Genomic DNA, 72,089 nt, shown 5'->3' on the forward strand with positions numbered 1-72,089 from the left:
ACTGGCTCAAGGATAAACCACCTTTTATGTGCCCTGCCTGCACAAGGGGAAGATAACACACCCAGCTTCCCCAAAACTCCCACTTGGAAACTTTTCAGCCAGCCTGAGGACATTACAAGATAAAATGATGAAAATTGGTGATTTTTTTTTTCTCTTCTGTGCCTGGATGTAGCTCCAATGCTCGAAGCGAGCTGCTTAGGTGGCAAAAGGTTGAAGTAAAATCTAGTCACCTTCAGGCAATTATACCTGATATAGTGCATAAAAAACAAGAAACAGGGCATGATTTATCAGTCATGCAGGGTTCCAGATGATACATTCAGAAGTAATGAGTATCAGGTTTTAAAATAATCCTTTCGACTTCTGTAATGGGTAATCTGCTTTGAAACTACTACTATTTCATCTTTTCTAAGCTGGGAATTGACTGCTTTCATGGCATAAGGTTTATGACTACTAGGTTTTTCAATAAAAGACAGAATCCTGCTCACATGCCACAGGATTTGGGGTAGGGAAAAAGAAAAAAGAAAAAGTGCTGAGCAATTTATTTCTTCTCATTTGTCAGATCTTCACGTACTGAATGTGTAAGGAGAGATGCCAACATGATGGACCATTCAAGAGCTGGAGGACATCAGAATATCACCCTAAATTTCTCCATCCTATAACTAGACTTTAGAACAAGGGAGAGAATGAAGGAAGGAAGATGAGATTTAGTGTAATTATTCAAACTTATAAATGTTATGAATTTCCAGAGTTATCCCTCTGGTAGAAATGTTCTCTTTAGTGTCAACCTACTCTCTCTTTTCTTCATTTGGCTTTAATAAAGATGATCAAATGAAGTCAAGAGCCTTTCCTGGAGAAAGTCAGCCAAAGGACTGAGTCCTCTTTACCCTCATACACTGCTGTATGTGCCGTGATGTCTCCCCATTTCTGCTGATTTAAATCAGCTCAGTCTTTGTCTCCAAACCTTTCATCCTGGCAAAGGAAGGACACAAGGCCTCAGACACCTTTGATCACCTATGAAAAATGCCTTGTAGTCACTGCAACTTGTCCAATCAAGTGGCCTCAAACCAAAGCTGTTCATAAACTTCAAGCAAAGGAGAATCAGAGTTGTCCTTTAAAAGGAAGACTTTCATTTAGCAGTGACTGTATAATTTAAATGAATGGAGCAAGCCACATACAATTACACGTACAAAAATTTAAGTAGACTCTTGTTGAGGCAGTTTTCTTACATTTCCCTATATTGTATAAAATAATAAATTATTTGAATAGTTCTATTATCTGTCCTTAACTGAAACGTACAGTGCCTGTCCTAGTTCCTCAAAAAGCTTGTTAATATGCAATCACCTAGTACAACTGCTAAGTTTTTAAAGGTCACCTATGTTTTATTCATAAAGGGTGGTTTTCTGGAGGGAAAAAGGTTACAGTGTCATGTAATATCATATTCTGATAGAGGCTCAGCTTCAAAAATGTATTTCCTAACAGTTTGTAGTGAAGAAAGGTACATTTGTTTGGGAGCTCTTAGTTTGACTGAGATCTGCCATGTTCCACAAACTGTTTGCTGTGTGGGAACATAATTTCTCAGACATATTTAAAATATTTAGACATTACTCTCTTGTTTGCTTTTTGCCCCAGTTTCAGGACAAGAGTCATAATGGCCTGATTGCATTTGTTTATTTCCATTTAAAACACTATTTAAAATTATACCAGTGGGAAACTGTGAACAAATTTTGGGACTGGAATTCAGTATAATAACTGCAGTCTAGTGTAAAAAGCAGAAACCCTGAAGTAAGGGCTGACTGTTCAAGTTTTGATATCAAAGTCTTACCTCTGTGGCATTTGTGTCTGTGGTGCGGTTTCTTCTATTTTCTTTATTCCAATGGAATATAAGGTGTTCATAAGTACCTCTTTCACATGTTTCATAATATATTGAGCATTTAACTTTCATTCAAGAATAAAATATCAAATCAATGCTACCTCCAACATATGCATTAAATGGCAACTGTTGTCTTTATTCTAGAAAACACAGTTCTGTCTCTCACAGCAAAGCAGAGCATTGCTGTGGAGCCCAGAGCCAGGCTATAAATTAGCTTCCACCCTTCCCATGCTGCAGCAGAGTTTCCATCAGGATGAAGATCCAAGCCTCTGCACCAAGGCTACCTGGCACAAAGGACCAAAACCAAATTTTGCAGAAATACTGATCCATAAGACAGAAACAAGAGTTATGGTTTCCACTAAGCAAACATTTTAACTTTCAGGGAGGAGTAGGATGGACATATATTTTATTTATTTGTCCAAGTGTCCCTTTTTTGGTTAACCAGCTGAGATATACTTTCCTCTGGGAAAGACTCACCAAAATGAATTAATGAATTTGGGTTTTGTTGCAGATTTTTGTTTGCCACAAAATGGGTGGTAAGGCTGACTATTAAAAGCAGTTCATATAGGGAATGTGACCTGAGTGAGTTAATTGGCCTATTTTAATGAAAAACTCCCGATATGAAATTTCCAGCACTACTGGCAAGGGTGCCAAATTCAGCAAGGTTATGAAAATAAATGTGAACCCTTCAAAACACTTGAAACACAGGCAATTGATGTAATAAAACCATTTTGCTTAGGACAGAGTAAGCTGACTGTTGTTATTCACTCTGTCTCCAGCTGAACTCAGAGCTAAAAGCCACTTTACTTGCTGATCTGGAGATCTGCTGTATTATTAGCATTTTATTCAATTTTGGGAAACGTGACATTGCATTTGTAAGTGGATGTTGAGGCTCAGCCCTTTTCAAATGGACGAGGGCTTTGGAGTTATTAAATTATTGAGGAAACAGTTTGTCCCAATTTTCAGACCTAACTTGGCTTACTAAACAAATTTCAATGTAAATAAGGCTCTAAATCTATGCATTCATTAGTACTGTTTAACAGCAATGACATTTCTTTGGCAAGAAAGCTTTCTTTGAGAGCCTATTTAGCCTCAGGTCACTTTAGCTGAGGCCCCAATGGCAAAGAGAGAGAAATTTTTAAAAGTGTTCATGTCAATAAAAGTTTTGTTTTCACTTTTTATTTAATGGCCCAGTACAAAACTTTAGTTTGGCAACCGATGGAAAGAAGAGGGCCAGAGTAAAGAATGCATAAGGCAAAATTGAATGGAATTTGGGGTGAGAAAAAAAAAAAAAAAAAAGCTGCTTTATTCTATATTTTTATTTCTCATACCAGAACATCATCTTGGCCGTGACAAAATTATGTCAGCTTGAAGGTACAGGCCAAGATGTGGTAGCTTTGATCAGAGTCACAGGGTGTGCACACAGCCAGACATGCTAACCTTGCAGGAGGGGTCAGCATGTTTGTGTGCCATGACCCTTCCCACTCCCTGCCATCTGCCCCATGGCCAGCAAGGAGGAACTGATCAGAAATCAAGAGCTGCAGGTGGCCCCACCAGTGTCACAGAGCTGTTGGTTTCTTGGAGTGGAGTGGGTCCAGGAAGAGCACTGAAAGGTATTTTGGAAGGGGCAGAAAGTATTTTGGCTGATAGAACTGCAGGTGTAATTGTCAACACAGTAGATAATCTTCTCATGCTCCACTGGAAGTGCGCAAACACCCAAGGATGTAATTTTGGTGATTTGCTGTGAGGTCTAAAAGCATTTCTCTACCTCAGAAGATTCCCCCCACAGAAAACTCAATTATTCTAGCTTTCCAATGAGTGGGAAGATTTATCCTATCATTTTCCTTCCCAAAACTTCTGCAGAGTGTGTGGTCATTGCCACTGCCATTCTGTCGTGTGACATGCCTTATGCACTTCACCAAATTTCTCTGCCTCTCCAGGCAACTGTAAAAGTTGAAACACTATTCAAATATCCAGATTGCAACTCCTTGACAAGGGTAGCATAGATAAATAATCTGGTACATATTTCATACATATACACAGGTATGAAGTTTTGGGTCACAAGAGAATGTCTTTCCAATGTGTGACCCGTCACTCAGAAATGCTGAACTTCTTTCTCTTTTACTCTAATACTTGTGTGATCTTTAATTTATTTTTCTTTAAAACTTTAGTTTTAAACTTTAAACTGCTGTGGTATGGAAAAGGGCTATTTGAACTCAGGAAAGTGGCAGGAGACTAGCGGCCAAGTTCAGACTGAAAATCAGGCACTCACACTTTATCCCTAAAAACCATGTCCTATTTATATTTTCAGTGTATGTCTGGGTTCATAAATATCTTTATGATTCTGGTCTCAAACAGTCAACTTTTTTTGGTGCAATATAGAAACAAGAACCGAAATGCTGGATGGGGCTAGGGGTAATCAGGCCTAGTGGAAGATGTCCCTGTCCACTGCAAAGGGTTGGAACAAGATGATCATTAAGGTCCCTTACAAAACAAACCATTACATGACTTTATGAAGAGCAAGAAAAATTATCTGAATTCACATTTATCAAGGTAAGACTAGCAAGCTAATTGCTGGACTAGTCTTCATTTTTGTTATTAGCTGGTTGAAGAGTAATATTGCTGAATATTAGGGCCCTGAGACACACAGAGTACAGTCCAGCCCTGGGTTAATGTCTTTTACCTCTCACTAGTGAGAGCAAAAAATATTTCAAGCATGAGCTGCTACCTCTTCCTTATGAAAGTTATTTTGTCCCTTTATCTTTTATTTTCTCTTCCTGATTGAGAAGCCAAGTGCAGAGCCCATGGTTGGCAAGCGATGAAGGGAAAAAAAAATAAAAATAATGGAAAGATCTCTCCAGGAATGTTTGCTTCACTATATTTTCTTTCCTATAACTAATTATTCTGGCTGGACAAAAAATAAAATATAACACAATAAAGCACAATAAAATCCTGGATCTGCATTGGATTCCCAAGTTTGCTGGGAGCCAAAATTTTAGGTACACGAATAGGAAGAAGAAATGATCCTCTTCATCACTCAGCCAAAACATCAACACCTCTCTTGCCAGTTATTCTCCGCTTGATTGTCTGATTGACGCAGGAACCCATCATTCCCATCCTGCTCAGAACGGAGCACACACACACTTCAAACAAACTATTCCCTGGTGCTTGGCCTTACCAGTGACTCAAAATAACAACTGTAAAACAGGCGGTGGAATTTCCCCCTCAGGCACAGCTCTGCCCAGGGGTTTATGTGCCAGCCTCCAGTGGCACTGGCAGCGAGGGACAAGGAGCACAATTCCCAACTGGTACCACAAGGCTGCTACAGCTCCTCCAACATCCCAACACCTTTCCCTCCTCTCATCTTCCAGAGCTGCTCCTTAGCTACAGCAGTGGATGAAACCCTGGAAATGTCTAAGAGCTTCATGGCTTTCCACAAATCCAACATTTTTTCCTCTGTCACTCCACCAGGATAATCTGCACTGTCTGTGTGACAGCAGTTTTCCTGTTGAAGGACATCAGATTTCTCCAGGTGAGGGAACTGGTACAACCACAATTTATGGATGGTACCTATAGCCTTCCATTTCAGGAGAAAGTATGAGTCTTATAAAAGTAGTTTAATTTGGTTTTTTCTTAAATTATAGTAGTCCATGATTTTAAAAATTTTAACAGGGGAGAGAGATAAAGAGCAAAAATCTTCCCTTCCCTTCCCTTCCCTTCCCTTCCCTTCCCTTCCCTTCCCTTCCCTTCCCTTCCCTTCCCTTCCCTTCCCTTCCCTTCCCTTCCCTTCCCTTCCCTTCCCTTCCCTTCCCTTCCCTTCCCTTCCCTTCCCTTCCCTTCCCTTCCCTTCCCTTCCCTTCCCTTCCCTTCCCTTCCCTTCCCTTCCCTTCCCTTCCCTTCCCTTCCCTTCCCTTCCCTTCCCTTCCCTTCCCTTCCCTTCCCTTCCCTTCCCTTCCCTTCCTCTCCTCTGTGAACCATGTGCCCAAACATCACAAGAAATGCACTTCAATTATATTTCCTGACTTACAACATCATGGCCATAGGAGGGTAAAAGATGAGATTTCTCTGGAGAACTTTGACTTTAGCTTACCTCATGAATCTGAGCAAGTAACCTCTGTCTGAGCACAGCCTTTGGATTTACCACAACATTTACCAGAAAACAAACACAGCCTGAGATTCAAGCATGGATAAATATTAGAAAATTTGAGATAGAAATCCAAATATGAAAGTGGACCAGGGCTTATTTGCATGCTCCCACATTTCTGACTATGCTGAGAATTCTGCAATAGCAGTATTTCAGCTTTTTTCATCTGTCTGACGGTAGAAAACTTAAATCTCTGAGAAATGCTTTTTTTAAGATGTGCTCCAGGATTGTGTGGATGCTGAGATCAATAAGACCTGCTGTCCTTTAAATGAGCTGTCTGACTGCATCCTACAGCACAGGGGCCACATGCAAGGCACAGCCACACAAACCACGCTAAGTGCCGCCTGCCTGTCTTTCTGGACTGTTTTCCAGAATAAAAGCATTCAGATAAAAATGGGTAAATACATAGATCTTTATCTCAAACCATTCATGTCTGCTTTCTGCTCATTTTTGCCTTAGGAATTTCAATGCTACAGCATACAGGATTTTCTGTTCTCTATATGCTATTAAAAAAAACCCCAAAACCAAAAAAGAACCCAAACCAAATCTAAATCAGCTCATACTTTTTAAAAATGGGTTTCTGTAATGTGGCAGAAAACCATTGCAACGAAGATGCTCTTTTAAAATCCTTATTAATTATTATCGTGATAGACATTTCCAAGGAATTTCAATTTCAGAAGCCTCTACGGTCAACTAATAACTTATTAAATATTACTCAGTCATTAAATATCTTCAGTTTAAAAATGAATATTTAGGGGATAGACATCTGGTAATATGTCTTAATCCTATTTTTAGATTAGATCCTCTTAAGAAATTCCCATATGCTTTTAGATAAAGCTTGAACCTTGCTAATCTTTCTGAATATTCTCTGCCTGCTGCTATGTACACAAGAGCCCCTAAAAGCTGTACTTAGGGGTTGTGTTTAGGTTCAGATTTCACAAGGTAATTGCACTCCCTCATTTTCATGTGTTTTAGCACTAAAACCACAATGAAGGAGGAGGTGGAAGGAAAAATCAGGGGGAGTCCAGCAGTAATGCTTGCCTATTAATGAAATTACTACAAATGGACTAAAAGTCAGAATCAAAAATAACCCTGACATTAATGGACTGCTTATTTGAACCAATTGGATGGGAAACTGCTCCATGTGTTGGGACTAACTAACAAATATGTGATTAAATTTAATTCCCATCATTTAAAAAATGCTTGGAGCGATCTCTAATATAAACCAATGGTTGGTGGTGAGTGTCTTTAGCAATGTTCCCGGGTTTTAACAGCATTGCTTTATCTAAATATATTTCTTAGAGTCACAAACCCTAAAAGGTATAAAATAAAGTAGATTGAGATGGATTAGGTTAATTAATGGGTATGAACTGGCCTTTCACCTCAACAATTGTAGACAAGTTCAACCTAAGAGCTTAAATCAGAGTTTGCTGTTCTAAGCTCTAGTAGACATTAATTCACATCATATAATTTGGCAGAGTTGGCCCAGAAATGAACTTGCCATGGATTTGACCCTCCAAGTCAGAGATGGGGCAGCAAACAAAGGGAAAAAAAAAAAAAAAAGAGGGAAGAAAAAAAGGAAGCAAACCACAATGTCTCCCAGCTGCTCCCCTGACTTGTGGATAAAATCAGGGCATTTTTGAGGGTTTACACACACGGGCAGGACATGATTTTTTGTGGAGATGAGCACTTGGGACACAAAATGCTAAAAAAAGCATTGAGGGGAGTTATGGGACATTGGGGAGTTTCAGCTGGAGACTGGATTTTAGTGCACTTTTGGTGAGACTGTGGCCAGTGTGTGCTTTGAGGTCAGACTGATGGATTTGGGGTGTGCACACAATTTCTGTGCATTTACAGTGACACAACAAGAGCTTTGCAAACCCACCCAGGAGTTAGAGCATCAGAGCAATTTCTCTGCTCTTACTTGCATGTCTGCAGCTCTGCAGGGAGTCACACACATAGAAAGGGACCAGAAATAAATAAACTGCATTAATCCTTGTGTTTTGTTTTGTTTTTATTATCTACCTGGAATTCAGGCATGAAACCACCAGATCATTATTCACTGATAACTGCACAGGCAATAGCAAACTGTTCCACGAATAAATCTCCTCCCTGAATAAAGCCAAGGCAGCTGTAATACGCATTTAATGGATTTATCAGTTTTACATTAAATGCCTTTTATTTGAAAGCACCAATTAATTTCATAGACGTTCCCTTTAGGTCTAGGCAAGACAGTTCATGGTGGTCTCTCCTGCCTTCTCCTGGGGAACACTGAGGGTTTGCAGGTGTCCTGAGCATCCACCACATTTATTTGGTTATAGATAAGCAAACACAGAGAGCACCACACCAGGAAAAGCAAATGTGGGAGCCCACATGCATTTCACATTCTTTACAGGATAAAGACCAGCAGCAGGACCAAGCCCAGAGCCCCAGTTAGGTGGGAGGAATCCAGGATCAGTGAGGATGGAGGACAGATTTAAGGGAAGCCCTCTGTCACAAACCAAGCCAGAAGAATGGGATGGAGCACTCCTCCAGGCCTGCAGGATGGCAACAGTTATTAGCAAATATTTGCACATTTGACAGCAGGATTATTTTCTCACTGCTAATATGATTTTTTTTTTTTTTATTTTTCAGACCTGGTTGCTGGAATATATATCACAGCTTTTTCGTGAAGGTTATGGTTTTAAAGGAAAAAAAAAAAAAAGGAAACACAAGGAATGTAGAGTTCTAAATATAGGTTTGTGCATTTGGAATAATGTTCAGAGACCAGAAACCATTGATAGCCTCACAGCCTGACTGCTTTTAACTTTTGACATACTGTAGGCTCTGTGTGCAGGCCAGCTGTAGAAAACACCCTCAATTTCTATAAATTTTGAATATGCAATAACAACAAAAGGAAGGTATGTAAGAGACTGACAATGTCTGGAAAATTACTGCAGTTTAATCTGTCAAAATGTACTGCTTTAATAAATTTTGTCAGAAAATAGGGTTGGGCAAGGAAGAAACACATGAAAAAATTAGTTATTTCCTAGTCTTACTTTTCCATCTCATTCTGCAAGCTAGTTTATGCATTAATAATGTACCAGAGTACTTTCAGTCCTTTCAATGGACCTGCACCTTAGAGGGAATTTCAGTACGAAATTCTGTTAGCTTGCCATTCTTTAGCCAACTTAAATTAAATTCAGCCAATGACTGTTTTATAGTTGAGTTAATATTCTTCAGCTTTCTTGTTTTATTTACCATAATTATGTATTTATCTATTTTTGTTTGTGTCTCAGTTCCTCTTCTCTACACCTTTTCCACTCAAGATGGAGTTCAGACATGCCTGTGAACCTCATGCTGTCCTAGAAATAAAGATTCCCCCAAAATCAGTCTTTGCATGGGGAAGATGAAGTCTGCAAAAAGCAGAATAAGTTGTGGAATTGGGAGAACAAATATGCAGAGTTTTCATGCTGTCACCAACTCTGAATAACTGCATTCCCAGAAAGAAGACATTCCCCTGCCTCATTACACAGTGCTCCTGCTGATCAAAAGAAAGCCAGAGAGATATTATCGATGTATGAAGCCACTCTGCCCTTTTCCCTCCTCTTTTTTTTTTTATTAAACATGGCACTTTTCCAGTTTGCTGAAATTCTCTCCTTGACCTGGGTTACTATTCACTAGTTTTGCAAAAAGCACAAGCTAAATTTGCGCTGCTAAGGTTTTGCATTCCTGGCCTCAGGAGCCAAAAAAAAAAAAAAAAAAAAAAAAGTTAAAAAATCAAAGAACACCAACACTGGTGAACTATCAAAACCTAAGGTCAGCTCAGGTGAAGGCAAAAATCCAGGTCAAAGTCTTGTCCCACTGGACTCTACAGTATAAGCAGAGTAGAAAGGTCCTAAAATGCCAAGATCACTCCACTTTACACTCCAGGTGAGCGAGCAATTAGAGAAAGATCCGTAATTGCAATAACCAAACACAAATTTCTCACTGAAACTTTTCACTGGGGACCCTTGGCATTCAGTTGTGATTCCTCTAAGAAGTATTTCCCTGTGCAAAGTGAGATTCCTGTCTGCATGAGGCTTCATACTTGACATGCACTCTGGGATCTATTTGCCACAGTGTGCTGTAGGCAAAGCTTCTCAAAGTTGCAACTGGGCTGAATTTTATATAAATACTGTATTTGGCACCTATAACAAATTTCACAAGGAATGAATAATCTATATGAGTGGGAATGAGTACTGGGAAAAGCACTGGCTACTGATAAAGCGCTGCATGGCATGAAAAATTGGGTCATTGGCTTCTGGCCTTTGACAGTCCTGAGGTCAGATCTGGCTTACATCACAAGTGAAATAATCACAGGGTTTTTACTTCAAAAATTAACACTCAGTTTGATTGGTTTTGACAGAAATAGCACACAGATGCCAAGGACCAAGTCAGACAGAACTGGGTTGTTTGGTGGTGCATCTGTTGATGCTTCGTTCTTGCATTTGCCCTGAGCCAACAACAACAAAAAAAACCATCCTAGTTCAGGTCTGTGACAAAAAAAAATATTGATAAAGATAAGATTTTTGACAGTCTCTGCAGTATATAGAATGAAGATTGTGAATAATTTAGTGGGACACAGCAGGGAAGTATACCATTTTTACAAAATAAAAAAAATAATTACTTTCAGATTAGATCAGCCTAAAATCTGCCTGGTACAAAAGTCACCTAATCTCCCTCTGACATATTACTTGCTCAATATGATCTAGTGAAACTACAAACCTCAAAGTCCTGTTAAGAGCCAAACTTTCAATATTTGTGTGGTCTCAAAATCAGAAAATATCTCGTTCATCAGTCGGAACACATCTCTTGTCACAAATCATGGGAGACATTGGATAAAAAAAGCAAGAGTTCTTGTGAGGATTTTAAACACATTCTCCTGCTCTTAGCCAGATCCAAATTGTCATCAGGATGAGAAGTTTTTCTCATGGTATTTCAGCCACCTCGTCTGCTCCAAACAGGAAGCGCTGAAATGTGTACAAATAACTTCATAAAAAATAATTTTGAGGCACCACAAATAAAGAGGAAAACATTGCGCTGACTTTCTCATCCTTTTAAATGACTCCATGAGAATGAAGCACAAGGAGCTCCCACAGAACAGCTCCCTGGTCCTTCTCATGGAACCCTCAAACGTGACCTCATGGAAGGTTGAGGACCCTGTTAATGCTGAAAGGAGGAATCAAATCCCCCCTGCAGATTTAGTCACAAATGCAGGGGGAATTTAGGTAAAATACTCTCAGGGCCTGAACTCCTGAGCCAAAGGAATAGCCATTAGATGGGGGAAGTTAGCAATGTAACTGCTTAGTGAAAAAAAAAAAGTGGCTCTGGCCTCAGTTGTACTTTAAGAAAATCTGAAAGGGTTTACGAGACTGGCACTGACTTCCTGAGGAGCTGGGAAAAGCAATCTGCTCATTCCCAGCAAGACTGAAACGTTTCATCCAAACAGCAAAAATACAGCCTGTTGCTGTAACTACCATACTTTTATTTTATTTAAATTCAAAATACTTTACATTATGCCAGAACTAATAAAACTTTAGCAAATGTTTCGCTGTAAGCCCTCTGAGATGGAACCAATTCTTTTTGGTTTTCGTTTGTTTTATTGTTGGATCACTACTATAATAGGAGATCTCTCAATAGTTCCAAGAAAAGATCTGGATTTTTCAGGGTTTCTCACCAGACAGTAATTAGGGGCACAATGCCAAAAAGACCTCTAAGAACTCTTTCTGTATAGAATCCTGGCTATGACTTAAGTGATGATTTTTAGATGCAGAGGTGGTGATCAATTTATTGATTCTAATCAGGTTCATAGTGGGAACAATTATGGGGAGACTTTCCCTGGTGTGTTTTTGCTGATATACTTCTCAAATCAATTCCAAAGGGTGCCCCTGAAATAGAGAAGTGAAAACTAAACTAATACATATTAATTTTCCCATGTAGACATTGAATGAAAACACAAAAACATTTGGCTGAAATGTGCTATGAGACCCTCAAGGCTTTCCAGAATATCCTGTGAGTCTGAATGGAGAGCTCCACTAAACAAAAAAAATAAGCAAAATCAAAAATAGTTTCTCCTGTGCAAGACAAGGGAAATTGCTTTGATGCCCAGGGATGCTAAGGCTGAACATGTGGAGTATGCACAGAGACCCTGGTTTTTCTGCAGGAGGTGGAGAAGAAGACTTCAGGTCCTGATGGTGATGGCCAAATCCTCTTTTCTCCTGTGTCTGTGGATGCTTCATTTTTGCCCCAGAATTTGTGGTCCAAAGGTGGTCAGGAAAGCTGGAAGATTTGGGCTGTTTGGAAATTATTCAGGTCTGAGGAACTGTCAATGTTCAACCTTGCCCACCCTCCCTACCCAAATCAACACTGAATGGCAAACCCAGTTGGGAATGTTTAAGTCAAAACACTCTTCCAACTAAATAATTTCCTTTTTTAAAAGAGAGATTTTCCCAAGGATGGTGTCCACTTGGCCAACAAAGAAACCATAATCCACTGAGGAAATCCAGCCTAATGGAAGAGGGTTGTTAATGGCTCTTGTTAATGAGAATTATGTTTTGTGGACAGACTAAAAGGCTGCACATAAAATACTACACAAACACACCTAATTTCACTTGCAGGGAATGTGAGGTTGACAAAACCTTCCAAGAGGAAACCAATCCAAAGCCAATGTGTTTTCTTTTGATTCTTCCAAAACCCAATGTTTTCTGGAAATCCCGACTAGAAAGAAATCACAGCTTTGCCTTTTCACACCCTTTTTGGATGGGAAAAAGTCAGAAACGTGGAAAAGTCTTTACATCACATAACTCTAGCCATATGATTTAAGATTACATTATTATAATTAGGATAAAACAAACTTCAAAGTGTTTTATAAAGTACTTTGCTCATTCTGTTGTGTTGATTTTTTTTCTTTTCAGGGAAACTGAGGCACAGCCAGGAGAACAGATTTGAGTGGGAGAGCTGCACTGTTGTGAATAGAGTGCAGGGCTCCCAGTGTCTGTTCAGTACTCAAAAAACAGGGTTACAACAGGGAGTATGATCCTGCTGGAAACATCCACACTGCCTTTGTAGCTGTACTTGGAAAGGCAGTCAAGAAAAACCAGGCACTTGTGCTCAATCTGATGGCACCTATGAGCTCCACCCCATGTGGCAACCAAAATTCAGCCACAGGCAGACCTCAGTTTGTCCATTTTCCTGCACTTTACAAGGACTTCCTGGTACTTTTACATTATTAAATAATCTGAAATAAATAATATTCTATATCTATTTTCAAATAGTTTCAATTTCTTTGAGCAGGCAGAACCCATTTTTGTGGTGGGACTTCAAACATTACTGCAATTTGGATTCCATTCTCCAAAATAGATTTAGTTTAATTAGATACATCAACAGGTCCCCAAAAGTAGTGATCATTTGGGAACGTTTTGAAATCATTGTACATTCAATGCATCTACACAGCAGATGTCATTCCAAAATTTCTGCTTGCCTAAATTATAAAGTTTTCTAAATGCTCAGAAAATTGGGAAATAGCTGCTCAGTAGAGTAGTCCACCACCCAAAGTAGTAGGAGCAGCAGGTGTGATGGAGTTATATTTCATCAGCGTGACATAAAACATGGCTCACTGACTTTATTTTAAATACTGTTCTTTCTAAAGCTTTCCCTTATAAAACTACAGGCATGGAGCTGTCAAATGGGGGAAAAGGATACCTTTAAATCTAGCCTGGCATGCATGTGTATATTTATTTTTGTAAGTGAAATATAAACGGACATGCTGAGTTCCAAGTGCTTGATGGATAAAGGAATTAAATGATTTCATATATCTCCCTGTATAAATATACAAAAAACTTTCCCCGATGGGTCACAGAGGATTTCATGTGGATGTGAACTCTGTTTACTGTTAGTATTAGGGAAATAGTGGCTTTTTAACAAGTTACTCATGCCTGGAAAAAATCCCAGTATTGCAAGTTGTCCTAGATTCTCTGCCAATTGTCCGTGGGAATCGTCAGGATGGGAAAAGTTCAGATGTGTTTTAAAGAACCAGATTAATGGAAAATGGGAAGGAGAAAAAAAAAGCTACTGTGTCAGTCTCCTGGGTAAGAAGAAGAAGTAAAATGTGATTTGACTGGTTTATTTCTTCCTTTTTCTTTTTTTTTTTTTTTTTTTTTGTTTTTTTGCTCCCCTTTCCTCAATGCTTTTGGATTTTATTCTCACCCATGCAAAGGGTTTTGTTCAGGTCATTTGCCCTAGTGAAGAAAACCAGTCCCGGAGTCCCTCTCTCCATCCTCGGTGTGCAATTATAAACTCTTGGGGTTCGTTCTTTCAGCCCCTCAGGGTGTTTAGTGCTGTGCAGATGCCCTGGGTAGCCCTGGGCTCTGCCTTCAGGAGTTCTGACATTCAGAAGTGAATCCCACATCCTTTTCCATGGGAGAAGAGCTGCATGAGCCGTGTGCTGGGGTGAAGGTCAGCAGAGGGCTGAGCACCATCACCTCCTGTGCGGCTCTTTGGGCAAAAAGAGCCAAAACCTGCAGGATCCAACTCTTCCCCACCAAAAAAAAAAAAAAAAAAAAAAAAAACAAAAAAAAAAAAAAAAAACCTCCAATAATCACTTTTTTCCTATTGCAACCAAGACTTTTAAAACTCGGGGCATTGATCCTGTCACTCCGGAGACCACCAAGTGACTAACAGCGCTGGAGCGGGAATCCCTCATGGATGTCACATTTCGAGAAGCATTAACCCACTGATTTAGCTTTAAATAGCAATGGTGTTACAGAACATGTCACTAATTATTTGCTTTCCAGCAACAGTGTGGTGCCTTCTGGTACGTGCACACACAAAAAGATGAAGGTTAAGCAGGGGGCTTTCTTCGCCTGCAAATAGACACATTGTGTCATCATGACACCCAATAAATCCACCCGCCATAGGGGGGAAGGACTGTGCTCTTCCACTGTAAATCCCCAGATTTTCTAAACCTGTTTTTTGTCCTTTTTTTTTTTTTTTTTTTTTTTGTTTGTTTTTTTTGTCCCCAGCAGCTTGTGAAGATCCCCCAGCCTGAACTTCAAAAAGTGGAGGGGGCAAAAAAACAAAATCTAGAACCTGTATCCAATCTCTGCGTCACACAACCAGATACAAAAACCCGATTTTGGAAACCAAAAGGAGCATCTAATATCATCTGGAAACAAGCTGTTAGTTTGGATACATTTTTAAGATACAGTGTGGGGGGAAAAATATGGATTTTGTTGCAGATCCAATATTTTTTTCTTCTCAAGACCCAGCCAAAAATTAGCTTCATTTAAAATAAGATTAGTCATTTATAGGAACTGGTCGTACAGTTTGGAATTTTTAAGGGAGTAGAGAAAGCAGCTTTTCAGTATCTTAAATATTTATATTTGAATAAAAATTATTGGATTTATCTAGCAGCTACAGAACGCGACGTCATTATTTTTCTTACATAAAGTTTTGCTAAACACTAACATTGAATGTTCAAACCTCTCCCCACCACATCATTCCCTCACACCCCATCAGTGGTGTTCCCAGATTTTGGGGGGTTTTTTTGCCTTGGGTCTTTACAAATCCCTTTTTGGATTTGCAATGGGAGATGCTGCCAGTCCCACTCAGCATATTTTCACATGTGTAAAACTGAGCTGGTTTCTTTGGGGCTATTTTTGATTTATAGAGTTAAGGGGGTGGGGGGGGGGGGGGGGGGGAGTACTTAAATGACGCTGGAACCCAGAAAATATTCATTTAATTTGAGGGAAATTTTGTTATGATTACTGTCGTGATTACTACTACTATTAATAGAAACAGGAAACTAATTCTTCATGTGAGATAAAGCCTGCTAGCATTTTCACACAGATCCCAAAAAAACAAAGTCCTGCCGTCAGGCAGCCCCAGCAGAGCCGGTGTCACTCACATTGCGCAGTTTTTATTCCCTTTCCTGGCCCCAGCTCCCAGGATCACCGTGTGATGTCTCTCCTCTGCACATGCCACTGAGGTGAACAAGACGCTGTTTACGACACTGCTCGAGAAGGGACATGACAGAGCAAGAACATGATGCAGCCGGGTTGTGCAACATCCTCTGCAGAGAGGCTGAGCAGGGCTGGGGTTGCTACTGCTCCTCTGCAAAGGGATGGGCCGGCCAAAAACTCCGTGCTGACAACGCTCACAGCATCCTCCTCTGAGCAGTGGTTCCAATTAAGCCAAATATGAAAATGTTTATTCCCTGGCTACAAACAGCAACAGGCTCAGATGTTCCCAGTGGCTGTCGCACGGCAAAATCTTCCCCAAAAAAGGGGATGTGGATGCTGTGTTAGCGCTGCACCTATTTGTGCCGCATTCATGGCAGAATTCCTTCCCAGTCTGCAAATTTGGGGTGCTTTGGCCAAAGCTCATTTCTGTTACTAAAAATCAGCATTAAAGAATAGAGCCAGGCAGATACAATGCTTAGTGGTAAATCTCTCAGGAGTCAAAACCCTGAGAAGCAGGTTTCCAGTTAACTGAATAACTGAATATCTCTTTTTCCACTGATATTTTGATTATTATTTCAGCGCTCCCAGATATCCCTATTGTTTGTTATTTTAATGCATTTGTGAAGAGGAGCAGAGCCACGGATAAATAGTTCTCAAATTCCAGGGACTTTCTGTGTCTTCCTTTCTATCTGGTTTTGGTATGGAACAAAAAAGCTATTAGTCTGCAAAAAAACACTTTCAGCAAGAAAATATTTGCAACTGGGTGAAAAAAATTTACTGTGAAACATCAAAGTATTTTCTTTGTAATTTGCCTTATCATTTTAAAGTTGAATTTCATTTACACTGTGAAATTTTCAAACCCTTTTCTCTATAAAATGGGGAAATTTTCTACCTGAGAACATAAAAATAGATTTTTTTTTTTACGCCCAAATAAGATGTTTAGACAAAAACACTTTCCCTTCCCTGCTAATCCTTTCCCACTAATAATTTGACAGCTTGGAACAAAGAAAAAATTGTTCAGTGAAAATTATTGCTGGACATTTTGAAGTCTTTTATCTGGATCAGGGACCTGCTGTGTGGGGCTCGAGCGTGAGAGTCTTGTCTTGAAAACAAAGTGACCTGTTCATCAGCTGGTGTTTGCACAGAAAATTTTCAACCCAGGGGTCAAAATCAGAAGTACATTACAGTCAGCATTTGTTTACTGGCAGAAGATCAGTCTGTAAAATAGCGGCTGTGTAGATTTTTAACAGGTTCAACTATTCTTTTGACTTCTATCCAGACTAATAATGGGTGTTCAGGTTTCCAGCAGAGTGTTCAATGCTGGAAATACTTCTGCTCTTCAGCAGTGCTGCCTTGCCTGCCCTGGCCAGAGAACAGCAGCTCCAAGACATCGCTCCCAGGAGGAATTCCAGCTCAGGACACCTTCTGTCAACAAACAGCAATTTCCAATGGCACAAAATTCACAATCTTCCATCAGAACGCCTTGAAATGTGAATATTAAATATCTTCAACAGGGGAACCCAACCCTCTTTTCACTTTGCAGGTGGCAGGAGTGTTCCCATCACAACCTGCCTAATAAAACCCCCTACCAAGGCTTTTTTGAGCCCTAAGATTAATATTGATATAATGTCTCTATATTTCTCCTTGGCACCTGTTGAATTGTTGTACTTGCCCATTAGCACTCCATTTAACATCAGAAGTCAGTTAATAAATTCTTCCTTCCTGCATAGGAAATTGACTAAAAGACACAAAATTAGCTTTTAAATTTTAAAGAATTAAGATCTCTACAACTCACTTTTTTCCCTTTATTACATTACCTTGAAAATGAGTGTCAGGCTGCATTCTCAGCTCTGCTATAACCTGGAAAGATCCTTTTGCCTTTCAGCCCTTGCCTTTAATGGATGGTGCCATGAACAATGTGCATCTTTTCTCAGCCTTTGCCCTCGGGCAGTTCTCAGGAAAAAGCCCAGCTTGGCCAATTGTCCAAGCCCAAGGCCTGAGAGGTCAAAGAGTTCAGGCTTTTGTGCTGGGATACTCTTCTTGGATTTCTTTACAGTCTTTGTCTGGTAACAGATAAATAACTTGGTTTGGGGTTTTTTTGCTGGCTTCTGCAAACAAAATAGCATCAGCCTCCAAAACAGTAACAGAGCAAAGAGGCAGATTTTTACCTTTGTGGATGCTTTATATTTTTATTTTCAGATTTTAAAAAATTCAAATATTCATTAGAAATATCAGTTAGCTATTTTGGCATCTTGCTATCTAATTCTGCCTTTGCTTGTAAAACCTTTCTGAGAGATGACTATACCAGACATTCATTGCTATGTATGAATTTCAGATCTGTTCCTCAGCCCTACCAGGAGATGCTCCATAGCTGCAGCATCAACATCAGCCTCAAACTCCAAACAGAGATGAATCAAACTTCAGGCTTGGTGCCCAAGCCACTTCCCCACTTCACAACATGTGCCCATTCCCGTTTCCACTACAGAACAGTTATTTCAGAAATATTACTACTGTCAGTCGCCCTGTCTCTGATAAGATGTTGCATATGCAAACTTCAAAATGCTTTAAAATGTAGCCATATGAAAGGTTTAAAATGTAGATATTCAGTGTTTGGGTGGTACAAGGAGGTTGAGGAGAGGCTATAAATCCAGCTGAATACAGAGTAATACGGACAGATACACAAAATTACTGTTGATGGACATTATTGCAATTTTATTTTTATCTTTTTGTTTTGTTTTGTTTTAAATATCCACCTGCCTTGCTGATGTTGTTTCTTTTACCAAGCGGTCTTTGAGGATATAGGTGAATCACAATTGTCCTACTCTTGGCAAAAGCTCTGTTTAGCATTTAAACTCTGAGCTCATGCTTCCCTTTAGTCCAGCCTAAGGCTTGGGTTAAGGGGGGAAGGTCTAGCAAACCCTCTTTACTCCACAGCCTTGTTGTTGAAATCATAGAAGTCCAGAACCAGGGTGTGGAAAGCCGTATTGTATAAACACCCTAATGCATGACACATGACTAAGTGATAAATCCTGACACGTTTACAAAACAAAATGAAAATCTTCATTTGTCTTTAGGAAAGGGAAGTGCTCCCACGTGTTTAGACATCTGCACACTCAACATGTGGCAATTACTGCGCTGAGGAATTGGAGCACTTAACTGCTGCGGCAAATTAAGGCTCTAGTGATCAGTACCTTCTCGACACCACAAACAAAGCAATTGGTGATTTTAGGGCTATTCAAGTCGAGGGATGCTTCTGAATGGCTTAATCCCATCAATATAGATTTACCTCCAGCCCAAGGAGTATCAGTTGTTTCCGTTTTGTTTCCGTTTCATTTGACTGTACATAACCACCGTATCCTAAAGCAGTTTGTAAGCCCTACTTTTGTATGTTTGCTTAAGTACTGAAATTAAATACACATAATGAAGCCATCTGCAATGTGCAGAATTAATAACTGGCATACCATATTGCTCGGAGATTGTTGACTATACAAACACGTAGTACACACACACACACACTGATCTCCCAAGAACTTGGCATTTCTCAAAACTTTACAGTGTTTGTTTGCATGTATCCCAAAATTCTTAGTTCCCATGGGATTCTTATTTACTTACACTGGAAAACTCACCATTAAGTTTATCTCATAAAATAATCTTTTAGACTCTCTGAAAAAAGTCTATTTAAAACAAAAAATATTTAAATGCAATGTAATACATACATTAAATGATTTGTTTGGGAAAATGGTCAAACGTGGGTTGTGAAACGGAGAGTGATGCATTGCAATGATGATTTCTAGTGTGTATCTGGATCTATCAGACCCACACATTGGATCCATCAAGAGCTGGGCTTTTCAGAGTTGCCATTGTTTGTTTGTGGGTGCACAGTGCTCAGTTGTGATGACCTGGTATTATCTCCCAGGATTTCCTGCAAAAGCAAAGAGAAGCTAAGAAGCAATCAACACTGGATTGTACCTGTCTTCTATACAAACATGTAAGGATCGGATTATTAATGCCTCCTCAGGCAAACCTATGTTTGTCTTTATTTCACAAGCAATTTTCATATCAGATTGAAAAATCAGAAGGAAAAGCTCTGCTGAGCCAAGGTTAAACTGAATTTAGCCTTTGAACTTTTACCAAGAATGTAAAATTAAGTTTAAATTCACTTTTATGGAGTTACCTCTTTTGACAATTTATGGCTCATATGCATGCACACACATGCACACGCAAACACAAATATACTTACATAATCCAATCAAAACATCCATTTAAATTACTGTGAGTGGATTGCACATTCCCACATTTCCTTATAAACTGAATGTCACACAGTGATAGTGCTTTGGCTGCATTTGTATTATATCAAGTTTCTTTTCAGGTTAACAAACATCAGATAAAATGCAGGGGTTTTCAGTATATTTTGAGAAAATAGAAAGGAAAATTGGTCTAAAATTGACATTTCTTTTTTTTTTTTTTATGATTACTATTACAGTGGCAAAGGAGCAAGTTAAAGTGGGCCATATTATAATGGGAATCCTATGAACAGAAATTGACTCCATGCCCTGATAAAACTCAAAATCTACTAGGAAGTGATAAATAACTCCAATTTAATGTGTCCATTCAGGTCCTTTGTTTTGTGCATTTGGTTGATTATGTGAATTCTCCTAAGTGGGGAGTTGTTTGTCAGTTTGGTTTTTTTCAAGTTAAAAAATAACTTGTGAGAAAGATTACCTGGCTTTCCCAGGGGTCAAAAAGACACAAAAACAAAAGCCACTATTTTATCCTTAGAGCAAGAAACTGCAAAGTAGAATAGTGAAATAAAGGAAAAAGCAAATTTGACCTGGAAAGTGTTAAAGTTCTTCTGAGAGGCAACAAACAATGCAGAAAATCACAGCCATGTTTCTGAGTTTTCTTCATTTCGTCACTTGAGGATCTCGATTTCCCTTTGTTGATGTGAATTATCAAAAGCCCTGGGCGTGCACTGGGCACCTGTTGCATTATCAGATTGGCAGCACCATCTGACTCCATTAGAGGATGTCACTGACACCCCAAACCAGGAGGAGGTGTGCTGAGATCAGCATCATCCACCAAAAAGGATCCTCAGCATCTTCCCCAGAGAATTCAATACCACTTTTGACGTGCAGGAGAAGCACAGCTCTTGACCATAGCAGGCCTGTCAAAACCTACTTTTTGTCAAAGTGGCTGGGAAGGATTTTTGTTTCTCACAGTAAATGAGCCAAATTCTGAGATTTAATTTTTTAAATATATATATATATAAATTTAAGGCTTTGGGGCTGTAACGACCAGCACAGAAACAGACCGCTCTTTGCAAATCTACTTAAGCCGTTGGCTGGGGAACAATTTCCTGTTTGTCTGATGATGCTCTTGGGCCTGAGAAAGGCCTCTTTGGGGCTGCTGAATTGTTTGTGGTGGCAGGGCTGTGTGCCTGCTGGCACACGGGGCCGTTCCTGCCACAAACATCTGTGCTGCCCTCGCTCCTCTGCCGCTGCCCTCGCGCGCGTTAGCGCCGTGCCAAGGAGGCAACGCACGCTCAAGCAGAGCTCTTAAAGAGCAACCAGGAGCTCTTTGTACAGGGGCCACAAAGGCTCCTTTTCATCTGGAGCCCTGCTCAGCACAACCAGCTGATTGCTGAGGCTGCAGCAATTGCAGCCCTTCCTCCAGGCGTGGCGGCACTGGGCTGAGCGCGCTCCTGGTGGGGTGCAGAGAATGGGGCTGGCACATCCTGTATGGTACAAACAAAAGTTCTTGCTGGGCTGCATCACGGGAGATGTCTTACTGGGCTCCTTCCTCATGGAAGGAAGAGTGGCAGGTACCCAATAGGCCAGGAAAGGGAAATCAAGAGGAGTCTCAATGCACCCCTTGGCTGGTTCCCCAATAGAAGTCGCATGATGAGTTTTAGGGGGTTTTTTTTGAGTGTGAGTAGTAAAACACTGGCACTGGTTGCCCAGAGAGGTGGTGAATGCCCCATCCCTGGAATCATTCAAAGCCAGCTTGAGGGCATCCCAGCAACCTGTTCTAATAGAATATATCCCTGCTCATTGGATAGATGACCTTTAAAGGACCTTCCAACCTAAACTCTTCTATGATGTTATGATTCTGTGATGCCTCATGAAGAGGACTTTGGGATGCCCTCCTCGAAGGAGCACATTTTGGTGAAGCAGTTGCATTAAAAGCCACAAGAGGTCATTGATACTTATTATTTAGCACATTAGGGCATCCTACACACATGGAGATTCCTGTCTTTATCTGAAGTGAAGCATGATGGGTAAGCTTTTTCCAAAAGAAAAAAATATAAGACAGAGGAGATATAAAATCAAACACCCAAACTAAGAAAGGAAAAAAAATCAGGGCCTTTAATCTTCCTGATATGGGCAGAGTATTGATAGAATTTCCCAGCAGTAGATCCTTCACGTACATGCACAGCAGCAAATGAATTGGGATGCATTTGCAGTAGTGTGTGTTCATCATGTCTGCACTTTGGGTCCCCTGCCTCTCTCCTTGCTCTATTTTACCATAGGGGAGAGATAGAAAATACCAAAGAATTTGCCCGGAGCATGGCTACAGGAAAATAAAACCTGCATCTGTAAAAATGTGCTCTGCTTTTTCACCTGAGGGTTGCATGGGCAGGCAAAACAACCACGTGCAAGTTGCACATCCATTATTACACTGTGCACAGAGCCACTGCAAGGATGAGCATGAAGTGCAAGCCAAACAGGAAATAAGTGCTTGATTTTCACCCATATTTGGGAGTTTCACTGAGTTTAAGTAGATCAGGTTGATAAAAGTTGTAGCAAAATCATTGATTTACTTAGGAGAAGGGGAGAATTACTTCCATCATCCTTTTGCTTGCTCCAGAAAAAAACAAAGGTTTAACTAAACCAAGCAGCACTGATTTTAAAGCAATGTGAGGACAATCAGGCGCAATGGGTTTAAAATTTTCTATTAAAATGCTTACTTGCACTTCCTCAAATGCAGTGTTTTGACGCATGGGAATTAACCTCTTTAATGGGGCGTGCTTCCTTCTTGTTGATGTGGGAGCTGGGTATTGATGTGTGGGTAAAGATTATGTTCTTGCTTCCATGGGACTGGAGCTGAGCAGTCTGGGGGGACTGCTGGGAGCTTTATGGCAAGCAAAGAATTTCCTCAACCACTCTTCACTATATTGAGGAAAACACAATTAAATCTGACCAGGGACAGCTATAATTTGCTGTCCTGTTGTTTTGATATTATTACTGTGCTATATTTTTTCACTAACTTCCTCCACCTCCTGCCCTCGAGGGTAGCTTGTCTATATATTCCTGTTTTCTACAGTTGCACTGTGTATGGGACATTTTCTCACCCCTTCTTCCTGGAATAGCTGTGTATCATGGACAAACAAAACTCTAAAAAATTAAGAATATAATATAGCCTTAACAATTTGCAAAGCTTTGAGGGTGTCAGTTTTCCATACAATTCACTGCAATTTGCCTTCAATCAAACAGGAAAAAACTACAGGACTTAAGAGGGGTGCTAAAGGTCTCAGTCTTATTTGTGTACATCTGGAATAACTTCTGTAATTTCTCCCATGAAGGATCAGACTTACCATTTATTGTAATGATTGAAAACAAATCTGGATGTCCAGACACACAACTTCAGATAAAATCATACATAAACCTTAAAGAAAACTGGATTGGCAGCTAAATTTTATGTGTGGTCTTTATCTCCATCTTGCCTCATGTTTTTGAACTTGTAGGAAATTGGTGACACTTGGAAGCAGATGTGAGTGGAGTGCTTTGGCCTTATTTGCAGTAATACGAAGGAAATGTGTGAAAAAGAGAACTAAAATCATCTCTAAGCAATCCCAAAATAAACCACTTGACTATTCTGGAAAAAAAAAATAGAGAGATGCAAGACAGATGTTGGCTACAATTTTAGTCACATCACTTAATGCAGCACCAGGACAGAGTCAGAAACTATGGGGACTAGCCAAAGATCAGGAGAAAAGTGTGTAAGATGGCTCCATTACCAAAATGTTTGAAGACCCAGGACCATATTTCAGTGAACTTGTTTAACATCGCAGTGAATGCCTTGTGGAAAAGTAGGTTTTCATCATTAACCCCCAAGTTTGCTCTGAAACCTTGGATTTATTCAACTGCAAAGCCAGGCTCCAGAAAGGGAGGTCCACCTGTAACAACATCAAAGAGGAAAAATTGATTATTGGGCACCAGCTTCTAAAAAGTGTAAATAAAAGGCAGGAGACATTTCCATCTTCAGTCTCACATTTTAATATTTACCTTTTTCTTGGCTGTTTTAGCAAAATGGACTTCAACTCGCAGGGAAAAAAAATTGTTTTCTCTTGAAAGATATTTTCAGGTATGTGGATTGATGGTGACACTTCAGCTGCCCTGGCACAGTCTCCCTATGGCATTAAAAGCTTTTAGCCCACCATGGTAAGGGCAGTTGTGGTATCACATAAAGAGTTTGCTGAAGACCTTCACATGCTCTCTCAGGAAGAAAGCCAAAGGTCCTGTTTGCCTACCGTGGATCAATCAGAGGTTTGTACATTTAGGTTAAATCTATTACCCTGATAACTTTGCCAGACTTTGCATTTCCCATATTAAATAGGACCCAGGGCCCGGAATTGAACTCACGCATAAAAAGATGTAAACAACCAATAAAGTAATTTTGGGGGAAGAGGAAGGAAAAAAAAGAGAGAGAGAAAAAACAACAGCAAGCCTGCATATTTGATTATCATATCAGTTCAAAATAAAATTATTGCTTTCTTCCTTTACTTCAGAGAATCATGATATATTTATAGTTGATGTCACAGTGAAGACTTTTAGCAGCACTGTTTCAAAACAAATTCAGCCACGCTAATTCAGGTGATTGGAACAATAACAACACATCCTCCCTTAAATATTACCAAGTTCTCATCACATACCCCAGGATTAAGCTGTGTGAATGGGCAACAGGAAAAACCCAGGAGTATCCAATTACAGGAAAGAGCTGCTCTTTATTTATTTAATTTCCTCCCCCCCACTTCTCACTATGGAAGAGAAAAAAAAAAAAAAGAAGCCCTTGAAACCGACTCCAAGAACTGCCCCTGCTTGGGAGTTGGAACACAGGAGGAACAAGATAAATTCCTCAAAATTCTAATTGGGGAACAGTTGACTTAATTGGTGGCCATTTGGCAGACAATGGGAAAGGAGCCCTGGCTGGCGCTGATGGCACCCCAGGGGGATATAACCTTGCAACAGGCCAGAAAGCTCTCAGGGACAGATTGTTTCCAGAGAAGAAACCATGAGACCAAGGCTTGGATTAACCCTCCAACTGTCAAGCTTTATTAGGAGTAATCAGGCTAGATATAGCAAGGGTTAAACTCAGGAAACTGAACTGGCAATGATGACATATGTCTCTTTAAAAACAAGTAAAGCCAAGAGGGGATAGGGAGGGAAGGACGAAGGGAAGAAAATGCATCTGAATGAACCACAACACAATTGTTTCTGTTTCAGGTGGGGTATCTGCTGGCTCTTGGGTTTGCTCCCTTCACAGTGTCACCTACTCAGAGTTTCCAGGACATGCTTAATTCCTGGGGGCTCCTTTTGCACAAGGTGGAGTTAGCGCTAAAAGCAGCGTTACTGTCTTTGAGGGCACGATCCTGCTCCTGTGGAGCAGCCCATGCTTAAAGCCAAGAAATATTCTGATAAAGTGCACAAACAACATCTAAAAGTAGTTTTGTGCCTTTCTCTCAGGACAGAATAACAGAGAGAGGCTCTGTCTATTAAAACAGCATACTAATTAAAAATTAAATCATCGCCCAAGATATTGGAGTGAGCAACTCGCAGGCAGCCAGAGAGGCACTTTTAAAAACTCAGAGCCAGACTCAGAGGCACTTTTAAAAACTCCACTGGGCACTCCTGTTCCTTACATGTCCCAAGTCAGAGCCTTTCCAGGCCAGTCCCTTCTGGCTGGGCTCTGGGTCAGATTTTGTGGGTGGAAAATACCAAGAGAATATCTGAGGTACCTGAACTCTTTAGCAAACACATCAAGAACATCCCAACAGCTTGGCTCTCATCTTTTTCAATGTGTAAAAAGCAGGGTATTTGTTACACATGTGTACAGCAGAAAAGAAGGAAAAGGGGGGTCTGTATATGTGTATATTATTTCCATGATTTAAAATAGAAACAATTAACCTCAGGGTCAGGCATTCCCAGGCAGTTAATGACCACCTGGATTAAAAGCCCTCAGCTTTGCCTCAGGCCCTCAACTCCTGCAGTCAGTCATTAAGTGCTGGAGATTCCCCTCCTGTCAAAAATCATTGTTTAATTATAAAGATGGCACTGTACCCAAATTGTCGCTCTCTTTTGCCCCCGAATTTTGGAAAAAGTCAGAATTTGAATTCAGATCCAAGCACTGCTGTTCAGGGGCATCTCCACTTAATTATAAACCTATCAGTTAATTACTGGCTATAAATTTCTGACACTCAATTGGTTATTTGACAGCTTGCTCACATGACAGCAGAGCCCACATTTTGGTCAGAACAGAGTGTCCATGGCAACCCACTGGCCAACTTGGGGAAAAGGTAATTACTGGAGTTATTTCTCCAGCTTCTTCATCAGAGTTGCTGCCAAATCCTGTTCAAAGTAAGCAACGTTGCCCTCCAGTTGGGAAGTTTCTTGACTGCTGGTGTGTCTGATTTAAAGATCCTCCATTCCCCTCCAATGTTGCAACAGGTCATTGCTTCCAGGAATTTTTCTCACTGATCTGAGCAGGTACAGGATGCCAGGGGTAGGAAAGGGATCATTCTCCAGTCCCTTCTCCCACCATACCTGGTCAGAGGATGCTGCTCTGCAGCAAAGCCAACAGCCTAATTAACTTTTTTTTCTCCATTGAGCATTTAAGAAATAAAAGACCAAAGTAAAAATAAAATATTAAAAGGTATACCTGTGCACACGAGGTATTTCACCTGTGTTGGCAACCAAGAGAGGGAAAGCTGGCTGAAAACCACTGCAGAGGGCTGACCTTTACAATGGAAGGTTGCAGAAATCCAATTTGATCTGTAGTCACCTGTCTGCCTCTGCCCCTTTCCTGAAATGTCAGTCTTGTGGGGAAATTTGGTTATATAAAAGAAGAAATATCCTCATAGGCAAAAAAAAAAAAAAAAAGAAAAATAAGGGAAACTGCTCTTAAATATACTCCTTTCAATTCATATTCATTTCCAGCTTGTGCAGCAAAGCAGGCCACAAGTCTGCTCCATCTAGGAATTCTGAATAGAAGTTGCTCTCATGGATGTAGTCAGCAACTGCGTAGTTCAGTGGAGGATTTTAATTTAGGACAGAGAGAGAAATTGCCAGCAACAGATGCAATGCAGCGTGCAACACGGAATTTAAAGGGGGGAAAACGTGTGAATAGCACCGGATATCATTTGAGGAAAAAAGCAAATAGTGTGTTTGATTCTAACTCTATTTCAGCAGTGTAATTGAGCAGACATATGCTCATGGAGGCACTGGGTACCAGAATAGAACCTCAGCACTCTGCAAGCACCAGAGGCTGGAACCCAAACTCACAAGCTGGGAATCCCTGTCCCAGTCTGAGTTGTCCTGAAAATCCCCCAGGGGCTCTGTGGAGCCTCATCCTGAGCCAGGAGAGACCACAGAGCCCAGACTCTCTTCTCTCTGCACTGCTCTGAACAAGAGCAGAAAAGATTAATACAACAGGAACAGGATCCTGGGAGGATCGAGGTATCTGTTTGCTGCCCTGGCCCAGGTTATCTCACAGTACACCTATTCTTTGCCTTTCTAATTATTATTGAACTAACCAGCAAATTATTTGATCAGAACAGTTTTGAATTAACCTCCTGAGGGGCCTGAATTTCCCCAGGGCTTCGCCCAGGTGCCAAAACCTGGCTGAAACCCTCAGCAGCCAGCAGCTAAAGCGGATCTAAAAACCCCAGGATTGCACCCGGACTGATGCATTGTCTTTGTTTTCCTCCTGCCTGACAGTCCAAGCAGAGCAGGGTCCCTGAGACTGAGTCCTTACAATTTGCATTCTCCATGTACAATCCTTCCTGGCATTTCGCATCTAATAACTGTGCCTTTTGTTTATCTATAATCCACCCCTGTCACTGTATACCTGTAGTGCACCTTTATCTCTAGGCCTCCTATCTCCAGTACAGAGACCATTCAGCCCTGGGGCTTGTCAGTTTTATGATTCATGGGTATATTGTACCTAAGATCCTACAAAGAAGGTCTTGAAGTAATTTAAAAAAAAAAAAGGGGGGGGAAAGGAAACAGGTATTTCAGATGGCATGCTGTGTGAAAGAAATCCCTTATTGACTAGTCTAATCTTGTATAATGTAATCTAATAATAAAGCCTGTTCCCAGAGGTACTGCTCAATAGTTGTTATAGTGTTAAAACATGTTTTATGCTGTGTTCTGAAACATATTAAGTGTAACAAAATTGTCCAGCTACTTCTTACATACCAGCTACTAAATATGGCATGAATGCTGTCAATAAAGTAAGCAGTTACTATATTTTAGATTTCTCCGAGGCATAGGATTCAGTTATACTTTCAGTAATCAATTAATTGGCTGCTCATTACTGGCCCAGATTGCTTGCAGGCTTCCTGGCTGTGCTCCCTCTCTGTGCTGGGTGTGGGACTGCTCAGGGCATCCCACCCTGGGTCTGGGGGATTCCAGGGGACTGCCTGCTCCTATGGGTGCACATTGTCCCTTCTGAGCTGGGAACCACCACACAGCACTGCTGGACTGGTAGAAAACACCCTGTGCAGATGGGAAAGGCAGAGCTTGGAGGCTTGAGTGCATAGATTTTCCACAATATATTGGGTAGAGTTGAAGAGGACATTCAGTGCTTTATGTTCACCTCATCCTCAGCTTTTGTAGCAGCCTTGGCCTCTGGCTTCATGCCAGGCTCTTGTCTTGGACCTAAAAACATGCAAATATCCTGCTGGTGACTCCTTCCATAAAGAAGAGAAAATAAAACTCCATTCCCAAATAAACTCTGGGCATAGTGAAGGGCACAGAGATGCCACCCAAAGAACTGGCTGACCAAAGGGATATCCAGCTGCAGAGCTGGGATGGGAACAATGCACAGCTGGAGAAAGAGCAGAAACTTCCTCAGCTGAGCTTGGTGCCACTGGAAATGGCTGTGGAACAGCACCCAGTCAGAGCTCCTCCTAAAAGTCCTAAAAAAGAACCAAACAGCAGCAAAACAGCAGCACTGCCCTGCACAGGGAGGGGTCCCTGCACCCTCCCTGCGCCCCAGCCCAGGCAGAAATTTCCAAGTGAACTCAGTAACAAAAGGATCTGTCTTTCCAAGATGTTTTTCAAACACAAACCCCATCCTCTCTCTCAGTACTCGAATTTTCTTTGAACAGCTGCTGTTTTTTTCAGTGTAGTCATAGATTAGAAATTATATGTCTGGGGTCTGTTCTGATTATTTTTTATTGGGCGTGTGAATCACACAGAGTTGTTTCTGTTCCTTGATTAACTGAGTGAGACTCTTAGAACCAAGTTTTTAATAATAAATGTTGTATTTACAAATTCACAATTTGCAAATACTCTCCAGGCTTCTGTTAAATTGCTGTTTTCATGGAAACTTCTCTTGGCAAACTGACTTGTATAAGTTTAGTTTGATTTGTAGAAAGCAGACACAAATTGGGAGTGAAGGCAAAAAAAGATAATGCTGTTGGGTTTTGCTCCCTTGAATGTAAATTCTTGGAAAATTTGTTGTTAGACCGGTTGTAGGTGTCAGGAACATTCAAAAATAATGTTTTTTTTTCATATAAAATGACAAATCTAATATATTCAGGCAATAGCAAAACCACTGACAATAATGTATTATTGATAGGCTTTAATAGCAATAATTATTACAAATTTTGTTAGTAATTTAGCTGACTGATCTTTATCTATATATATGTGTGTTTATATATATATATATATATGTTTTATACACTCTAGAATTAGCAAAACAAAGACCAGAATTTCATACTGACATCTATATTTTCATGTAATCAACATAACAGCATGCATGGGCTCTATGTGAAAAGGCATAAATGCTTTCCTGAAAATTATGCCAGCATTTGCTTTGAAGTGCCAAGGTATGTATTGTTCCTTCCAGACCTGAATAGGAAAATACAATCCAGGAACAAATATGAATAATTGAAACAGATTCTCAGTGTACTCCATATATGCAGTTACCATTAGCATAAGAGAAACATTGCCTTAAAACAGGTGATCTATCATGACACAATTAGCAATTATTTATCACAGTAACAATCCAAATTGTGTCCTCAATATGCTTCATTGTATATTTAAATTAAATACAGGCAGTCCGTGTAAAGTAGAAATCAATCAATATATTGTAATTAATATAATCATATCTCTCAGGAGGTCTAGCAGGTGTGTTAGACACAGACACAGATACATATGGTGTAGCTTCTTCATACAACAGGACATTTGTGAGGTAGGAGAGCCTGAAATACAGACAGTAAAAGCAGATATATAAACCAATATTAAGCACGGGTACATCGTTATGGCCCATGAAATCGTTTGCCTTCATGTAGTCCCTGCATCTTTTCAGAGTACAGTAGAATTATCACTCTAGGAAACATTACGTGTTGACATCCAATTGGTGCTTAACAATAAAACAATTGCCTTATTAAATCTAAATTAAATCCTGCTCGAGATAAATTTAATTTCAATCGTGGCTTAAATGGCTTATGAGAGTGATGAATACTCAGAATGAAGCAAACCCAAGTCATTTGTACTGCCTTACCTTTCCAGACAGAGAGCTGTTTATTACTTTTTGCATAATTATTTTAATTTATTGATATCCCCTCTGCTTGCATGGAGTTATTTGAACAACCAGAACTACAGAGCTGTCAGATGCTTTCTAATTCTAACCCAGAGCTGCTAACATTCCTCAGAAACTTTCACAAGCAGACAGAGCCATTAACATCATTTGACCATTTCATTTCAGGATTCATTTTACACAGCTGGAGTTGAGCTGTTCTGTGAACAAGACATGTCTATAATTGACAAAACACAGGACTAACCCTGAGCCAGCAAAAAAAAAAAAAAATATATGTTACATCAGCTAAAGGTGCTCCTACTTCTGGAGTTTCTTGTAACAGATTTTGTTTTCTATGTGTTATTGTGGATTTGTTTGGTTTTTTCCTAAGAAAGAATGGCTGCAACGTAATCCTCAACTGGTGTATAATTTAAATAATATCAAACAATAATCTAAAATTGATGCAAGCTCTCTGTTGCCATTATAATAATTTTGTAGATTATTCTAAAAAACTAACTTTTCTTTCTTAAGAAGACAATTAGAAAGGTATGGTCTGCATTTTATATTCCAGTGAATGGAACCCCTCAGCAGTCCAATTCCCTGAAAAATTTCCACATTGATTTGTAACCTTTGGGGGGAAAATTCTTAATTCTCCATGGTTTCTGATCACTTAGGCTTTTCTGGGCTTGGGTAACACAGCATGCCACATGTTTTCCTAACAAATTGCATTCGGACACTTTCCGACACTTTCATTATTTTAACTCAGGTAATAATTAGTCACTGTCAGAGCTAAGACTTAGGTTGCGCAAATCAGAATAAATTTACCTCGCTGTAGCAGCAGTCACAAATGAAGCAATAAATTAGAAATAGCAAATTGTTACGGACTTAAGAGATCACAACTCAGAATTGCTACCTGCAATCCAGGAAACGTTACAGCCCTGCCAAGATTTCCTTGAGAGCTTAATTTTTTCAGATAACTTCATGTTTTGAGAATGTTATTGCAAAAAGCCCTGGAGATATTATACTCATGACATTCCCTAAGAAAACACGGCAGGACTTTACTATTGCAGAAAAGAGGGGAAAAAAAAGAAAAAAAATAAAATGACCAAAGACTGTTTCTTATTAGTATGAAATGCATGTCTTTTGAAGGTCTTCAGGGTTCAGAGTCTCTCCCCCTCCACAGCTTCCCTCTCCCTTATCCTTACAGTTTGTATAGATTAAATGCATAGTGCAACCCCATGGGTTCTCTGTTGTAAAGCTATGTCTAATATGAGGCCACTAGACACTGTCACATAAAATCCATTAAAGTCCATCAGATGCACTGTCTTGGTAACATTCAGCTCATTGTCATTGGGCTGCTGCAATGAAGCATAGAGTGCCTGCTTTGAAACTTGATTAAAACAATTCATTAAAAGTAAGGCAACTAATCAGAACACAAGGGTTGTCTTCATGGGACTTGAAAAGTTCATTAGTGCCCCTGCTATGAAAAGCAGGAGTGGGAAAAAGAAGGAGGCAGGAAAGAGAAAGAGAGAGGAGTCCTCCTTCTCCTCCCCTCCTCTCTGAGCTGTTATCTAGGGGCTGGGAGCCAGTATCCTTCCCCAGTGCTTTAATTGGTTTGATCTGATCCTCCAGCATCATCTCAAAGCCTCTGTTTGAAATTGTTGGTCATTACAGTTTGATATCTCTTTTTTTTCATTTTCTTAAATAGCTATAAAAAATCCATTCCTAGCAGAGTTATTCCCAATTTCACCTCTCACCAAACCCAGAGATTTCATTATACAAATACCCTTCTGTATGAAAGCCCAGGAAGCAGCATCTCAGTCTCTTTTACAGTGAGCGCTCAGCTTGTTTATATTCAAGATCTCCTCCAATTTAATTTTAACCCCAAAAATAAAACCATTTAAAATTGAAAATTATTTTGAATTTGTTAAAGCAATGCCAGTTCTAGAAAATAGAATTTAGGCTTTAGAACTCCTAAAAAAAAATGTTTAAATTCACTGTTTTCTTGACAAACAATTCTTTTAAAGATTCCTTAAAAATGAAGGGAAAAAAATACCCTCATGCAAATGAAATACACATGGGGAGGCTGCTTGCTGGCATCCTAACATAATGTTTGAAGATGGAAGGGGCTGTTGCAGGTCTGGCACACTGTGTCAGCTGTTTGCAGAGGTGCACCTAATCTGAGCAGGTAAATAGTAAATTCACAGAGACTGTTTCAGTGGTGCTAATGTTCTTGTGCATAGTAATAGCGGAGCAGCACTGCAGACACCCTTCAGGAGGGCCGTGATTTACAGGCCATGGGAAAGGTCCATTCTCTTTGTTCAATATAGACCATAAACAAAATTTGTCCAAATGACTGTTATGAAAAGTAGCTCCACAATATTGCATGAATCTTTCCACATCCTAGGCCTTATCTAAAGTTTATGCCTGGAAGATGGACTACTTGCATTGCAGGAACTCTATAGATTATCTCCATTACCGATTAAAGAGAGTGTCTTTTCCCGTGCCTCCTGCCTACCCATTTGTTACCTCCTTAAATGAGTGAAGGGTCTTTTGATTAAAGGGTTCTTTGCTCAGGAAAATACCACCGTATTTGCAAACACAAATGCATATATACGCTCTAATGAATAATGAAGGTTATTTATTGCTTGTGCTTGAAATAATGGTTGATTTTGGAGTGCCTTTCATAAAACCCGCATCAGAAAGTGTGTTACGTCCTGACATTTTCATTGCAGTTCAAGTAAAACAGTCCTCGGAAATTGTCTTGCTACCAAATTGCAATCATAAAGGCATGGCTTCAGACTCTCAGAATCACTTCAGATTGTGAACTTCTGGATAATATATAACATAAAGAGTTTAATTGAATCAGCCAGTTGGGTTTTTGCCCAGAAAAGTAGAAATTTAAATGCTGATGCAGCTTTAGCTTCCAATGACACCAGTCAGCACTCCTTAGATTGGATTGTAAATAATCTTATTTGAGGATATGCAGTATGATGGGGATATACTTGTCTGTAAACTTGCTAGCAAAAGTAATTAAATAATTCCATTGTGTACTAAGACATATGAAAAACCACTGACCCCAGAGAAAGATTCAATAAGTATTTACCAGCAGCTAGAAGAAAATACTGACTTTTTAGTAATTCTTTTCTTATTCTTGAGTTGCCAGGACAAAAGAAAACAGAAAGAAAATCAAGACACAGCAACAGTGAAATCTGTTTCTGCCCCATGATTGAAGAGCTTTGTGGCAAATGCTTTTCAGTCCACGTGGATGGTGATGTGAATCCACCATCTGAATGCACGTTTGGTTCACATCCCAGTGTTTCAAAGTTCACCTGGATTAGTGTCCTGAACATCTCAATAAGTCAGATTTTTCAGTCTTCAGCTACAACCGACAGAAACAGAAAAATAAATGCAAAGTCTCCCACCTGATCGAACATAAAACATTGCATTAAATTCAATGGGAAAAAAAGGAATGTGGTCAGTGGTTTTTACTGAAAACAATAATTAGCCCCAGCTCCCAAATGTCTCGATTTTTTTTTTATTTTCCAGAAGTTTCACACTTGCTTAATGAGAAATGCTAAAAGTGAAAAATTGAATGATTATAAGCTGCACATTTAAACACTTGCAACACCTTTAATATTTCCTTTTGCTTTTTTTCTTCAGAGACAATGTGAAAATGAACTATTGAAAGCATTAAGTGTAAATAGAAGAAAATGAAACAAAAAAATTCAAAAAAGTAAGAGCATTTTTTTTCTGTTTAAAAAGTACAAAGCTGCACAATTTCAGTGTTGTGGGGTTTTTACAATTCAAAACACAATTCTCTCTTTAAAATAGAGTTCTCTGATCTTCAGTGAGGTGCAGCTATTCAGTACAAGAGGCACCTGAGCTGAAGAAGAGGAAAAACTGTTGCTTTAGGATGGGAGATGATGATCCTTTACTGCAGCTTTTTGTGTAGGGAAGCTGAAGGACTTGTATGAAATATGAATTAAGAATTCACTTTTCAGATGTTGTTGCGTCTCTGCCCAAACTCCTCACAGAGCTGAAATGCGGCAGCTGCTGTCACCCGTTCTGCTTCATGCTGTGCCATCATTAGTCCATGCAACATCAACCACATGTGCCAGACTGGATCACTCATTTGGCTCCACTGGATCTCTAAGAGGAGAATTGGGTAAAACCTCAGGCATTTCACAAAACAATGCGCAGCTCCTCTAAGACACTGAATCTCTACCCCACCCCGCACCGGTACTTTGCTGCCAAAATTGCTGTTTACAGAGAAGTATTGACATCAGAGACTGTTGATTTGTAATTTCAAAGATCATGTTTCACATAGAAGTACAATAGTGGCAATTTTATGGATCTAGTCAAATTCCGGTTGGAGTCATCTTCCCTTCCTAGCGCAGTTATCCACAGTTTTTGCTGTTACAAAACAGAAACTTCATTCTACTTGGAAAATGGCTCCCTGTTGTAATAGCCAAGAATATGTCCTTGGGAGCATCCATTCTGTTTTCCTTATCTTTATTTTCATTAAAAAAATAACAAAATAGCTGTTTTTTCCTACTCAAACTTTCTGTTTCTGCAAACTGTATGGAGAGCTCTCAAGATATCTCATCAAGCTTCATTTTCTAATACCTTTGTTTTATTTCCCTGCACAGTCTTTCTGTTTCTTTTCCCTTTGCCTGTTTTTTCATGACAATTAGCACAATGCCTACAAGAAAAAAATCTGTAGCTGGTGCAAACCTCAACACAGTTGTTTCATCCCACTAAAGATATGACCAACCATGTCTTTTGCCAGAAACACTCAAGATGTCTCCAAAATATTATACTTGCTAAGTAAGATATGGATGCATCTTTTTTTCTACTTTTCCCCCCCCCCCCCCCAATTTTCAACTTATCAAAAGCATCTGAGGGCTGAAAAATATGATACAATGTGGTTAGGTCACCTTGTTCACTGCACAAAGTAAAAGGTACCTGGCCAAAGCAGTCCAAAGCAGCATTGTGGTCATTTTCTTAGTGGTCCAGATGTAGGTAGGGACCAGAAGTTTTGGTGAAAATTACACTGATTCTGTATTTCTTTTTGGTGCACAATTAGGAGTTCCTTCACCTGTTTCTGCAATGTAGCACTGACCCTCATTTTTCCACAGCTTTGTATCATAAGTAGCTCAGAGACGATGGAGAGCCAACAGCCCTCCTTCTCCCCAAAACTTATTAGCCACCAGACCTACTTCAGCTCCAAAAAATGTCAATATGTATCCAAAATCAACTTTGCAGATGGATTTTGCTCCCATTAAATTCCATGGCAGAAAAAAAAAGCCATATATAGGGTTTAATTTAATTGTGTGCATACAGTACTTGCAAAAAAACAAATAGCTTCATATTTGGATTTATGGAATTATTTTACTGAAAGAGAATTACATTACATATTTCAATCCCTGATGGCTACTAATGTTTTATTAAATACAGTGTAAATCCAGCTGCAACCATGCAATAAAACCTCCAAGGGGCAAAAAAAAGGAAGGTTTTATATTTGATTTCTGCATGCAACCACTTGGTCTCCTGAATACTGCCCATATGCCACTGTGCTCTCCTTGACATTGATGTTTAATGGGGACTCAGTGTGCTGAATCTCAGCCTCAATGTACAGAAGGAACATGATAACCTTATGCACCACCTCCAAAATTTCACATATCTGACCCACTCACAAAACAAAACCTTGTGCTAAGCTGTTGTACAAAAGTATTTCATGTTGGATAATAAAATACACAGAAATTCAGTTTGTAGTAAGAGAAGTTTCATTTAATTACAGAACTTCAGGAAACAATGATGTGACTCTGAGGACAGTCACCCACAGTAATTAGCTTGAGAGTAAATCCATTTATTTTCTGCAATTTTTTCATCAGGACATGCATTTTCACTCTCATGTGCCCAGGGTTTGAAAGGTTTACATTACATAAAATTAGGACTATATAAACTATGAGCTTCATCTGTTTTCTAATATGATTGCCCCTTCTCTTCAGCAGAGTAGCCTAATTGATAGCCTCCATCGTATGCAATGCACGTCAATAAATACTGAACATGAATGTGAATCAATATTGTGTTAGTACTGGGATTAAGCAAGCTATTTTCTCTCTTTTTTTCCCCCCTTTTTCCAGAAGAGATGAATATAAGTAAATAAAATGACTGTTTGTCTGAAATTCTGCCTGGGGATTTAGTTTTGCATTTCACTGCAGGACCACAACACCAGAAGTCAACCTGGTCCCTGGTTCTTTGGTCCAATTTGAACAAAGGAAGCAAATGCCTCAGCAGAGTGCTGGGAAGGACAGCTCTTTTTCCTTTTTCTCTGAAAGCATAAGTGCAACTGTAGAGGCAAAGAGATTTGGCTTCTGATATGTTTTTTTTTTCCCTTTTTCAAGCCACAAATTAGAGGACAATTTACGAGAGCCCAGCCAAAAATTTATAGGCCCAATATTGACTGCTCTTGACCCTGTGTGCTATTTTGCAGTCTAAACAATGCCAAATCTCTGAGATGACCCAACACCATGCCAAAATCCATAGACACCTGATATATATTGCACAAATTTCTAAAGCATGGTAAAAGCACAACACAGTGATAAATGAGCACAATATTTTAGATCAGTCCTTGCAAAATGCAGAGCCCAGAGTCGGCAAGACTCAAAGGTTTCGGGAAATGAGGGCTGGAAAAGGAGCTCTATAACATGTGAGCTGTTAGATAAAAGTTCAGTTCTAAGCCCAGATCCACAAGATATTTTAAAAAATATCTGGGCACGTCATTGCGCATAAAAGCTCAAGTGCTTCATCTGTGGAGGAGGTCCAAAGTGCTTGACATTGCTCTCCCTGTCCTCAGGGGAATTGCCTCTGATTTCCAAAGGGTCAGAACTCGTTATCCCAATGGTGACAAAACCCCCTGCATCCCCCTGCCCCCTCCACAGGCCCTGCTAAGTTTTCCTTGCACTTATCACCTGCTTCGAGACAGAGGGCAATTTGGTTTGGGTTTGGTTTTCCAAAAATACCCAAGTGAAAATGAGTAGATCTTAGGTATTTAACAGACATAGGAATTTAAAGTAATTATTTTTTCCCAGAAACATTAAACTATACAATCATCTCCAAAGATCTGGTCTTCAAAAGGGCTCAGCAGTGACGTAAATACAAAGGTTAATGGATAAATTTTCTAAAGACTCTAAGGCAGTGACAATGTTTGGCTTTCTGAGAGCTAACTTTTGGATTTAATCTGTTCATCAGCAGCATATTTAGTTAGGAGGTAGAAACACTTCAATATAAATCCTTTTCATCCCAATTTTTTTACAGAAGTGAAATCCATGCCACATCTGAAATAGCTGCCCTAAGCACAGCTCTTGGTAGAGAAAAAAATCAGTATTGCCTTTATAACTATTATTTTTTACAGAATTGGTTTATTAGAGAAGAAGCAGGGAGGTGGGTCCCCCCTTTTGCTGCCCTAATTACACAGAATCATTCCTGCACTTGGTTTCCCATTGCAGAGACATGAAGTAGTTTTCACTTATTCCTAACTAGATGTATGGGGATTTCTACACCAAAATTTAGCAAAAACTTTTTCATTATATTTATCTGAACATCTGTATGCTCATTTACACATGCAAATCTGCATTTTCTAAGTCTGTATTTTGTATATGCACAAGTGCATCGTGCACAGCAGGTAAAAAGTCATTGCAGTGACCTCTTAAAAAAGTGCTGCATTTCCTGCAACTGAATTTATTTACCTTAATACATTGAAAGGGAAAAGTACCATATTTTAAAGATGTATTTTGCAGATTATTTTTCCTGCAGCAGCAAACCATTTCTGCACAACTACTCACAGCAGATGAATTATCGTTTTCCTGCCTTGAATCTACAACAGTTAATTTAATCGGTGACTTGTGGAGAATGTATGGCTAAATCAAGCCTTCAGCTGAGGGCTCAGCTTAGTTTTCTGTGGCATCTTGTGTCACAATATGTCACATCAGTGTGGCTGCATGGGTGGATGGGTTACTCTTAAAGAAGGCATCAGTCTTAAATGGGTTTTTCTGAAAAGCCAAGAAACCAACCAAACAAAAAATGTTAATGAACTAGATCTCCATGTGTCAATCTGTTCTTATGGTTAATTACTGTACCAGTGGAGGAGTTTGGGGAGAAAAGGGGATGCAGATTTGCGCTGCACAGTCATTTCACATGGATCTTTTGAATTCCAATCTGTGCTGACAGAGCCTCTTAATCTGGACTACAGTCCCAAAGTACCTGGTACATTACGAAGACCACAAATTCCAACTTTTTTTTTTTTTTAATTTGCCTCCCACCCCTTTCCCCTTTGTTGCTATAGTAAAAATGTTTCTACTTTTCTACATCTGTCTGCTGTTGCCAACAAAACACTGGCGAACAGGAGGTGATCTTTCTGTTTTCGTTCCAGCAGCCTGGCCCTGAATGAGTTTAATCGGCTGAGAAACGCGACTGAAAAGGGCTTTGCTACCCTTTCTAACTTCACTGCGCTCAGGCTTTCTGTAGCCTAGAGAGTGACACCCTATGCCTTATTTCACTGTGGATTATTTAGAATGCTTCAATTGTGACTTGTCAATGTGGTCCGGGGTAGATCAAGGCAAAACCTCCGACAAGAAAACAGCAATGTGAATATGATGTGACTGACTGCCACACAATGGACTAATACCTCTTAATTTGGACTTTTAGCAATCGTTTACCATCCTTATGCACTTGAAGATTCCAAATCCACTCTTACAGAGAAGAAAAAAAGACTTTTTCTTCCCTCTCCCTCCTTCCCCCCTCCCCATAACTCGAGTGTATCGATCAATGTCTCTGTATGCATTTAATAGCTTTATTTCAAAGCACTTTACTCTTAAAAGCCCCTCTCACCAAGGCATACTATTGAAATACTGTGCAGGTGTAATTAAATGAGCCAATTTTTTGGCCTGGACTGTAGCCCTGTTTTCTCTTTGGCATTAGAACTCTAAGACAAGGTTTGGTCATTTCTTATTTCTGTGTAGCACTGAATTTGGGTTTGTCTCTTTTTTTTTTTAATTAAAAAATATAATTAAACTGAAATTAATCGGTTAAAGGTTAATAGATGTAGAGATTGATATCCTTAGTAAAAGTACTCCACCTGAAATGACAGTAGAGGAGACTTAATCTATTACTAGCTAGTTATGCCTGTACTACACCCAGGAGTACTACAGCCAGGGCACCACTGAATTCCAAGTATCCAGTGACTTTGCTGTGGAGACTGCTTCAAAATTATTCAGCTACTGCTGATTGCTGTGACTTCATTTACAATGTTCACTGAGAAATGGAGGGGAACCACTCGTTTATTTCACACGGGAATTTTTCACACAACAGTTTTTTGCTCACTTCAAGATCGAGGGAAAGAGTTCAAAAATAGCATTTCTGAATACCAGCATGAATAAATTTCATACATCTCTTCAGATATTGTTTCTGTTCTTCATCGGGCACTTTTCACCAACACTTGTCTGCATGAAATTTTGCCCACAAAAAAAAAAAAAACTGCAGGAGAGCCTTGTGGGCACTCGTGCACATATATCTTCACCAAAAGGGTTAGAAGGTCAGTTGAGAGCTCTTTGCAGTACGGGTGTCATCCAATGAAGCCAAATGAAACAGAGCTATGCATCTTAATCAGGCCTCGTGAATAGGAAATGCTCAAAGCAACAGTCATGGTAAATAGTCTGTGATTAGTCCACAAGCTGAAATCAGCCCCCAGAACCCACACACCAAACCATTTTGGGTTGTGCACATATTTGTAAAAACACAAAATTTGTCATTACATAAGTCGCAAGCAAAATAAAGGTATAAATTTCTCGGATGAATCGTTCAAAAAGGATAGAGTGCAGAGCTACAACCTGGGATGGTATTGAACTCAGTGACCTAGAGGTGAAGGGCTGAAGAGCCCATAACCAATCACCTTTGAATTTGGTGTCCAGGATTGTCTTTTTGAAAATTAAACAAAGACCCAACTGCAGTAATTGTGTCATCTTATGTACTTAAAGTAATTTCCCCAGCTCAGCTCAATATCTGTAGGAGCAAATGGAGAAATTGCCTGTTGTGCCACTTCTCTAAGGCTTTATATCTACTCAATTTTTTCCTCAGTGCTTTCCTACTGCTCTTCACAAAAACATTGCAAAGTTCCTCAGACCAGGCAATAAAATCCACAGATGTCTGAGCCAACAGAAATAAGCAAAAATAAGACTTTCACACAAATCCACAAAGGTGAGACAAAAAAACCCCACTTTTGCATAGCTGTTTTCTTTAAGCATTGGTCCATTTTTACTGGAGTTACTCAGTAAATACATTTATTTGTCAGGTCACAAATTAAGAATTTATACTCTTTATTTTTTAAAAAGGGAAAAAAATGCTGTGATGGGTGTCACTGGCTGCTTGAAGAAGAGTTTTCATTGATAGTTCTCAGGTTCAGTGTCTGCCTCAGAACCAAGCAGGTTTTTACAGCCCATGGAGAAAATCAGACTTGAAAGGCCCCTCTTGCCCCAAACCCATAAGAGCACCCTGAGCTGCTCCCAGATGAGATGCTGTCAGCATTTCTACCCTCTCTGTAAGGGAAACATGTGAGATGCCCCAAGAATCCCAAACCAAGGCAGCAGGGCTAGAGAAAGCACCTCCACTTATTCACAGGCCCTGGAAAAGGAAAATCTTCCCTGATGCCTCCTACTTCACCCCAACATTTTGGCTTTGAGTTCACTTCTGTATGTAGCATGTTCCCATCCCGGACAAACAGACTAATAATGAAGGCCAAATTCTGCTAAAAACACCATTACCTTCTTGGAGCAGAACTGTTTCCTTCACTTTTTGTCTAGAAAACCTCAGGCCATCTCTACCTCAGCTGAACCATGTGCTCAGCCAGGGTAAGCCAGCGTGAACTCCACTGAACTTCAATGTTGTTGATTTACAACACCTAAAGCACTGCCAGAAGGCATAATTAGGATAAGAGCAGCCTAAAAAATAAATTTCCCTCTTAGAGTCACAGAATCATATAATGTGCTGGTTTAGAAGGGCCCTTAAAGATCTGACCTAAACCAGAACAGAACTAGCTTTAAAGTCTCCTGCAAGACTAAAAATTACCCTTCCAACTAATTATGCTTGTTACCTCCTCCAGCAGCAACTATTTGGTTTCATCCTAATCTTCATACTTACCCATAATTACCATCTCCTTTGACATGACTAACTAAAAGTGGGTATTAATATGGATTTAATGTTGTTTCTGAAATTGGTGGGGGACCGAGGGTGGCAATGACCCTACTTTAACTTTGTACTAAAAATGTGTTGATCTGTGGGTTTTGGCTGCTGCTTGAATTTGACTTGAAGGTTGAAAGTAAACACATCACTCAAGCACATGGTGCATGAATTAAGGTCTTTCTGTCACCAGCCTCTGCTTTTTTTCCCTACTCTTGGGTCACGCACCCCAGAGTCCCCCCTCCTTTCCCCTTTCCTCTCATGGGACCCTGGGGAAATATTTCTCTTGACATGGACTCCTGCATGGCAACACCTGCATTTCTTTCAGAGCACATTTCCATGGGGGAAGGTTTGCTTTTCTCTTCATTTTTTTTTTTTCCCTCCCCAGAAACTTTTTCTCTAAGAACAAGCAGATTTCCCTAGCCACTCTACAGAGACCTGTTGCATTTCCAACAGTGGAAAGCACACTGCCTGAATTTGAATTCCCATACAGGAGATTACTTTCCAAAAATATGTGCTTTAAATGAACACAGTCCATTTTAAAATCTTTGATAACATGGATCATGATAGAATTGAACATATAGTAAAACCATAATAATAATAAGATAATAATAATAATAGTAATAATAGCAATAATGCATTCAACATACCTTAGGCAAGATTACATGTATGAGGGTTTGCTGTATCAGAAACCTCCCCCTTAGAGGATGCCATTTTGGAGAGCAAAAATGGTCATTTGTTATAGATGAAGTAGCTCCTTAACAAAATAAAGCTATCCTGTAAAACAACTTTTCTAAACACAACTGTCTACACCAGGGCTTGTGCTGATATAAATGTGTTAGTCGAGGTGTCCAGGAGGGAAGATTGTTCTTTTTTTTATTTTTACACACTAACTGACATCTTTATTCTGGGGAACAAAATTAAGTGTAAACCAAGCATTACTGTCTACAGCATTTTCTTGAGGTCAGGGTTTCCAGGGAATAATAGAAGGAGAAAGCTTCCTAAAGACATATCTTTGTGGAGTAGGGATGGGGGTTCCAATTTACTAGTCTTCATCTTATTGAGGGCAATAATTTCCCTGAAGACTTTATTGGCAGGGCATCACTGCAGAAAACGTTTGCTGCCGGCAACCCTATTATTTTCCATGAGAAATACAGTCCCGTGAGAAAGCACGTTCTCACTCTATTTCTGTGGGAAACACCAGGAGAAGAAGAATTCCAAATCCCGCGAGACCGAGCAACTGGAAACAACACCAGAAGCCCTCTTGTTTGTGTAACTTATTGCAAAAATATCAAAGGAGCTGGGGGGAGGAAAAGGGGGAGAGGAAAGAACATGTTTTCATAAAATTTTCAGTTTGCAGGAGCTCTGTTTTTTAAAAAAAATGGATTTATATTTGACAGCCCAAAAATCCCAAGGATGTTCAGTCTATTTCAGTTGTCAATTTACGATCTTTAAAACATTTTTAAAATTGACTGAACCTTAACTACATCCTACCTCATCTTGTACTAGCCAAGTTTTACAGATGCCATCTTAAAAATCAATTCAAAGAACAGCCATAAACTTGAAAGCTTCCTATTTGAAGTGTATATGGCAGAATGCAATTTTGTTTAATTTTAATTGACAGAGATGTCAGCCTAAGAGAATATTTTAGAATATTAGTAGGAACAGTAAACTCATGCCTTGACACTTTTATGATATAATGGTATAATTCTCAGGAAAAAAATCACCACTGTCAGGATTTACACAAAAGCAGTACATGTTTTACTTTTTCCTCAGTAAAGGAGTGACAAATGTATTACTAATTACACAATTACTTTATTATGGAGAACCAGTAATAAAACCCTTGACGTAGCCTCAGAAAATCTTAGTTTCATTTAAAAAGACAGATTTTTTTATTTATTATTTTTTTAAATTAGTATTACACGTTTTCTTGAGAGATTTTAGCCTGTGAGATCTAGCTCAGTTCACTTGCCTCTGCATTTTACAATTCAAAAAAGCATATTTGTGATGCCTGTTTGTTCCTAAGGAGACAAATCCTCAAGTGGTGTAAAACTGCTGTTGCTACCTGTTTGGGCAAGCTGAGAATTAAATTTGAAGTAATATAATCACTTACTACAAAAAGATCCAAACAAATGATTTCTCTTGGTTTTCTTGGAAACTGATTTTTATATGTCTATTTTTTGTTATGATAAATCAACTTCACATCAAGAAATAAACGCATGACAGCATAAACTACTGGTGTGTGAAGATCAGATGATAGAGAACATAAATAGGAAACTTCCCTAAATGTGGCAGTGGCTAGATTCTGTATCTACTGGGAGTGGATGATGTCCTACTCCAAACTATACTCACTGCATCCTTGAACTGCTGCTGTAAAGAAAATTCCCAGGCACCAGGGAGGATGAAAGTGATGCAAAGGGAAACTAAGGAACTTGGTGCTGCTGTGCAATAAATATAAATGTTCCCTAGCTCCTCGAGGCCTGATCTAGGAAACTACTTCAATATGCAGCTGACTTTCAGCACACGAGTAATCCCTTTGACTTTAAAGAATTAGTCATGTGCCTAAAGTTTAGTGCCCTGCTGGATTGGGCCCCAACCTCCAAAACAAAGTATGGCCGCGATTCAGTGATTAATTATAGCCCTCAGATGGACAAGCCAGTTGGGTGAAACAAGAATTGGCCCAACCCTTTGCCCTTCTCCGAAAACAAATCTGAATAAAGGTCAAAAGAGTTTAGTTAAGGATGTACTTACCAAACTTTCCAACCTTTTGAGGATGCATCCACCACTAGCAAAGGCTCAGGCATTGTGTCCCTCCGGGAGTCCCATAGGCGTAGTCGGTTGTAAACTCATTTTCCTATATGGTCAGGCACGCGTGTGGGGGACAGGAATGAATGACAATGTGGAATGGCCAAAGCTGCTGTCCTGTGACCATGGAGCCTTTAATATGGAGGCAACGGAATCAGGATTAAGAATTGCAGCTGCTAAGATGCTAAACCCCACATACAGCTCCTATGGCTCAGATGTTATCAAGCGTAAAATCTTTTGAATAAAGCCTTACATGGGGGCACCATTGTAAACTGCTTTCCCAGTTAAAGCCTTGGCGTAGCAGTAAGAGGGAAAAGGTTGTATTTTGCCGTATTATTTTCAGTAATATGTCAAAGGCCACTGAAATCAATTCCCATTAATTCTAAAGGGCCTTCCATAGTAAAAATAATGCCCAGTAAAAGCACTATAATGAAAACACTGTTTAAACTATCCTGCTCCTCTAAGGATGGCCAGAAACTGATTTTCTTCAGTGAGATGATATTGTAAAAATTCCAGTGTTAATTTCTAGTATAGAAGCTTAAGTCAGACAGGTTTCTGATGAATTGACTCTGAAGGAGTCAGTGTGATTTTGGAGTAGTTTTTGCTTTAGTCTCTGTTTACATTTGCTTATATCTAATCCAGATTTCCTCTCTTTGGTATTTATGTCAATCTCTGTGTGACATGGCATCAAATTCTAATCCCAGCACTGCCACTGGAGCCGTGGTTCTTGTCTTGGGAGTGACATGAGTGAAAAAAAGACACAGTTAATATTGCAGCCTATTTAGGACAGAAGTGGTGGAATTTATAGTTATGTAGAAAAATGACACAAGATTTCTGTATCCCAGAGCCAAATGGATTGGCAAATCCAGGTAAAGGCTCCACATCATGGATTTTAAATCAATCTTTTCTGCTAAAATCCTGTTCAACGTAATGTTCTAATGCTATCTGATGTGTGCCTTCCCAAAATCTCAGGATTGGTCCCTACATCAGGAGCTTCCAATTTAAAACACATTTCCACTGAAACAATGTCAGGTTCCTGGAGCCCAAAAGCCATTTTCACACCAAGCCCTAAACTATCCCCTGAAATATATTAAATTGTCCCCAGAAAAAAACAGCATTCATAACAAGTTTTCCAGGATTCTTGTAACACAAACAAAAGTTGTTTCCAGTGGAAAACTTCCTGTGGTTTTCCTTACCAGAGCTGGGCTTATTACACATGCTGGAAGGGAACACCATGGGCAAAAAACCAAACCAATATCCAAGGTGAACAGTTATTCCCTGAAAAAAAAATGCTGGTCATTGACCTAACATTCAGATGACTGACCAGATTAACTACATACCTCATATTAATTTACAGCCTATGATCACCCTCACTTATGTGCATTTTCCCAATACACAAGCCATGATAGAAAACTTCCGTCATACATATGAGAATTGCATACCATATGTATCATGGAAATTCAAAGGACAACACAGTCTTCAGTATTTTTCCCCTAATTATTCTTGAACTTTTTGATGTTCAGCTTCCTGTATTTTATGCATCGAATTTAACCCCATGCAGAAATAGTATAAGTATTTTCAATCTAAACCAATTTATACAGTTTTTTTGACTGAGGAAAAACAACAACAACAAACAGACAAACAAATCAAGGCCACAGATTTCCAAGTCTGAGACCACAGTGTATAAGGCACCTCTGTGATGAGCAGCATAACAAAACTAGCAGTTTCTGCCTCCTTGAAAAGTTGAACTAGGAGCAACCACATGAGTGGAAACACCATCAGCAAGGATAGACATTATGGGAGATTAGAAATGGACTGGCAAGGGTAGCGGGAAGGCTGAAGGTGAAGATATTTAAGACATAAGAATAGGTAACAAGGAACTGATAGGATTATTCTTTATTTTTGTGACAGAGATGGGTGGGAAAACAAAAGTCTCCTCCATCAGAATTTCCCCTACTCACTCACGCACAACAGGCACTTGGCCCATGTGAAGGACTAACTGGCTGCTTGTAAACTGTCATGTTCTGATATTAAAGCCATTTTTAGCAGCAATTTGGCCAAGCAACGTGTGTGCATCTGCCACCCTGTAACACAGCCACGGCTTCCGTCACGCTCTGAAGAGAGCACCACACCTGGGTTGGCATCTCCCATGCCAGCTCTCAGCCCTCTGAGGCTTGCATCAAATTTAGGGGATTATCACAGTTTAAAATGCAGGCTTTGTAAACAGAGAGTAAAAATAGTCATCACGAAAGCAACAGAGTCATGCTTTGTGCTGCTGAAAAATTACGGTGGAAATGCTTGGTGGCACGCCTTTTTTTCAGGAGCTATTTTTAAATGCATCTAGTGTTTTTTTGGACAGTATAAAGAGTTTCAGTTCATGTTATTGACTAATAGGCTATAAAACCTCAGGTGTAGTCAAAAAATAGAGCTGATTTTTGTGACCCTTAAAGGGTTTCGAAGAACTACATGAATGCCCTTTCCTTGATTGTCCAGAACTTCATATAGCTTACCAGATAGAGACCCTGGAATCAAAATCTGTTAAAGTCAATGAAAATATTTCCATTGGCTTCAATGAAAGCTTCATTTAGCCTAAAAATAATCCATTATGTGAGGCAAATTTGCCCACTGAGTTCTGGCCAGATCTGATTTTAGAGGAGTTCAACTGGAAATCATCACTCATTCTTCTGGACACTGTGAAGAAAAGGGCTTCTTTATTCGTCACCTCAGACTCATTAGGTTTAAGATCAACCATAGAACTTACCACATCTAACTAGCAATTATTAAGTAACCTTTTTTTTATTACTTTTGTCCTCTGCACTGCATAAAATCAAGGTCTTTGTGTTTGGGGATGCATTGGTTGTAGGTTTTTCTAACATCAGTATCTTACTCTGCTTTATTGGCTCCACATTTTTTCATAAGATGCTGCCAGTGTGGATACATGACAGCCAAGCCCTTCCTAAGTCATATCAAAATTACAATGTAATACAAAAGAAAAAAAAAAAGGGGGCAAAACAACCCGCAGCATCTGACTTCTAGTAATATCTGGCATGATATTTTAAGGTAAGCAATAACAAGAATGTGTCATATAAACATATAAAAGAACACAATTCTGAAATCTGTAAGAAAATCTGATTTGGCCACCAGCTTTTACACAGATTATCTGTTAGCTTCTATTTCTAACAAACCGTGTTATGAGATCATGCTTCTCTGTCTCATTTATCAGCCAGTTTCAATTTTGATGACAGGAGGAGGAGGGAAAAAGTCTCAAAAGATAATAAAATCTCTCACAAGTCTCACAGATGCTGAAGTTCACAGAAATGAGGGTTGGTTAGCAGAAAAGGACTTGAATTGGAGCCCCCAGTACAGAAAAGGGTGAGGTAATTTATGTGTGGTTCTACAAAGGACAAAGCTGTGAAAATTTGGCTTTTGCTTCCAAGCAGCGTTTTGGGAGGTTCACATTATACAGAACAAACAAGCACAATATTGAGTGAATACACATGAACTGAGACAAATTTATTTTGCCATGATGATCACATCACAGTGGATGTAGAGGCTTGCTTATGAAGGCAAAGTTTTGGGAATGGCCAAATGGTTTAGAAAGGCCAATTTGTGCTAAATTCCCACACCCCCTGAAATGTGAGATTTGCCATTGCATAGAAAAACTGGAGTGGTTTATGGGTTTTGTTGCTTGGAGGCAAATCTCCCCACACAATGACCTTCAAAGTATATTTTTACACCCCCATGGGCTCTCAGATTCAAAACCTCCTGCAATTATTGGTAGCCAAAAAGGATTTGCAATGGAGCCAAGATTCAACCAGCTTTCTGCAACACTTGTTCATGCATATGACTGTACTCCACCAAATCCACCCCAAAGCCTAGAGAGAAACCCAAACCATGGTTTGGCATCTTCCTTCTAAAATAATACTGTTTTACCCACAGAAAAAATGTTCAAAATGGGAAAGCCATCCAATTTACCAAATGACCTAGGGTCTGTCACTAGTCTTCGCAGTTACTCTGGACTTCACTTCATTTCCCATGCCCTCATTTCCCCAACAATAAGTTGTATAAACCTCCACCACAGATCAGCGCTAGATCTGAAAATGGAAGTCACTGCACAAAGCCCAGGTGTTATTAGTTGGGTTTTTTAATAGAATATGAAAAGTGGTCTGTAAACCCCAGCAATAAGAAGCAATGGGAGAGCAGTAGAGTAAAAATAGATAAATTGGATCACTTAAGCAGTAGAAATAGAAAACCTTTCTTTCATTTTTATGTGATACAGAAGGTTCATTATGTGCTGTATCGACAATATAGTATTTTTCAGTGTCACCTGTTCATTAAAGAGTCATTTTAAAGGCAGATGATGGATTCCAGTACCCCACAATTCATCTAATAAAACTATTCATTAGTTTGTATATTTTATCTCTTTTCCTGCTGTTCTAATAATCCTTAAATAAGATGTCCCAAAGGTACTGATTCTGATCTCACATCAGTGTGTATTAGTAAATCCATTAAAGTTAATAGGCTATTGTCCATTGATGTAAGAAAATCAAGGCTAATGAGGCTCCTTGAGTATGCAAAAATTACGGGATGGGAACCTACTGTCATTAAATATTTTGGAAGCTTATGTGACTTTTCCAGATAGGACATATTTTTCCTTAACACAGCTTTCAATAGAGGTGCATTAGCCTCTAGTGGCAGTAGAGGTGATATATTGTATTGCTAATTTAAAGGATTATGCATGAAAAGTGAATATATTGCAATAATTATGAAGTCTTGTTTGACTTCACTTTTCCACAAGTGTACTTCGTCATGCTTTAAATACTTCGCGGATTTGAAAAGCACAATCAAGATGCTGTAAATTGGGGTGAAATAAAAAGCTTATTAGCACGTTCTTAGGGCAGATTTAGGTTTGGAACGTTTTCTGTGTGACTGCCATCATTACTGCATTTATACCCAAGCAATGCCTCCACCTCTTTGATTGGGAGCATGTGTGAGCCCGTGTGTGCACGCACGTGCAGGAGGGGTCAGGACATTTATTAAAGCAGTCAATAAGGCAGGCACAGGACAGGCGTCTAACCCTGGAATATATTTATATTTATACTCATTTCTGATATGGAAACTAAAGAGGAAAAATCAATTGGAATCCAGCGTTTCATTGTCCTTCACCTTGACTCTTTGGTTTAAAGTAAGCAGTTAAAGAATAAACATTGCTGGGGAGAAATAAATAAATAAATAGATGAAAAAGCCACTCTCTAACATTATTAGGACTTCCAAAGTAAATAAAAAGTGGTAGAGCTGAGAGCAAATTGCTGCAGTGGTGCTAGGGAGAATCCTGATTTTAGCACCGCTGTACCAAATTTGTCATTTAGGAAAGCTCTTGTTCCCTTTATTGAGTTCCACTGTAGTGAACAATTTCTGCCTGCATCCCTCGTGTGTCCTTTTGGTTTATTATCTTTCACTGTGAATTGAGCATCCACAATCAGTTTCACAGGAAGCCTAATTTCACACACTGCTTATACATATGATGAGGACTTCCCTCTCCCTTCCCCCCCCCTTCCCCACCCCTTCTCCCAATGTTCTTATCAAATGAAGAATTGTGGATAAGGGTTAGGTGCAGATAAACATGAGTGTAGCACTTCCAGAAAGGTCATGATCCCCCCATAAGGTGCTTCTTGTTATGCCTGACCTTCAGATTTTCATCATCAGCCCGCCTGACAACTTAATAATGCAGAGGTGCAGGATTCATTTCTCCCCTCTGAGAGCGCCAGTACGGGACGCCCTTTTCCCTGATTATTTCCCTGCACTCCCGGCTGCCCTTTATAAGCCAACCAGAACTCCATCAATCATGCTCTTCTCTCCTTCCCTCCTCAGCCCCCAGTCCTGAAAGCTGGAAAGCTGCAGTGTCCCCTTTTGTCTTGCGCTGCCACACAGCTAAAACAACAACAGAAAGGACTCGATGCCTGAAAGCAGCCTGTGCAAAGGCAGCAGTCCACCTTCCCATCTATAACCCAGAGCCCTTCAGCCTCCCTCCATGCTGATCCTGTTACCTTACAGAGCAATTCCTCCTGGGCTCTGTGAACTATCAATGGAGGGGAGAGATTTGAGTTGAAATTTTGAGTTTTGATCCCATTTTATTTGCTCATTTTTCCTCCTTCCCCTCTATTTTCCCTTTCTATTCCTGAACTTATATTCCTACAGTTTAATGATAATTAAATGAAATTTTTAAAAACTTTCTGGAATTATTTGCTCACATTTTTTTTCCTTCCAAAGATAAGGGAGAGGCAAAGACTTGATATTTTCATGGTGTTAAGCATGTCAATTTATAGGAATGAAAAAACAGAAAAGTTTGGAAGAAAGTCCTCTTAGGATTAGGAGGATTTTGGTACTGATCAGATTGTAAATACTGCAACAAACTTATGCTACAAAATGTGTATTTACTTCCCCCCCCCCCCAGCCTTCCCAGTGCTTTTTCAGCCAATGATTCCTAGAGTGAAAACAGGATGATAACACACCACGAGCATCTGGTGAGAGCAAAGTACAGTATGTTCCCTGACAGAGCAGGGATATGCCAAGGCCATCTCCTATTGCCTAAAGCAGCTGCCATTTGTACCTCCAGGAGGGGAAGTATCCCCTGGTAAGCTCCAGCTCAGCTGGGTATGAGAGCTACACCATACCCAGCAAGCAAACTCAGATCCTAGCCTGCCCAGTGGCAGCAGGATGCAAATCTGTGCCCAGCTGGATGGAGGAGTTAATGCTGCAGCCCAGCTCACCCATTAAGGCACTGTGCCGGATCTGTAAGGATAAATAAATAAATAACAGAGCTGCATGAAGCACCGTAAAACCACTCGTTTGCCAAAGATCAGCATTGTGGCTGAAATTAAGTTTCCCTCACTCCTCCTGTGCCTGGATGCACTCACATAGTGCTGGTGCATGAGGAAGACTAAACTCATGACTGTGGGGTTTCTTAACTGAACCATCACCTCCCCATGGAAAGCAAAAACCTGCTTAAAAGCAGAGAAAACAGCCTCAGCGTTATTCAGCCCTCCAAACAGGTATTGTGGGACTAATTGGGAAGCCCCTGAATAATGTTTTGCCACCTGAATTATTTCATACATCATAGATCTGGAAAATCCCAACACAGATTTAGAGCCTGTAGTGAAATATGGAATTATATTTACTCATTTCAAAGGCTAAATATCTCTTCAGAGCCTTCTTTTTCTTAGTAAAAATAAGGAAAAAAATAAAAACTTCCTATGAAGATTTTCCTTCAAACTAATAACATGTCAAAGACTGCAAACTACCATCAGCAGAGATCTGGAAAAACTAGCAAATGTTCAGGAGATTTGCTGAAAGAAAGAACAGGGAGTTCACCCTAAATCCCATTGAGTCAATTAGTGTTGCTTCTAACTCCAGTATTCTTTGGGCAAAATCCCAAAGGATCTTCTGGTTCATTTTCAGGCTTTTCTCCAGTTCAGTCAAGGGTCTAAAACAAGTCTAAGGAACATATTAGAAAGAACAGAAAACACATGTCAAAACTAATCGGTTGGGAAAAAAATCTCAACAAACAGATGAAAGAAGGAAGGAAGGAGGAAAGAAAGGATAGAAAGGATGAGGCACAGCAGAGAAAAGGGAATGAGAGACTGGAGAAGAAAAATAGATAAGTGATAATGATCTACAAGTGAGGGAGAACTTGCCAGAGGGAGAGAGGCGGGTTTGATCAGTGAAGGGAAGCACAAACAAATGAAACAGAAAAAACAGGAAGGAAAGTTAAGCAAACTTGTAGATACAGAGGAAAAGCAACCGGAAACCTGCAGTGCCCAGTATCCTTTCTTGAACACTGGGTGCAGGAAGTCACACTTCAAAAGGCCAGGCAAGAAATGGGGACCTGATAAGAGTGATAAAGATGCCCTTATCGCCAGATCAAAGTGGTGGAGGGAGGAAAAGAGGGAAAGAGGGAGGGAGGAGATAGAAGGACAAAAATAAAAGGAATAAAGCCCAAGCTGATCTTAAAAGAGACTGGAGCTTTTGTGTTTGTTTTTTTAATTTTCATCCCAAAATGTGTTATGCCTCCTGCTATGCCTGCTTATGTCTCCAAGTGGGGAGCACTCCCTTGGACGATAAAACCACTCCCAGGCCAAACTCCATTTAAGCTTCACAACCTGCAGCAAATACAAATATTCTGCTTGGCACCTCTTCCTCATTTCAGTCTTCATCAGCTGCAGCAGCAGCAGTGCCAGTGGCTGTCCACAGCCCCTGGGCAAGGATTTCCTGGCAGTGCCTCACCTGGGGCCCCGACTGCCCTGTAGGCCCCAGGATGAGCACGAGGAGCTGCCACAGCCTCTGGTGACACTTTTGTACAGCCCCACACAAATGAGGCACAAAAGGGCGCCCAGGGTCAGGCTCTTCTCTGGGTTTGAGTTTCCCTCCATGATTTTGTAAAGGAGGAGGGAGGTTGTCCTCTACTAACCTTTGCCAAGGGAAAATGAGGAATCGCTTGGATGCCGACCAGAGGGCCATGGCTGCATCCAAGCCCTTGCAAACTGACTTGGCAAGGGAGGATTCTCTCGAGGAGTGAGGAAAACCAGAGAGATGTCAGTCAGGGAAGTAAACACCATATGCTTGTCTCCCAGCATCTGAGGGTTGTGAAGTGGACAGAGCAGAGAGGCTGGCAGAGCTGAGAAATAGGGCAGAGTAAATCAAGAGACATTCTCCTTCCTCTGCTTCCCAGAGGAGCTGCACAGACCCGAGCAGTGAGTTCCTCCTAAATCCAGGGGCTCTTCAAAGCTGATTGGTGTTTTCCATACTGATTATTTATGCTAAGCCTTGATTGAATGAACTGTAGGTTATAGAGAGGTGACTTTTTTTTGAAATGTATGAGATAAATCCTTCTTCGTCTAGAGGGCAAACAGCTAGTGAGAGAAAGGGAGAGACTTTAATATGGTCTACTTGGCTTTAAATAAAAAATAAAACCTTCTCCAGCTGTTTTTTATTTTCTTTTCTCAGTGCTGCAAAAGTTTGCAGGCAAAGGTTGTCCAATATCTCCAATTTTCATAGCAAAATGTTGTCAATTGACTCACGTGAGGGTAGCAAAGGTAGGAGGTGACTGCTCCTTTTCTACCTATTCCTTCCTTCAGTTTAAATTTGTATCAGGACCAACCATGATTCCCTTTCAAGCCTTTTCCAGAAATGCTATTAAAAAGAGGGGACAGACTGCAGAGACACCAGTGAGATTCCAGTCCATGAGAAAATTTAATTCCTCAGATCCATTGGTAATTACCCATCAGGTTGCTATTGTTTTAAGAATTGGTTTTAAGCATTTTGAAAACATTTTGAAAAGACAGTGCAAAGGTTAGAGCTATGGAAATAGAGAGTTGAGAAGGCAGCCTGCGGACACAAAGGTAGGATGTTGATAAGACAGGTTGGTGAGGAAGGAAAAAAATTGCTCTAAGAAATGATTGAACTTCAGGTTAGAGCAAAAGCTTCTGCAATGTGTAATGTTGTATTAACTTATCCAAGACATATTTTGACAGCTCTAAGAGGAAATAGCTGAATTAGAAGTTTTACAAGTGTAATCTCTGACAGGTTTTACACCAAATATTTACTTTTTTATTCATCAGGTTAATAAACTCATAACCTTCTCTCGCACTGGTCATTTCCTGATGGGATCCAATTTTCTCCTATCTGGCAGCAACATGCCCATGTGTTCAAAGCAAGTTCCAAATACAGGTTTGGCTTCAGAGGAGCCATTCAGCTCAGAGGAGGTGGCTCTGAAGTCACCAGCTCTGAGCCTTTTAGCTCATCTCATGATGATCAACACAAATTTAAACATTCCAGGAGTGTCGTTCTGTTCAGCAAAGCTTTCCATTCCCCTTCTTAGCTTAGCCCAAGAGATTCCTGCCTTTTAGCTTACAATTAGGAAGCTTTTCTGAGTTCTGTTCTGTCTCAGTTTTAAGCTCTATGAGAAACTGATATTGAGAGTAAAATATTCTCCCTTTTCCTCTGATTCTGTTTTTTTGTCTATCCCATATGCAATGCACACAGCAAGTCCAGCTATCATGAATGACTTAGAAATTACACTCTAGGACATGAATTTTATTTTGTGTGGCAAAGCATGTTCTCTCAGTATCTACCATGAACAGCCATTAAAAATCTCCTAATTCACTATAGTAAGAGGAATGGTGTCAATAAGTGGGTAGTAAGCAATTAGAGAGTACACCAAACTGGAGAATCTTTCAAAAAAAAACCTCACCTAAGTTGTCTGTACACTTAATGCTTTTTTTGGTAATGAAAAACTCTATCAAGGAAAGTTAAAAAAAATAAAAGCAAATGAAAATTATTGAAAAACAATCTGGTTATATACAGTAACCCCCCAGAAAACTGTTTTCCCTTTAAAAACACTAAAACTTCTAAAAAACCCAACTTCCTTCATATCAAGTCTAACTCAAAGACTCTTTTTTACTGTGTTCTATTTTTGATTTATCATTTGAGACTTAAAAATTCCTCCTGACCAAAGACATATGGAAAATCAATCTTTTGTCATTTTATTATTTTTATATTCTTTTTTAATGATATGGTATAAAAATCCAATTCTAATAAAGGACATATATAGCATAAATACACTAAGACACTTTTATATCAGTGGAAAAATCTGTAGCCATTTAATACCCTGATATGATGGGTAAGGGCTTAAAAAAAACTTCAGAGGAGCAACCTTTTTATTAAATTAACAAAAATAAATATTAACTTCTGAAATATGTGATAGAAAATCTTTAATGCAAAACCCCCAAAGTATTCCTTCAAAGAGAGCTATCAGTTCCTAACCCAAGTCCCTAGAAAATGATAATTTTTATCTGCTAAATATTTTCCCAGGAATAACCTTTGTATTTGGTGAAAAGTTGAACAAAAGATAATGTACAAAATAAAATTTGTGTGGAAGGAGCATATCCTACATGAAACTGAAATATGAATTTCCATAGGACTCCTTTACACCTTTCTGCTAAAGCCTTTCTTTTTCAATTCTTCCTAAAACACTTCATCCAATTTTGTCATGTCCCAGTTCAGTGATCAGTTCCACCACTATCAAAAATTTCCTTTTATTTTTTTCCCCTGTTGGACTATTTTATGTCCCTGCCCTTTTTTTACCAAGATATTCCAAGTTGTGTCTTGTTTGCAAACCAGCTATATGCTTGTTTAAAAACAAAACTAGCAGAAAGCTCTTTTTCTCTATGAATTATACATCATTATTATTATTTATTTTCTAATATTTCTTATTTAAAACCCAGAAAAATAAAATTTTCAATACATTTTCCAGTCAGTTTTTAATTACTTCATTCTACCACTCCACTGCGAAGTCTTCCTAACACCTCCCAGCGTGATTGTTTCCTGCTAACAGAGACATTTTGCAGACAGATTGAGTGTCAATATTATTAGCAGCAAATTATTCACGTTGCGTGAATAGCCTCACAATCCTTATTTACTGCGAATATGCAGAAGCCTATTGTTTTTTTAAAATAAGTTTTACTAAGTTCTAAGGGCTATGATGGCATCTTCTGGGTGTTGTCAAGGCTTTTTAGGGCAACAGAGATGAAAATGTCACGTTTTGATTCAAGAGGTGACAGTGACACCAACGCCAAGTTTGTCCCTAAAATCCTAAAGACTGCAGAAAATGTGCAACAACCTCGTGTCTGTAATACCGGGTGCTTGTGTGGTACATAGATAAAGGTAGGGAATGAGGAGCTGTATCAACCAGTTTGCTGCTGAAATAGCCTTTCACTGTTTATTTTCCAGCTAAGTCAATTAGGCAAGGTGGTGCATCAACATTCAGTATGTGCTGATTTCAGATATATTGGCAGGGTTTTAAATAAACACCAATGAAGGGAGTATACATCTGTTCAAAAAAAGGCAAGCTCTTAGGGAAATAAATACTAAAGATGGCATGCTACAATCTAAAAACACAGGAGCTGGAAGACTGTTTTGTTGTTGCGTGGGTAATTTTTTTCTGCAGATGACTTCATCTCCCAAATAAGTTGGTTTTGGGTTTTTTTAAACACAAGACTTTAAGCTTTCTCAGCTACAATGCTGTCTTGTTTGAACGCATGCATAAATAAGTTTTGATCATCTGCTTCAAATCTAACTTTATGTGAAAAAAATCAAGAGGTAGTTGTGAGCTACCTAATTAAAACACTGAGACCAGCCCCACTAGTGATTGTAGTTCTATGTCAACATAGTGCTGCTGTGAAAAAGAACCAATTGTCTCAATTCAGGTAAAGGTTTGTATAATTTTGGAGGCAGAATCTGTAAATACATTTTTGGAAGGAGATGTCCTGAGCAACAGGATTATGGAATCATAACCCTTGGTCCTTGACCTGAAAATAGATAAAATAGATAGGGAATAGGATAAAATAGAAGGGGACAGTTAAGTGTTCAAGGTCAGACAGCTACCTATGACACAATCAGGACTAAAGCCTGGAGATCCTAATCCCCAGATCAGTGTTTTTCTCACTGGATCTATAAATCAGTAATTATCCCAGTGTAACTCATAAATATTTTTGGTGCATTTGCCCCCTTCCGGTCTTAGGAGTCAAAGCTCCATTCCATGGATTTCTTCCTGCCATGCTACACAGGGTTGAGAGATGCAGCCCACCAGAACAATGGATTTAGGGAAGGCATTTCTCCTCCTCATCCCCCCAGCCTCTGCTTTATTCAGTTGACTTAAAAATTAACCATATGGTGCTGTCTGTAGGGTATAGATTTAAGTCTCGAGGAGGGGCATCATGTATTTAGCCTGGCTGGGCAAACATTTTCAGTGTGGACATCACTGTCTACTTACTGTCATTAGTAGAACATGAGCAGGAGAAGACTAGAAAACTTCTAGAACCATACACCCACAAATAAGGTAACAAAACTCCCCTAAGATGTCTGATAACTGAAGCTTATAGAAAAAGCACGAGGAGCTGTGAGTGCATTGATTTGTTTCCAGTGTGCTGCTCTACTTCAGCCCATTCGCCATCACTTGTTAATTGTAAAGTCACAGGGTCTCGGTAAACTACAACATCCATGAGCCCCCATCTTGATTCAGAACATTTGTTCTACTCATGTTCACTCCATCCTATTGTTTGCTTTATGGAAATGTAGGGGGACATAGTTTTTATGCAGATAAAGGTTTGGGAGATAGATATTATGACCAGGGAAGTTATGTTATATTCCCACAAAAGTAGTGTTGCATGGATTGAATATTTGATGTTTCTTTGGCTCAAAAAATATTATACTAATCCAAATCAAGACATGGGATCTAAGTTACAAATCATCTGCCAAATAACAATCCTGAGCACTAAATATATGAACAGTTTATAGGATGAAATGTCCTGCTGTGCAATCATACAATCACTAAAAAGAATAACTTTTTTTTAAGAATAACTTTTTTCTGCATAGAAGCAGAAAAAATATTCATCCCTATAGTCACTGTATGAATGATTTAAGCAACTTGAATAAGCAACATTAGGAATCCTTTGCAATGTCACTGAAATCATAGAAATGACAGTCAGAAATTTTCTGTACTCTTCTGACTCTGTGACTCAAGAAAAGTCATGGTACCTCTAGATGACCCATGAGTTTGTATGTCCATAAAATGTGTATTTTAAATAATATGAATCTAATCTCAAGGCTGTTCTCAGTCCAGCTAATTTTTGGGAAGTGTTCTCAGACCAATGGATGAAACTGCTATATTAGCTCAAACAATGATGATGATTATCTTTCAGGGATTTTTATCCTCAGTGAAAAGCAAAAGGAATTACTGGCCAATTTTGCCTAGTAAATGCTGAATACTTGGAGCACTTCCCGTTCATACTCATTCTGTGGCTTTCCTGTGTCTGACTTATGTTTATCTTCATTAAGTGGAATAATGCAAGTCAAAATAGCTACAAGTAAACTGTCTGCTGGATAGGGAACAGTTGTTAGTTCATGGGAAATGGATCGTAAAAAATGTGCTACTCTGACTTCAGAAAAGAGCTCTAAATTGATCCATTTCCAGTTCAAAGCTCCTTAAAACACACTGAGCAATTCTCACCTGATATTTCATCACCATCACCGCGCATCTCTCTAGTTCAAGGGGGGATGGATTACGCTGGAAGTTTCTGTCTCTGCCAAAGTCCAGCAGAAAGTTCTGATTCACATGGGGAGGCAGGGAGAGCATCCTCAATCCTGACTGAAAAGCTGCTTGAGCAAGCAATTGTCCTGGGTGCTTTGAACTTTGGAAGAGGTGGGGATGCAGTCATATAGAAGACGAACTACTTCCCTTGAAGGAGTACAGCACAGATCTGTGCAGATTGATGGAGTCATAAGTCACTGGGAGCCAACCTGGGTGCAGCCTTAGGTAAGGCTGAAAGCTAAAGTCATTCCAGGTGGGCTGGTGGAAGGAAAAAACAAATCCTAGACATTCACAGATGAGGTCGTAACTTCTGTTCCATTGCAGCCCACATATAAATATTTGAGATTTATATTTTAGAAGCTTTACGCTTTTCTATAAAATGCATTTAACTTTGGGGTTTATTTTAAAATGCCTCCCGAGTCAGAGAGGTTCCACACTCTCTCGAGGATTTCAGGCAAATCTCTCTCGACCAATCCAAATCCATAAGCCAAACCATATGATTCCAAAATCCCTTCAATTGCCTCCTGGATCATATGTCCACATCTGGAAATGATGGATATTCTCTTCCCAGCTGCAGAAGAGGGAAATTCTGCATTAGGCTAAAAACACTGTGTAAATTGCAAAGGAGAAGGGTCAGCTTTCTAAAATTACAGTGGTCAAGGCAAGTCAAGCACTTTAATGGCAGGCTCAGGTCCAAGATCAAAATCATTTTACAAATCTCCATGCAATTCTACCTAGAAACAAGCAGAACTTGTTTTTGGTTGGTTTCATGGTGAAGTGAGCCAATGGAAAACAAATTCTCAAAGCAAGAGACTAATCCCCCTTCACAAGGGACACAAAGCAGGTGCTCTCTGTAAGGATGAAACTGTGCCCCAGATTTGGTTGACATAAAGCAGGAGAGAACTTTCTGATGGTAAATGGTTGTAAATCACAGGAAGATCAATGGAAAAGAACAATTCAAAGCTGAAATCAGTTTTGAGCTCACTTTGCTGAAATCTCCTTGTCTAAATATTCTTAAAACATCAAATAATTTGTTGGTCAATAGCAACAGGAAAAGAAACCTTTAATAAAGAAACTACAGAATTTATATTATGTATGACTGAATTTAAATTGCCCAGCTATATTACTGTTTCTTAACTTTTTCTGTATAATTATCCCTGCTAAGATGTCTCATAGTCTCTCCCATTAAGTAATACACAAATGGAGAAGAATTCATTGGAAGATATGTCATAACACATTGTTGTTAGGATAACACCACATAAATAATTAAGATGAAACAAACAGTCCACTTGTCTGTCTGTGCCTCTGAGTCATTACTTCACTAAGTCTTGTCTGGGAAAAGCTTATTATTTCCAAAACGAAGCCTCAGACTTTAGGTAGAACGAAAACATTCTCTAGAAAGGATCACACTATAGACAGCATTTCCCAGAGGAAAAAAAAATAGGGAGGAGTGGAATTTTCATGTGTTTTTATTTTTCTTATATTTCTCCATTCAGGTATCTGGGAAATGTATGAAAACGGTGAGGCAAAAAGGAAAAATGAACAATGTGTTGTTTGAAAATCTCTGAAACTACAAGAGCTCAAAGCTGGGGTATGCAAATCAATATGAATTATTACTAAGGCAAAGAAAACTATGCTGAAGTTTGACGATTGGTATAACTGCACATTCTTGTCAGATATCCATCTAAAAACTCTTGAGTGGGGAACAAACCTCGCAAGAAACCTTTCTCACAATATTTCTAATAGCTTCTGTTTATAGAGAGGCTAGAGATAACAGGAAAACAGTACATATCCATGTTATTTTGACTCTTGCAGCTAAGTGCTGGCTGGAATACAGGGAACTAATTCCAGAGCTGACGTAAATAAGCTCCCTCAAAGACAGTGAGCCAACACCGATTTACACAAAGCGTGGTTCGAGCCTGGGAAATTCAGATCCGTGCAGAGGCTTAGATAAGATACATCTAGGCAAATATTTTAGGTATGTACACAAATCTATATAAAACACTTTCTAAACCACTTTAATCTCAATCTATGTATATGAACTACTGAAAAAAAATAAGAAAAATCTGCTTTTGGGAACTGAGTTGGAAGGATGAGAGAAAGATCAGAGAAGATGATTTATTTCTGACCCACATATTTAGCCCCACAGTGAAAGAAGTTGCTCTCTCAGCACCAGCTCTGGAAGAAGGAGAAAAGGAAAAGTCCTTCTACCAAAGGGAAGTTCAGAGATGCTCTGAGCTACACTCTGGAGGATCTTTATCTCCTGTTTTTTAAACACAGCTCCTTAGGAAGACACTCACATAATTTAATACTCTTAAATAACAAATTTCCCTAAAATTATGCCATTTGATAGCCCCAGAAAAATCAAAAGTATATGAAATGGAGATGATCAGCTTAAGCATAAGACTAAACACTCCAGTATTTTAATTCCATTTTGAAGACCAGACATACTTCTACTGGTCTAGTCAAGGGATAAAGTTGTTAGATTCAATTCCCCAGTCTTTAGAAGGAGAATGGGCCTAGCTCCCAAAAAACCACAAAGGTTTCATTAGTATTTGGAAAGCGTGTCAAAGATGGATTCTTTAACATGTTTTACTTGTCCTGGTCCCCCATCTTTCTCAACCTATTTCCCATGCTTCTAGCAGAGCAACATGAAACAAGAGCATTGCAATACTGCACATTTTTCTTGGCAAAAAAAAAAAATTAGCCACTAAGTCCAGGGTTTTTTTTTTAAACAATATTCACACAGGGCTCAAATTATGTACATAAACATTGCTAATGTGTTTGCTATTAGTCTGTGTGACACCTTATTCCTTTAAGTTTGCATCTCTTGGCACAGGCTAGGAGAAGTCAGTGCTCTCTGAGAGGGTTAGTTAAGATGTATCTTGCTGTTTCCCCGTATCTTTAGTATGCAGGGAGCGCAGAGATGGAGATAAAAGGAGAAATGTCTATCTTTGAGTCCTCTGCAATACAGAATAAGTTATCAACCTACTAACATGCATGTCTGAATAGACTCCTTTGGCAGGAGGGAGATTTTATCTGTCCTGACATGTGAATTCCTCCCTCATGTCAATCCATGAAAGTACTAAAGAATAAACTCTCTAGTAAAATGAATGTGGCATACCACTGGGACTTAGAGAGCACCATATTTTCCCCTAGTTACTTTTTTTTTAAATTTTCCAACTGAATCCTCGATATCCATATAAATTAGTCGCTCTGAAGGGCTACTTGAAAATCTATTGCTTTAATCTCACAGGCTTGGGGAGTGTGCTCTCCACTGAGGCTGGGGAGTTTGTTGTCTCTATTTTCCCTCTTCAGCCGAGCGATGCGCCGTCGCATCCAGCCCCCGCGCAGAAGCGTTCGAGGAGCATTTGTGCTGGAAGCTTTGCAGCTGTGCAAGTTAAATGAGCAGGCACTCGGCTGCCCTCAGATCTGGTAGGCCCCAAGGTAGAGATACGAGCAGTCAAAATGTCCTATTTAGCATCCTGAACTGCCCACCCATGCGGGAGGGAAGAGGAGGCAAGGTTTTGAATGAAGCTGAACGCAGCTGCGGTTATTACATCGCGGGGGCACGAGAGGGAAAGTCACATCCGTCTGTTTGCAGATGAATTGTCAATCTGGTTTCACAAATACTTGTCTCTGTGCTCATCACCAGTGCGAGGACTCTTCATTCACCAGTCTCTATAGCACCTCAAACAAGGCTGCCTGGCTGCTGAAATGGATCCTGTGCTCTTCATTTACGCCATAATTTCACATCGATAGCGGTCATACGAGGAGAATAATAATTATTTTTGCACGTCAAAATGTAACTGAAACAGCAAAAAAGGCAACAAAAGAAGACGTAAAATAAAAATGATCCATTTTTTCTTCTTTTGGTCTTCAGTGTTTATCCCTAGATATTTATGATGTACTACATAACAACATATTGGTTCTCACCATACTCTCTTGAAGGAAAAACACTTTGATTTATGTTTTGCCTGAGCTCTTGTGTCTCAATTTAGGAATTTAAACACTAGACAATTCTTACTACTCTTTATTAACATTTTTTAATTAGGCTCTTTATAACCAGGCACACTGCAATCTATAATTGTCTTTTTCACTTTCGCTTAATTTATTTGCACTGCATACATTATTATCACCTGTTCTTTTTGTGTGGTGCATCTGATCCAAGTTAGAGTCCATGGACTGTTTCTCTTCCACTCTTATTCATATCCTGTACATGTATAGCTTCTGATTTCAAAACAAATGTAAAAATTCAAAGAAAATGCATCAGGTATTTAATGGCCTGGGTATAAAACCACAATATAATCTCATGAACAATGATAGCACCTTCCTCTCTGTGACTTTCCAGATATTTGATAGGGACCCACACATTAAATTCATTAACAGAACACCAAATTCTAAAAACAACCCAACTCAAGACTACATAAACAAATATAGCAGTATGCATAATCATACAGATAACTCAGGAATCAGGTGAAGATACTGGATTCAGATGAGAAGCATGCTGGATTAACAAGGACCCTCAAGAACATGTCTATTCCCAATTGAACCAGGGACGGAAGGACCTGGAGAACAATCCTGACATGGCCAAAGGATGTTCTGCCTCTGGCAGCGCATTCTTGTGCTCTTAGCTCTCCAAAAGAGGACTTTGAAGCTTTGCCACAAAAATAGATTGATAGCAACAGGTTGCAGTGGTACTTCCCTCATTACTTCATAAAAATCATTTGCACCCAGGATGACATTTTCAGACTTCTCTTTTCAAGTCTTTTCAGCTTAGCTAAGCTAAATCTTATTCAAAAACTTACAGAAGAGAAAAAAAAAAAACCACAATCCTCTTACTTTATGGATCAGAGGATTTCCCAATAGATTAAAACTTTTCCTTTCTAATATTGCAAATTTCTCATTTTGAGTGCAGAACTAGAAAAAAGAAAAGACTCATGTGTCAGGTTTGGAGTCTGGAAAAGTGTTGGTGGGGTTTTCCTTGGACCTGAAATTTAGTGAGGGAAATAATCATTCAAAGGACAAATACTCATCTTCTAACTCTTTCTTTTACTCTGCGTACAAACTGGAAAAGTTGGAAGCCTGGAAATTTAGGTGGCATTGAATGAAATGCTGGAATGAGTGTTAAAAGGAAGAGAATTTCACACTGGGTTAAATCCAGAGCAGAGAAAGCAAACAGAAGTAATCAGCTGTTTGATGTCTGTCTCTCTCTGGACACACATGCAGATCCACACACAAACTCAGCTAAAGTGCTTGATCCTGCCCGTTTCCACTCAAGGGGGTCTCCCAGAGCAGGCACAAAATCATCGCTCGGGCAAGTGCACACAGAAGCCAGTTTGGAAAACACAAGGAGCGGAGGAATTGCCATATTGAATCAGCCCATTGGTCCATCAAGTTTGGTATCAATGCCTCCAGCAGTGGCTAAACCCTGATCCTTCAGAGGAAGGCAACCCTTGAAATCCGCAGAGCACTTAGCTTGGGAAAAATATTCCTCCTAACCCCTGCAGTCAGTAAATGTGTGTCCTATAGAGTGAGCTTGGGTTTTCCCTGTGCAGAGCTGCAACTGTAATTATGAGTTTGAAGCAGGACAGCCGAACACTGTTTGCAAACATTCAGTCACATAAAAAGCCGCTAATTCACTTTGACATCATTTGTGACCCTTTTCCAGGAAGGTTCATTGGAGCAAGCAGTTTTGTTTATGGAAAGTAAAAGTTTGCTAACTACTCTGGAAGCGCTCCTCTGAAGGTTTGTTTCAGAAATGATGCACTCCAACTGTTCATTTATCTCCGTGTGACCCAGGGGGTGGAATCAGGACTGGCAAATGGAAAAAACTAAAAGTGAGAGATAACAAAATGCACAACAGATAAAAACGGTGAATTCCTGAAGAGATACTGCTTTTTAAAACAGAGGGAAATGCAGAGAACAACTTTTTCAAATAAACCATCCTATGACCCAAAGTCTCCTTGAGGGACAGCCTGACATTCCTGGAATATCATCCAGAGTATTTAACCTGACTTCCTGTGTCAGCAAAATTCACAGGCTGGATACATACTTCTGGGCTGAATCCAAAGTTAGCATAAAGCAGAGAGTCCTTGTCACCTGTTTCTAGATCAATTTAAATAAGCCATGTGCCACTGCTGAGTTAAACATTGAGGAGAAATACTTTCCTGTGTCCTTTCCTGTCCACTTACACTCACATATTTCATTGCCCCTGCTCCTTGTGTCAAATTTCCTTGTGCCAAAAGTCATCTGCAACAGAATCCTTCTACAAACCCCCAAATCCCTACCTTTTTATGAATGAGGAGGTAGCAGGCAACCATGGATGGCTTTCACCAGAAATTGGTGTCATATCTAGTTTAACAGCACATAAAGGTTATATCAAACTTGTCTTGTTCTTAACTAGAAGTGGGTGTGAGGGATAGGAGGCTCTGTGGATAGGGAAGGATGTAAGAACAAAGGGTGGGCTCACGAGAAAGTTAGGTTAAGAATGACTGCTGTTATGTTTGTATTATAAAAGACATTAAAAACTATCTTAATAAGACTGTAACCTTTAAAATATGTCAGCTCAAGTAAACAATGACTTGGACAAAGAGGTTTATCCCAAAACATTTATCTACTCTAACAGGTCATATTTCCATTTTTTAACAGCATTTAGACTCCCAGTGTCCCTTGAATTGCAGCCCAAATACTCAATTTCACAACTAGCTTTGCTGAAATTTCTCAGGGATCTCATTGAACTGGGAGATAGCAAGTCCAGGTTAACTTGATCAAAATGGAATAAAACTTTGACAGGTTGGTAACACTTACCTACCTACCTGAATTTGTGTAGAAAAAGGGTAAGAGCCTCATCCTGCTTCTTCTAGATCCCTCTCAGCCTGCCTTTCCTCTCCCACCTCTTTGGATCAACCTTTTTCATTAGGAATTGCCCAATGCAGGGAACAGAACTGAGTGCAATGCTCTTCTGTTAAATAAATTCTTATTGCAGTTATATTTTGTTTTGTAGCTTCTTTAAAAATAAAATTAAAAACAAAAAAGAAAAGAATTTCTGCTGTTGGGATTTTTTTTTTCTCCCCCTGCTCCCTATCTCCTCCCCAGGGCCTCAGCTTGTGCCTCTGTGTAAGTCCTGGGGTCCTGGGTGTCAAATGTCAGGCCTTGTACAGAGCTGTCAAAGAGGAGAATAGGCTGAGATGATTGATGACTGCAAAGCCTGAAATCCAAACCTCTGCTGCAAATGCTTCTTTTACAAAAAAGCTGGGGCAACCCACAGTGGCTATATTCAAGGTCAGCCCGCATACCATTACACCCACCGCTTTGGGCTTCTAACAAGCCAACGCATTCATGGAGGATTTCTCGTCTCTCTGTCCCCGTGTGCGTCTCTCTCTCTTTCCCTCCCTCCCCTTACTCTCCTGGCAACCCCCTGCCAAAATTTTCAAGCACTTAATCCCAATAAAAAAAGGCATGCCCTTTTTTTTTTTTTTTTTTTTTTCTGCTCTCCTCCCCTCCCTCCCTTTCCTCCAGGCTGCTTTCGCTACGAGGAGCCACGGGCTGAAGCTTAATGCTGCACAAGTCAGATGACAAGATTATTAATGGGAGCAGGGGAATGTCATATCTGATTTCATGCATATTCATGAACAGATTCATACAGCTGGGACCATGCGCCATGAAGAGACAGAGCAAGGGAGAAACTTTTACACCCCCTCCTTGCCGTGAAGAATCTGATCCTGGAGATTAGAAGTCCTGCCTTGCAAAATTTAATTGTTCTCTTTATATGTTGATAATAAAGGGGAACTGCTTGCATGATAATAATGACGTTGTGCCAAGTTGGTGCCAGTATCTCTTTTCTTCCTGTCACTAAAGTAACTGCCCTGAAACTGATCTTGGCCTGGAGAATGCTTTCTACAGGAAAAAGGACATATGTTCTTGCTAAAACCAGAATAATTTCCAAAAAATCCCAGCAAATGTTAAAAAAATGAATTAAAAATGGAAGAAAAAAGAAGATTTTCAACTACCCCAGCATACACACCAGGCAAAAGGGGAGATGCTGAGTGCAGAAGTTTATTAGGGTCCTGATTTGTACTCAGAAAGTGCCTGTTCGAAAGAGGTGAGACATGAGGGTTAAAGTACTAATGCTATTTTACTCTGCAGCTTTAACTCTACAGCCATCTCCTTTTGCTTTTTCAATAGTGTCTTAGAAAACACGAGGAATTTTATTCCCATTTTACACCTGGGTAAATCGAGGCATAAAGTTGTTATGGTTTATTGGCCCCATATCTGCCTTATCAGAAAGGATCCCATTAACTTAGCAGGATAGGACCTGTAGGCACTTGAGCTGAAGTCAGGAAGTGAACAGCAGAGCAGCAATGCAGCCATACCAGGTAGCTAATTCCATCTCCTGTTCTATGCTGAGAAATAACACACCATCCTACAGGACACCAGAACAAATAGAAAAATGTAGGCGCTGTGACACTTAGCAAAAGATCTACAGTATTATTCCCTTTTAAAAATCCATCAGTACTATCGCTGGGGCTTTGTGAAAATTAAACTCTGCTATACCTGCCTGGCACACTATTTCTATGTAAAAGTCTATTTTTGCCGGCACTTAAAATATTCTGTTCAGCTCTACAGCAGCATCTATTTATGAAGAGACGGAGGCACCCCATTTCCTCAGACAGGTGAGGACCAAAATAAATAACAGAAACAGCATGTGCAACTGTGAAATCAATTTAGAATTTAATTGCTGAAAACCATCTGACAATAAACTATAACAGTGCATGAAATGGTCCTGTAATGGAAGTGGTGGCTATTCCTGGAGTCATTTAGAATTAGTTGTGGATAAAGCACAAGATTACAGTGGGAGACCAGACAAGATACTGGCCCTAGCAAATAGACAGATGACTTCTTTGCACCTTTAATTGCTATCATTCAAGACCAGCAGCATATTCTCTCATGAGGATGCCAAGCAGCCCACGTGATCCAAATGCTCTTTGGTACAAGCTGATCTGAGTTGCCCGTAGGGCTATCACAACAGGCTTTCTGGCACAGAGTGACAGAATGGGAATGCCTGGGCAGATTCAGGCTTTCTGAAAAGCACTGGGTTTATTCTGGTTTGGGGAAAGGGGATGAAGACGGGGATTACTGTTATTTTTCCTAGATGGCTCATTTCATAACTGTACACAAATACATTCTCGGCTCTGCAGGCCTCATAGTGGGGTAAATACAGTGAGAGAGACAATCCATATCCACACAGCAGCAGAAAATAAAACCAGAAGTATCTCCGGGGCTGGGCTGTGGCTCCAGCAGGTACAGTTTAGCATGGATTGGGAAAACTGGCCTCAATGGGCAGCTAATCAAGTTTCACAGCAAATATAAGATAAAGCTTAAATACATCACAGGAGCCTGGCTCTGCCACTGGACTAGGAAATGACCTCCTGTGACTCACTTAACTTCCCCATCCCTCAGTTTCCCCATCTGCAAAAGAACAGCAACAATTACCTTCATTAAGTGCTTTCCAAGCATTTTATAAAAGGAAGATACTGCTCTTATCACTGTGCAGATGGCCACAACTGCCGTAATCAACTATCAGATGATAATGACAGTCTTAAGGATTCCTCTTCAGCCCATACTTAGCATATGGTTAAATATCAAACCATGTTTTAATTTCTATATTTGAGGATGTCACCTCCTATCTCTAAGCATTTCTCAAAAGTGGTTAATTTAAAGGGCTGGGGAAAAAAATGTCATTTTTCTCATTCAAACAAGCAAAAAAAAAAAAAAAAAAAAAAGCCCACAACTGATAGAGATTAGAGCAGTGGGAAGAACATGACAGTGATATCAGAACAGAGGAAATAACATGTTAATGACATTCAATATTCTCCCCGTGTCAAGTCATCAGCATTTTTATTGCCACTTTTCCACTGAATACAGTATCAGAATTTATTGAGACAATCTGTCTCCATCACCTGTGATATAATATATTTTATTCAATAAGATTTGGAATAATATTTATCTTTCAACTCCAATGACTAGTTTTAAGGGCAATAACAGTTTTTTACACAACACTTACAAGTGTAGAGTTTGTAAGTTTTTATACCAGACCTAAGGGCTATAAAGACTTCTCACCAGGTAGAGAGCAGTGAGACCAGTTTTCTGATTGTTTGTCCTTTGCTGTGTCTCTCATTCATAAAATAGCTGGTGCCAAAAGACAAAACAAATGGTCTGAATGCAGCTTCTGTGAGCAGCTGTTAATAGAAACTGAGGCTGGAAGAAGCTGGTCCTTGTCATAAATTCAGGAACTCAGCAGCAGGGCCTGTGTTTGATCTCCAAGGAGGAAGAGGACAGCCAAGAAAAATGTCTCACACTATTACAGAAGGAAGGCAAGAAGAGAAGCTGGAAGAGAGAAATGAAGAAGGCTCAGGGTTTATCACCTCTGGCATGGAGTTCGTGTCTGCAGTTGAACCAAACCAAGCCAACTTTTCACCTGGCCCTTCTGTGTACCAGTAAGAGCACAGTTTTGCAAATGTAAATGCCATAATCACCACCTCTGCAAGGATTTGGGGTCCTCCTGTCTCCCGAGGCAGCTGCGTTTTGCAGCTACAGAGCACAGAGCCATTGTCCCTGGCTGGGGGTGATGCCATGGAAGGGAATCCAGGCTGTGTCTGCCAGACTCCACACCACCTTCCTTCCTCCAGAGCTTTTCCTACCAGTCTGGCCACCTTGTTTTGATCCTCAGTCATCTTAGGGTCCCTGCTCAACCACTCTTGCATTTAAAGAACCCCTAAAGAGCTGCAATTCAGTCCACAATCAGCCCTAAGCAGCTGTAAGAACCAGCAAGGGAGCTGTGCTTGGAATCAAATCAGCTCTCTCCATATACCTGTGATACCACCAGTCTGGGACACTTATCCCTAAAAAAGGAAAGAGGAAGGAGAGGAGCAGAAACAGGTAGGGGGCTTGGGAAGGAGGGAAGAATTCTTTTGTTTGTTTGGGGTTTTGTTTTATTTTGGTTTTGGGATGTTTTGGGGGTTTTTTGGTGGGGAAAGAAAGAACAGTAATGCAAGAAACAAGATGGAAACCAACTTTGAAATACAGCCACAGCTGCCCCTGCTCTTGCTCTCCTTCCTTCCCTCAATCACTTTACAAGAGAAGGCAGTGTACTTCAAATCATTTCCTGCCTGAAGCATCCTGATAAAGGCAGACTTCCTGCTGCCTGCCCAGCGAGTTGGCACTCTGTCCTGTGCTTGTTCCCCTTGACATGTCCTAAGGCCTTCAATCAACCTGCTCTGCAGATCCTGCAGCTAGCTGTGATCAGGGACACCAGATGCTATCAAGGCCAAGAAGCAGTTTTGCTTGTGCCTACAACAGCATCCAAGGCAGCAACACCACTCTCTAAAACCAGCGAATCCCTCCCAGTTCTACTTCCCTGCCCTCTTTTTCCAGCAGGTCCAGCTTGTCTGCCTGGCTGAAGCTGCCTTCAGCAAGAATTTGCACTGCCTGGGCAGCCCTGGCTCATTCTTCTTTAGTGGCATTCCTGCTGCCTGCCAAAAAGAAAATTCACTTGGCTAGAAGTGAGGAGAATCACTCCCTCACTAGCTGGAGCTTTGGAAAGGGGATGAAGAGTTTTCTTGTTCCCTTTGTGCAACTCCCAGCTCGTCAGGGACAGACTGACACAAGGAGCAATAGCCACAGCAACATCTTCCAAAGCTGAGGTTCTCAAAAGAGAGCAGGGAACAGCCTGACAGTGTCAGGGTAGGAAAGCAGTCAGGTTTTTATAGCCCAAGTGTCTGTGTCTCCACACACACTGCCAAGTTAGGAGAATTTTGGAGTTACACACACCACCTCTGGAAATGTAGAAATGCTGACCTGGCTTCTGCTAGTACTACTCCTCAAAAAAACCTTATCTCCACAAGGTTTAATCACAGTTCAGGGGGTGTGGTGGCAATGTGCCCAGCCACGGGCTCCCCAGGTTCCCCCTCCCTCTGTGCTCCTTGCCCACGACCCCAAAGCAACAGGTGCAAGTGGGCCACATCTGCTTGGCAACAGGCAAATGTCATTTTCAAGCACATCATGTTAAGCCTTTGTCCCTGTGGTCACATCCATCTCAACCTACTGCCAGTTTATACCCTTTAACTAATCCCCTATTAAACAGCCAGTGGCAAATATAAACCTTGTTTTTGAAGTTGTCTTTCACGGGCTGATGGAAACGACATCGCCGCAGTCGGCACCGGAGCCTGTTCCCCTGCCAAGCTCACTCCAGCCTCCCACACATCACAGGGGTTTGGCATTTTCAGTGTTCCAGTGCTTGCATCCTGCTGGCTGCTCCCACCCAGGTGTCTGGGGAAGGGACCTGGTGGAGGGGCAAGCACAGAAAATTGGGGCTCTGTAGCTGGGAGCCTCCTCCTGCATCCAAGGAGAGAAGGGCTGGGGCTGCCAGAGGAGCTCACAAGTGCCCACAAAGGTGTGTTATCCCTCAGCCTCTCCCTCCCCTCTGCTCTCTCTCTCTCTCACACACACTCCTCTCTCCCCAGCAGCGTGGCTCCTTGCCAGCACATTGCACTGCCTCCGGGTATCTCTCACTCCTGTGCTTGGCTGACTCTTTACTCACCTGACCCCACTGGATCTTTCTGATTTCATTCCTGCCTTCCCTTTAGGCACAAAACTTGTCATTATTATGCTTTCTACTCCCCGCTGGGCTGGTGCTTTGCCTTCCTAATAACTCAGGATACTTTCAAGTAATTTGGGATGTTTAATTTGAATCTTTCTTCTCCCTCAGTTCAGAGGGAGTGAGCAGGTATGGAGAGGAAAGGAAGCTGTTACTTCCCTCTCTGCACATGTGCACACATGTCATATGCATGTTCTAATGATAGATACCAGTAGTTTATATGCACATAAATACATGGTTTGATCCCTGCGAAGTTCTGGCCACTCTCTTCTTCTCATATTGGTCTCCCATTGCTTCCTTTGCACAGTTTTTCACTCCAGAAAGGAAGACAGTGAAGTCTTTTGTGACTAACTTGCAGAAAGTGCTTTCCTATATCTGCTGCCTCCCTCACGAACCTCAGACAGCATCAGCCTGGTCAAATCAAATAGGGAAACTTGGGGGAGGTG

Source organism: Ammospiza caudacuta, chromosome 10 (genome assembly GCF_027887145.1).
Source record: "Ammospiza caudacuta isolate bAmmCau1 chromosome 10, bAmmCau1.pri, whole genome shotgun sequence".
NCBI lineage: Eukaryota > Metazoa > Chordata > Aves > Passeriformes > Passerellidae > Ammospiza > Ammospiza caudacuta.